General features: G+C 38.6%; 4 protein-coding genes and 1 non-coding gene across 5 annotated transcripts; 3 read left to right on the top strand and 2 right to left on the bottom strand.

Moving 5' to 3' along the window:
- The first annotated feature begins 25789 nt into the window (after window positions 1–25789).
- On the top strand, window positions 25790–27671 carry LOC107612051 (hydroxyisourate hydrolase). The gene is made up of 4 exons (XM_088497087.1): window positions 25790–26293; window positions 26704–26921; window positions 27190–27218; window positions 27446–27671. Exons 2-4 carry the CDS (start codon window positions 26708–26710, stop codon window positions 27458–27460), a joined length of 258 nt encoding a protein of 85 aa, XP_088353213.1. The 5' UTR covers window positions 25790–26293; window positions 26704–26707; the 3' UTR covers window positions 27461–27671.
- Window positions 27672–40789: 13118 nt separating this feature from the next.
- On the top strand, window positions 40790–42295 carry LOC148549401 (uncharacterized). The gene has a single exon (XM_088495738.1). The coding sequence runs from the start codon at window positions 40790–40792 to the stop codon at window positions 42293–42295; it is 1506 nt and encodes a 501-aa protein (XP_088351864.1).
- Window positions 42296–42755: 460 nt separating this feature from the next.
- Window positions 42756–43613, bottom strand: LOC148549400 (uncharacterized). Its single transcript, XM_088495737.1, has 2 exons — window positions 43369–43613; window positions 42756–43137 (listed from the first exon to the last, which is right to left on the bottom strand). Exons 1-2 carry the CDS (start codon window positions 43611–43613, stop codon window positions 42756–42758), a joined length of 627 nt encoding a protein of 208 aa, XP_088351863.1.
- Window positions 43614–45574: 1961 nt separating this feature from the next.
- Window positions 45575–46441, bottom strand: LOC148549399 (uncharacterized). The gene has a single exon (XM_088495736.1). The coding sequence runs from the start codon at window positions 46439–46441 to the stop codon at window positions 45575–45577; it is 867 nt and encodes a 288-aa protein (XP_088351862.1).
- Window positions 46442–52487: 6046 nt separating this feature from the next.
- LOC148549398 (small nucleolar RNA R71) lies at window positions 52488–52596 on the top strand. The gene has a single exon (XR_015898859.1). It is a non-coding gene; the product is annotated as a small nucleolar RNA R71 (small nucleolar RNA).
- The last annotated feature ends 19493 nt before the right edge of the window (window positions 52597–72089 follow it).

Below are 72089 nucleotides of genomic sequence, written 5' to 3'. Positions count from 1 at the left end.
CATTACATACCAACTATGCATATTAGCACCAACCATTTACACAATCCAAACTTAATCCTAGGGGCATCTAGCCTAGGAATTCTCATCACAACACACGGTACTTAAATGAAACTTAAACCGTACCTCTTGTAGCCAAACCAATTGATCCTCTTCTTTGGAAGTCTTCACCAACCTTAGCTCCAAGCCTCACAGAGACAAAATGTAGGACTGGTGCCAACAGTTCATCACGAAAGAAAGAACTCACTGAGCCGACCAATCTCCCAATTGTGCACCAACATCACCAAATACACTAACATAACCAATATCACATACATACATCAACCTAGGGCTCATAAAAATGACAAGTCACAAGGGTTTGAGCACTTCTTACCTCAGCCCATATGATGTAGGGATAGAATCCACTTAGAATCCATGTTGGAGTATCCCTAAATACCCAAAATCACAAGATTTCAACACTAATTACCCAAAAACGTGTAACAGTGGGGAATTTCGAAAACTGGGCAGAGATGAATGTAATACTCACCACAAAACTTATATAGAATTGTAGAGGATGAGAAGAGCGACGCGTTGCCGCAAACGGCTCGTCAATCGGAGCTCCGTAGCTCAAGTTATGGTGGTTTGAAGATCAAAGAGAGTTAGGTTTTCTCTCTTCTCTTCTATCTTCCCAATTTCAGCGCCCAACACCCCTTCTTTAGGGCAAAATGAGCTGAAATGCTCATAACTAATGTTTATATATGTTGGGTCTTGGGCCCACTTAGGCCCGGTTCACTTATTTTTGCCCATTGACCCAATTTTGGGCCAAAACCTTTAAGATTAGCGCTCTAAATTGCACTTTAAATATTTCTACCTTCCCTAATTATAGTTCCTCATTTATTAATCTTATTTACCCATAATCAATTTCCTCAGCTGTAGTACCAGACAGATCTCAGCCGGTACTGCCAGTCAAAATTCCACTGCGCGCTTTTACGCAGAAAACTATGTTTTCCGACTCGAAAAAATTCACTGAATCCAAATATCATATTTGAATTATCAAATTCCAATTGCCAAATCTTCCAACCATATTCGCTCTTATTTAACTTATTATTTAATTAATTTCGGTTAGACCGGGTATTACACTTCAGGTTGACAATGAAATAATGCATCGTTTGCTTATCCCAATCACTCTTTTCAACCATTATAACGAGTGAAATTAAAGGGTCCGAGCGAAACTTAGCATTATAACATTGAGTCCCTTTTCCACTATGAGAAATTCCCGTGGATCTCATCCATGCCATTTTTTTATGAGCAGGATCCTCTGTAGAGGCAAGCTTAGAGCATACTTTATGGCACTGGATTGAGGAAGAAGGAAATAATACTAGCTAAGCTTTCAGAGAGAGAAAGAAAATTTAGAACATCTTTTGAGATAGAAAAAGTGGATATATTACAATGTTCCTTGAGATCTGATTACAACTGGGGTGAGCACCTCCTTTTATAGAGGTCGCTAGATAGAAGTGATATCTTACGAAGTCTAAACAAACCTATCATACAATGCCAACTGGAGGATAAGGATAAGCCTTATCTTTTACGAAATCTAGACAAACCTATCATACAATGCTAACTGGAGGATAAGGATTGGCCTTATCTTTTTTGGCGTTTTCTAGGCATGTGACTGAGGTCACTTTATTTCAGCACACTCATAATTATACATAGTGGGAACAACAGTGTCCTAATAAAGGGATGGTTTGAAATAGTCTTCTGGGAGGGTCCCATCACCATCTGAGAAGGATTATGTGTCTTTAGAAGCCAAGTTGACCGCTATAAGATCCATATCCGAGTCATGTAGATAGGCAAACGGGTCTTCAGTATTCTCTTCATTTGGATCTTGGGCATCTTGTAGATATGGGTCATATGGGTCTGAGTTTGAGCCTTCAGCATCATTGGGTATTCCTGCATCAACTCTAGTTGGGCTTGGTGGTAAGGCATACACTCTTCCACCTGGATCTTTAGAATTCAGATCTTCTTCAGTATTTCTGTTTGGAATATGTGCAGACGTACTGGGCTGGTCTCTTAGAGCATAAAAAGAGTATTGTCCAAATTGATTGATTATTCCAGAAGTTATGAATCTGGACTGGAACTCTTGGAGGGTTATTGGGGGAACCTCTGTTTGAAACGGGAGCCCTTCAACTACATCTCCTTCTCCATATAAACCAGGTTGCCAAAGTTGACAAAGGTATTTGGCCAAGGCATTCAGGACTGTCTTCTCATCCGTGGGCCACATGGTAGAGTATCCAACAATATCGACTCTGTTCATGGTGTGAGGATCTCTTCCAGTGAAATAACTCCTCTGTAAGGTGATAAAACAACAGAATTTCTATTTTTCCTTAGAGGATTTATTCCATAGTTGGTGCCGCTCGAGCATATTATACAACATTCATCTCCATGCATCAAGTGGTGCATACATAGAGAATAACCTGACTAGATGAGACTGAGATTAAGAGCGGTTACACAGGATGTGATATACAGGAAAAAGGGGCAATATGATAGCACATGTATACATGGAAGAAAGAGCCCAGATATACCACATCATTTTCTCTGGGATAGGTCCTTGGATTATTGGTACAGTGCAAAAGGGGGTATCCATGTTGAAATACCTTGGATTTGGATGGATTTGGGTTATGATAAGGAGCTGGTGTAGCCAGTAAAATAAGATTTGTCTGGCTAGACTGTCTATTTGAAACTCTGTCTAGGGTGTTGCTTGGAGTGGAAAAGGGCCAATCTTTCTTCTGTATGGGCTTCTGTGAAGTGGGCAGTCAGGGAATGGAATGGTGTATGAGGGCTTGTAGGAACTCATGGTGCAGATGTAATGGATTGATTTTGGGATTGGTTCTTTGGTAGGTCTAGAGAGGAAATCAGCAAGTGTATTTTGATGTCCTTTGATATGTTTCACCTCGAATTTATAGCGGGAGAACCAATCTTTCTACCTTAGCAATTGAGAGTTTGGCAGGATTTTTTTCTTGATTTTCAGCATTGACGGGAAAGAGGTGTTATCCATTTCCACAGTGAAATGATAAGCACTGAGATGAAAATTGAATTTTTCTATTCCTCTCTTGACAGCAAGAATCTCCTTGTAAGTGGCATGGTAATGTTTTTCAGATTCTTTGAACTGTTCACTAGCATGCGCACAATAGTGTCTTGTCCCATCAATTTCTTCAAGTAGCACAGCTCCCCAGAATTCATCACTAGCATCTATCTGCAATATTCTTTTTCCTGTGCTGGGAATCTTTAAAGGTGGGGGTCTTGTGCTATCTTCTTCAGGATTTTGACAGCTGTGGTTTGCTCAGGTGGTGGGGGCTTCTTTTTTAGGAGTTTGGACAGCTGGCTGGTGTGTCTGGTCACATCTGGGATAAAGTCCCTGATGTAGTTTACAATTCCCAGGAATTGTTGGACTTGTTTGACCGTCATGTTTTCATCAGAAAAGTGGATTAACTCTTTGGCAAGATGTTCTCCTGGTTGAAAAAATCCATCTTCGAAGATCATCCCAAGGAATTCAATTTTTTTCTGAGCTCTTTTTTGAAGATAGCATGATTCCTTGATCTTTGATGATTTAAGTGAATTGGGCCAGGAGTGCCTTGTGGGCTTACTGTCTTTTGAGAATAGTAAGATATCATCAATGTAGATGAGTGTGGAGTGTAATATGGGCTCAAAGATTTTGGTCATTGCCTTTTGGAAAAGAGATGGGGCTACTTTGAGTCCAAATGGCATTATTGTCCACTGGTATTGGGCTTTAGGAATACAGAATGCTATTTTGTACCTATCTTCAGGATGGAGCCCGATTTGCCAAAACCCAGATTTTAAGTCATATTTGCTGAATATCTTTGCTCCACTTAATCTCTGTGTGATAACTGAGATTCTTGGTAGAGAAAACTTGTCATCTTGTAAGAAGACATTAAGTGGTTTATAATCAATGACAAGCCTCTTCTTTCCTCTATTTTGCTCGGCTCTTTTTTCAACATAGAATGCTTGACATGCCCAGTTAGAATTGGTTGGTTCAATAAGTCCTTGAACAAGTAGGGCTGCACATTCAGCTCTTGCCAACTTAAGATCTTCAGGGTTCATCCCTGAATGTGTGGTCTTTGTAGGGTTGATGTCTTCATTCTTCTTGAAGGGAAGTCGGACATAAAATTCTGGATTCTTCCACAAAGGAGCATAGTGGTTGAATTGATCATGACTGTCACAACAGGCACTAAGGAGTAGCTGTTGGATCTCCTTATATTCTTCTGGAGCTTCTTGGATTTCAAGGATGCTTTGTATCCCTGTAAAAGGCAAAAACTGCCATTTGTAACTTAGACCAGTGGGTTTGATATGTAACCCATGGGTTCGGAAGAAGGCATCAAATTCGAACAAAACATCTTTGTTTGGGAGATAACTTCTCAGTACTCTAAGCCAAGTGGTCTGGCCTGCAAATATCTCCAATCCAACTGGTTTTTTGGAGATAAGATTGATGGTGAAGACTTCACTGTTAGCTGCTGCAAACCTCTTGGAAAAAGGTGCCCACATTTCTTTTGGTAAGACATGTGGTTTTAGGACAGTAGCACAAGATCCGGTGTCCATCAGTGCAACAGCCTTTATTGGGTTATCATAGATGGATGTCTTGACCTTTAAATCGAAATGAGGTCGAGGAGTACCATCAATTTGTTTTACTCCTAAAGATCCAAGATATCCAAGTTCTTCTTCTGGAATACTCGATCCCTTAGGAATTCTTGTGGTGATGGAAGCAATGGATGAGATGGTAAAGATAGACCTTTTTGGTGGGAGGTCTTCCTCTGAACTATTCCCTTCTGAGTCAGAGTCTTGGAAAACATATTCAGTTTCATCATTTTTGCTTCTTTGTTCCTCAAGTACTGATTCTAGATCTTCTTCATCACCAATGGAAGCAGAATCCATTAAAGACTGGAGCATTTTTATCTCCTTCTTTGTCTTGTGAGGACATGACTTAGCAAAGTGGCCTTGTTTTCCACAAATGAAGCATTTGTTTAACTTAGTATGAGGTTTTCTCCTTTTGAAGTAACGATACTTTTGCTTGGTTTTTCTCCTCCTGAATGCTTTCTGATGAAATGTTTTGGCTGGTGGTTGCTAATGCATCTTTTTCTTTGGCTCGCATTCACACATACTTGGCTCTTTGCATTTGATCTTCAAATAAGATTTGCTGCATGCTCCTTTGAGTTTGCCTGAGTTTTTGTTAAGCTGTTTGAACATTTGTTGTTGTTCACACAATTTGTCCAAGGCAGCTAGAGCTAGCTGATATATTTCTCCAATGGTTGTGGTAGCTACTTTCTTGCGAAGAGTCATCATCATTCACTGTATCTCTGGCTGAAGTTCATCTGGCAAGGATGCTATGAAGACTTGTTTAAGTGACGGATTATTATTTCCTCCAAGAGGATAATATTTGGCAGTCATCTTCTTGTAATGTCTCTCCAAGTCCTTCCTGTTGAGTGAACAACACTTCACTTTCAAAATATTCTTGAGAATTTCTTTTCTGGATAATTGTAATGTCTCCCAGAAATTCTTGATGTATTATCCCCAGAAACTGTGAAGAGGTGCCATTGATGAGCCGGAGTCTTTCATACTCAGAAAGGTTATTCACCCATTCTCCGAGATTGCCAATCATCCGATTTATGAAATCTGCAAGGACTTGTCTGCTTGTGAGGTTTGGGTTAGCCATGGTGGTCTCAATCCAAGCACTGAATTCATTTAACCTTTCCCCGTATCTTGCTGGTGGAATATCATCAAAGGTGAACCATTTGTTAGAAGTTTTGACTTCAGCCGACCCTGTATGAGTGTGACAAGCTGAAGCTTCTGGTTCATCTCTTTTAGAGGTTATCTCTTCCTCTTCTTCTTCTACAGGGTTGACCATGGCTATTGCTGAAAGGTCTGCTTCATAATTCTCTTCAGACCCCTCATCTACTTCTTCATTGGTCTCAGTAGTCTCATCTTCTGATTCTTCAGTGATTTCTTCACTGTGTGATTGATTATCCAGAGTAAGGGTATAAATTGATCGTCCTGGAGCAGGCGACCCTTCTTTGATGCCCTTATCTTTCGTAGAGACATTAGAAGATGTTTCTTCTCTAAAAAAATTTCCTGGTTTCCAAGGAGGATGAGGTCTGGGTTGGAGAGATGGCTGAGATTGTTGTGGCTGGGGCTGGGATGAGTAACGCCGACCTTGGGGAGAGATAGATCTTTTAGTGTTTGCCTACCTGGCTAAATGGTAGGTGGATTTGAAGATGGAGTCATAATCTGGAGTTTCTGGTGGTGAATATGTGGAAGAAAATAAGAAAGGTGAATATGAGGGAAATGGTTTGGGATACATGGATAATGAATCTATAGCCAGTGTCTGGGGTACAGCTGTTTTATTTTTGTCCATCTCGATTTGTCGAAGTTGGGCCTTGACTTGATCCAGTTCTCTATTCTTCTTTTGGAATTCTGGGCCAAAGTAGCGATTATCAATGTAGGCTTTGAGTTCCTGGTCAAGTTGAAAAGCTTGTACAGAGAGTCGATCTCTGAGTTCCGCCACTTGTTGTGCCACAGAACCTAATTGTGCTGAGAGACCTTCAGTTTTTTCTACAAGAGTGTCAAGAGTGTGATCTATCCAGAGTAGTACTTTATTTTGGCTGACTGCGTTATCTGTATGCCAATTAAGCACTTCCTCTTGAGGAGTTGTTGCTTGATGTCCATGTGGAGTGATTCCTTGAGGTATCACATAAGGTCTCCTAGTGATTTTTTTTTCATCAGTTTGGGTTACTAAAGGTGGGAATTCTTCCTCATAAGGTCTGAGAGTGGCGATACATGGGATTGTATCGACTGGCTGATAATCCATGGAGCCTTTTCGAGACAGTTTCGTCTTCTTGAGCATTGGCTTCTTTCTGAGCATTGGAGCTGATTCAGCATCATCAGGAGGCTCAAGTCTTTTAAGGAGCATGGGGCCTGTAGTAACTTCTTCTTCTTTTTCTTGTTCCTTTGTCTCCTAGTGTAATCTTCATCATCAGTGTCACTCCATTGGTCAGCACAGTCGTAGTCAGAATCACACATGGAGGGATCAACATCCCAGATGAAGTGGCCATTTATGTGAGAGACATAAACAGGTTTTTCATTCTTATAAAAGTACACCGGTGGATCATTCTGATCGTGAGTTGTCTGTACTTGAACATGAGAGATCATATTGATTCTTCTGAAGGATGGTCCTCGCAGTGAAGTTTGTTTGGTCATTCCAGGTCTCTGGAAAACAGTTGTCACCGTTCCATCACTATTATGAGTAATAGTTGGAGGTGTTGTAGTATGAACATCAAACTGTTCCTTTGGGAAGGCTTTCTCATAATCAGTAATCCATTCCAATGGAATGATAGAAGAAAGTTCTTCAGTAGTGATCATCCTTGGAATATTTACGATTGCAGGCCCTCCAGCACTATCTGTAAACATAAATAATGCTTCTCCAGTAGTGTTTGGGAGATTGAGATCAAGAGCATGGTCTTGAACTCTGTAGAGAACTTAGTGATATAAGCTGGCCTGTTCAGCATTAGAGTCTTGAATTACTCCAACCAATTGTATTTGGATTTTCAGCCTCTGACTTATCGTTGGATCTGATAATCTCATGGTGAAGTTGGGAGCTATAGTAAGAATAACACTTCCATTTGATAGTGTAGTTACTAATGCTCCGATCAAGGCATGTTGGTATTCTTTGAAAGTAGTATCTAAAAGAGCAACTTTGGCCGTTACTGGAAGAGATCTTCTTCCATGAAGGGTAAGGATAAGCCTAACTGCTCCTAGATGCAAATGAGTATAGCCTTGGCTTTGATAATTTTGAATGACCTCTTGTGGAATTTCTAAAGTTATGTATTGTTCAGCAGTAGTGGCCTTTAGACCACACTGTTGTAGACGGGAGGACTGGATGACCTCTTTGAGAGGAGGAGAAGGGTTTCTGTGGATAAGATGGTGGATAGAAGTGAAGGTTGATTTCTTTTGTCTTTGGTAGAAAGAGTAAGGACTCATAAGAGGGTATTCAGTGGCTAGAGTTCGAGAGTCTTCTGGAACATGAGTGAATTCTACTAACTGATCAATTTTATTGCCAAGGGTTTTCTTTAAACTGGAGGGTAATCGGTCTATACTTAGAAGAGTAGAGTGATGTATAGGTTGTGAAGAGTTTGAAGAATTTGAGAAGTTCATATTTTGTGGTTCTCTCTTACTTGCTTTTACTAGTAAAAAATTTGAAGGGTGATAATTTTTTCACCGTCATTTTTTTTCCAAAAACGATTATAGCTACATTAAACGAATTTAGTTCTTGAAAAAAAAAAGCTATTGATATATTAACAAAAAAAAAGCTATTGATATATTAACAATTCTAATACGTGATGCATAAAATGCTTTTCAAACAAAAAATATGTTTTACTCAGAATACCTGTTTTATGTATGTTTAAAAATATATAACATATTTTACGAAAATGAAAATACTCTAGCATAATTTATGTTTACATAGTAGTGTTTAAGTGAAGAAAAATAACAAATATTAAATGCATGGCTTACGTAGTGTTCAGACGATAAAAAAAAGCAAACATTGCATGCATGACAATAGTCAAAAGCTAATAGTTATCTTTATTAGGAAAGTTGGTAAGAAAAATGCTACTTGTCCTTAAAAATTCAGTCTTTAGTCAACCAGTATCCAAAATTAATTTTAGATCAGATAATATCATTAACATATTTTCAGAGATTTTATTCTTTTTAAGAGAATAAATAAAAAAATTAAAAAAATAAAATAAAGTGAAGATGAAGAAGAAAAAGATGAAAAAGAAAAAGTAGTAGAAGATGAGAAAAAAAAGAGGAGAAAGAGTTTTGAATTATGCAGAACGAGTCCAAATGCACCTTAATTCACTCAGAAATTAACTAAAATTACATAACGAATTGCGACACAATTAACTTAGAAATAAACCAAAATTACATAATTAATTACGATACAGTTAACTCAGAAATAAACCGATACAATTAACTCAGTTCGAAAACAATCATACAAACAATACTGAATCATGATGATGATAACGATAACGATGATGATCATGATGATGACAATGATGGAGGAGGAGAAGAAAAAGAAAGGAGAAGAAGAAATTCAAATGAGAAAATGAGGGTGAGGTGGTGGTAGTGTTGGTGATGACAATAACGAAGGAGAAAGATAACGAAGAAGAAGAACTTGCGTGCGCAAATTTAAAAGAAAAAGTAGTTTGCCGTTTATGTTAAAAGTGGGAAGTTGTTTATGTTTAAAAGTCAATAGCGCATGGATGTAAAGGAGGTTATAAAAACTTTGTTGGACTTGGTTAGTGAAATTACTTGAATACAGAGCATTATTGAAGAACTAAAATAACAATTTGAGCTTAACTAAGAAAATCATATATTTTGTAAAACTAGCTAACTAAGGGCCGTTTGGAAAGTTTCAAAAGTTACTTTTTTGAGCTTGACTTATAAAAAGTAATAGTATTAATGTCGGGTGCAATTTTCAAAATTAAATTGTTTGGGTGAGCTTTTTAAAAAAGATCTTTTTTCGAGTTATCTTTTTTTAAAAGATCTTATAGAGAAGTAAAAGTAATTTTATGTTTGGATATCTCATGTAAAAAGGTCTTTTTATCAATCAATTACGTTTGGGTATAACAATATAAAAGTACTTTTTTGTTTATTTATTACATGAAAAACATCTTTTTCTTTAAGGAAAAAGATCTTTTAAAAAAAGATGTAAATTACAGCTTCTCAAAAAAGATCTTTTTTTTTATTTTACTAGTGCTTTTACTTTTACTACTAGAAATTTGCCAAACACGTTAAAAAATAAAAAAAAGATCTTTTTTCATTGAAAAAAGATCTTTTTTTAACAAAATAATGGCGCCCAAACATGTACTAAAGAAGTTAAAAAAATGACTTCTCTCATAATAAAAAAACTTTTTATTACATTTCTTTTAAAATAAACACTTTTAGAAAAGCTCATTTGAGCGTCTTGAACGTCCCATTTTCATGTTTGGCAACTTTTTGGAACCCCTAACCTAGAAGTGCTTTCACTTCTGAACGTACGTTCACGTGAAGCTAAATTCAAGCTTCTGCGTTCACGTTGGGAAAATTAATTACCGTTGGAGGAATTAGATAAAAAATTTATTTCATATCTACCAACTGTACCCTTCATTTCTTTTATAAAAAGGATGCAGATAACCACATAATTTCACACTCTCTGTATGTTCTTCTCTGTATGTTCTTGGTTACAAAATTTTTTTTTCAGATTTGTTTTCATCACTTCCAAGGTAAAAATTTTATTTTATTTTATTTTATTTTTAGTTCTTTCTTTCGTATTTTGATTTTTATGTTTTTTATTGTATTTTTTATTTATATGATAAATATTTTTCATATCATTTTTCTGATATTATTTTTTTAATTTTCTATTGTTATATTTTTATTGTATTTTTTTATTTATATGACAACTATTGTTGATATAAATTTTTAATGATGTTTTTATTATTTTTTGTTTATATAAATTATTTTTTTCTATCCTTTATTATACTATATTTATGTTGTGTATAAAATTTATTTTTTTATTTGATTTTATTTATATGAATTTTATTTACTCTTTATTATAATTTTTTTGTTCATATAATATATGTTGTTGGTTGTGATTATTATATACTATATTTGTATGAATTTTTGTTTGTTTTTGTTTTTTATTTTTATTGTACTTCTTACTGTACTTTATTTTTGTTTTTATTATATACTAATTATAAGTAATAAAAGAGTTATAAATAATAAAAATTTATAGTTCAAAATGACACTAGATTAAAGAGTTATAAAATATTTTTTTTGTTTAATATTATAAAATGTATAGTATTCCTTTTTATATTTTTATTTCTTATTATTTTTTAGTTCATATGAATTTTTTTTATTATTTACTGTTCTTTATGTTTAATATGTAAAGTGTCTTTTTTATTTTTATTTGACTTTGTTCTTTTTTATTTTTTACTTATTTTTATCATTGACTTTTTTTATATTATTTTTTTAAGTGTTCTAATTTCTCAGGTATGTTATTATTTTTTTATGGTATTCTTATTATTTCTTGTTCATATGAATTCTATTTTTTTCTCTTTATGCATTGTATTTATATCTTATACGAAGTTTATTTTATTTTTTTTATTTGATATAGTTCATATAAATTTTTTTTATCTTTTATTATATTTCTGTTATTTATATGATATATATTGTTGGTTTTATAAAATTTTTATCGTTTTTTATTTACGTGAGTTCTCGTTTCATATTTTATTATACTTTATTTTTGTTTCAGCTGAAATTTTTTATTTTTTATTCCACGATGTAAAATTTATAATTATAATTCTCATATATTATATTTTATTGTAACTTTTTTATAATATAGATTAATTGATCCCATTAAAAAAGACAAATTAAATAAAAAATTATTCATAAGTATTAATAAAATTATGAATGTTGGATGCCAAAAAAGTCCTATATTGTCAATTTTTATATGTTACTTTAATTTAGTAAGTAAATATTAACATTATTATAAAATGAATTAAAAAGATTTATTCAAATATCTAAAGTAAAATAATAGAATAATATTCAAAATTATTTTAATTGATGTCTCTTTTAATAATTTTTTATATAAAAGTGATTTTGAATAGTATAATCCAAACAACATTTATTTTACTATAATCCATTTTGACATAAAAATTGCCAAACATAAATCACGTTAACACAAACTTACTTTTTATCAAAATCAAATTTGCAAAATCAATTCTATACAAACGGAGACAAACTATAATCCAAACACATACTAAATGATTCCTAATAAAATCAAATAAAAGAAATAGTTCCACACTCTTCTCTACCTCTTTTTCTCCTTTTTTTTTCCCACCAATATCTCTCTGACAATAATATAAAAAAGATAATTACTTGCATCATCTTGGCTGGAAAGTAGCAAAGTAGCACCACAAGAATAGTAGAATAAGAGAGATGCGTGGCGGCAACAGCGAATGGAGAACTACCAAAATTATGAAATAAAAACTTATAGAAAAATTATAGCGTACAGAGCTTATTTTGGTACAGAGATAAAGAGATTCTCGTTTCTTTAATAGATAAGTGACACATGGCACTATTTTTCTTGTGAGGGAGCAACTGAGCTAAGGCTGTTTTAGGGATGAAGGGTGGCTGGCTTGTAATGTGATGGAGCTGCAACTGTACAAAAGATTGGGTGAGACTTAATGGGCTTGACAAATGGCTCTTTGATATAAACAAAATATAAACAATGTTCTCATTAATATTAAAAAATACGGCATTAAAACTAATTGGAAGAAAATGTGAAAAATAAGTAACAACCAAACTAAGTAGAAAACAAAATAAACAATGGAAATGCACGAGTATATTTGAAATGAAATACATAGATTTGGTGAACAATAATCAACATTACTATTAATAACAACAACAAATTACATCTTAAAGTGATCCTTAAAATTTATAAATTGTATTGATTTAATTCTCAATTTACAAAAATTGTATTATTTATATCTTTGACATTATAAAAAATTAGAATAAAATCCGTACATTATGCAAACTCAAATAAATGATAGTAACAATTAATAATTATTTTAAAATAATTTTAAATACATAATTATGAATACAAGTAAAAAAATATTTTATGAAATAATAAAAATTTAATCACATAAAAATATACATTATAAATTTATAAAAATTTTAAGGCTCATAGTTATTTATATAATATCAAAGATTATTTTTACTAAAAATATTATATATACATTAAAAGAGTAATCATTATATATTTATGTAAATACTTGTGCTGTTTTATTTTTAATATGTATTTTATAGGGATAAATACTGTTTTGGTTCCTAAGATTTAGGGTCAAAATTAAATTCGTCTCCAACGTTATTTTGGATTTAAAATCGTCCTAACATTATTTTTTATATTAAAATAGTCCTTTTGACTTTTTACAGACAAAAATAACCTCCACCACCACCACCTTTTTATCACAACCACCATCTTCCTTACTCCCACCAAATACCAATAATCAGATTCAAGAACACAATATTCAACGCCAACAATAACACATTATTCAAATTCAAAAACAACAACATCAAATTCAACATACAATAAAAAGAAAATCAGAAAAATAACAGAAGCAGAAGTAGAAGCAGAATCAGAAGCAGAAGCCAAAGCCAAAACAAAAGCAGAAGTCGAATCGAAAGCAAAAGCAGAAACAGAAGTAGAATTGGCGAGGTACAGCGGCAAGGACGTGAAGTGGCGACAAGGTCAGTAGCAGCAACACCACCACCACCACCATCACCTCCCCGAGGATGACGAGGAATACGAGGAAGGTGAGGGTCAGGTGCATTGCTGTGAGGGGGAGTCACGGTGATGGCGAGGGGGAGTCACAATACTGCAAGGGCGACGGTGAATCGCGGCGCTACAAGAGCGACGGTGAATCGCGGTGCTACAAGGGCAACAGTGAGTTGCGATCGCGACGGCCAAGCACGGCGAGGCTTCCTTCTCTTTAAGTCTCTGCTTCTCTTTCTCTCTCTTCTGAAGATGTCAATGAGAAAAAGAGGTGATGAACACCCCCTCATCTTCCCTTCCCCTCTTCCTCCCCCGGCGTTCTTTCCTTTTTTTTTAATTTATATTTTTATTAAAATTGACGATTTTAATACCAAAAATAATGTTAAGGATGATTTTAAATCTAAAATAATATTGGGGACGAATTTGATTTTTATCTCGTCATGTTGTCTTCTTGGAGCATCACATATTTTCTCGTTTTTTCTCCTTTGAGTATATTCCTCCCACTCAGTCACCTTTCTTTACTAACCCCAATGTTGACCTTTTTCCTAGTGATGATTCTGCAGGTTCTATCTTGGGTCATCCTCTACAGCCTCCTGCTCTTCCGCCTTCTCCATCTCCCGATGATTCCAGACCGGATGGCAATCCCGCTCCTACCGTCATGCCTCCTCCTCCCACTCGTTCTTCTAGGGTAAGGAATCCACCTCCTTATATTCTTGTTCATTATTGCTTTTCTACTATTCTTCATCAACATGAACCTAAGTCGTTTAGAGAAGCCTCCACAAATCCAAATTGGCAACAAGCAATGCAGGAAGAAATACAGGCACTTGAAAAAACACACACTTTGAATTTGGTTGATCCTCCTTCTAATCAGGAAGTTGTGGGCAGTAGATGGGTATACAAGATCAAGACTCGCTCTGATGGATCTATTGACCGTTATAAGGCACGCTTGGTTGCTCAAGGTTGTACGCAAGAGTATGGTATTGACTATGAAGAGACTTTTGCTCCTGTTGCTCGTCTCACATCTGTTAGAGCTCTTCTTGCCATTGCTGCGGTAAAAAAATGGGTATAAAACGAATATATTTGGGTGTAATACAAAGATATTTGGGTGTAAAACGAAGATATTTGGGTGTATTTTTATTCTGATGAGTTCTGCATAATTCAGACCTCTTCCTCTTCCTCCTCCTCATCTTCTGTTGCTTCTTCTTCTTCTTCTTCTTATTTCATATTCTCATAATTCTTTTGGGAGGAAAAAATCAAACAAAGAAGAAAAAAATACATAATGTTGCAAAATCAAAAGAAGAAGGAGGAGAAACACGACGATGAAGATGAAACACGCGAAGAAAAAGGAGGAGAAACACAAAGAAGGAGGAGAAGAAGAAGGAAGAAGAGGAGGAGGAGGAGAAACGCGAAGAAAAATGACAGTTGTGGTTTTCATCGAGGAAGAAGAAGAAGATTCGTTCATAATGGTGAGTAGCGCGCTTTGAAAACAGGAAGTGATTAAGTAACGTGCGTGTATTTATTCTTAAATGTGAGAATTTAATGCGCGTGTGTTTTGTTGGATTTGTGCCAACTTGTAAGATTTATAAGCAAAAAAAGCTTGTATGTGCAGTATACCTGTAAAACAAATTACTTTTATTAAAGACAAATAGAAATGGATTTTATTGAAGAGCATCACGCTGTATATAGAAGCCAATTTAACCCTAAGAGAATAAATAATTTTTTCTTTTAACTGTTATATATATATATATATATATATATATAAACTCTTCTAATATTGTATATCTAAATTATATATATACTCAAGGTAAGCAACTCTAAAAGTGACAATTTAGCCTAAAAATAATAACAATCCTTTATTATTACTTATTAATAGTAATTGAGTATATGAATAACCTTATAAATAGAATTAATTAAATTTTAACTGAAAACAACTTACACTCATAAAAAGTGTTAAATATATAATATTATATATTAATATAAAATCACATAAAAATTATTTATTATTATTATTATTATTATTATTATTATTATTATTATTATTATTATAGATAATATATGATATGACCATGACTATTTAAGATTTTATAATTTATTTAATGTTTGGATCCTGAATCCAATCGCTCAGAGAAAGTAATAAGACACTCACAGATAGAATGTTACATAATTTAAAATATAAAATCCTTATATAATTGATCAGCCAAGCCAAACCAACCTTTTAACAAGTTATGGGTTAGCAGCTTTGATTGTTATAATAGCAGAAACACGTGTCTCAAAATTAGTATACCAAAAAAAAAATCTGTATATTAGCTCTGTACCGTAGTGTTACCCAAACTTATATTATGAATGTGACATAATGCTCGACTTTTCATAATAATTTTGCAACAATTTAAATTGGATTAGGACCTATTAGGATCTCATCTTTAAATTCAAGTCATAATCAAATTTGTAGTCTTCTTCAAAATCAATTACACTATTTAACTACCCTCACTGATTTTAAACTTCAACATACAAATATAAACTATATTTGTATTTTGTCTAAATAACCAAATATGAAATGCATCTATATATAACAAGAGAAGCAGAACTTACTTTATAGTTCTCAAAGTTGTCCAAACAAAACAGAAAACTTAAAATATTAAGAAATAAAAATGCATTCACCTAGAAATAAAAGTTCTATCATTAGAAGTGTGTGAATTGTGCTCCAGAAAAAATAATCTAGATACTGGCATACACTGCACATTGCCAACGTCTGAAACTAGAAAACTCAAAACTCCACTGCAGGTAAACTAAAAACTATTGGAATTTAAAAAAGGCTTGTGATCAAAGAAATAAAAGTAAATAATTTTCTCATTACCTCAGCTGAGAAAATTGTTTCAGTCATGCAATTCCAGAAAGATTTACCAAATCTAGGTCAATAAAATAGGAATACCAGAAAGTGCCACTACCAAGTTCATTCAGAGTGAGTTAGTGAAGCTTTGTCAATATTTAAAACAAAAAGGTACAACGCTTTAGAGCTCCATTTATATATGCCACTTTGAACTTTACTTTTTATCCAACGAGGATAAATGGTGGACCTAGTAATACAGATACGAATATACTATAATTTATTCTTGGTATCATGTTGGGGTAAATTATTGCAAGAAATTGCAGCTCAACTTCATGCTATAATAGTAGATTGCTATACCTTAATAGGGATGCTCCTTGCCAACAGCCAATTATTCAATTATTTTCACAATATTTATTTCTCCAACAAATAAAAAAAATGCTAAGAATAATGAACCCTTAATTCCTTTACAAAATATATACATATATACCTACTAAGATAAAATACGCCATAAGGCACACTGCATCTGAGAAATTCTTTCTCAAGCATATTGTGTGTCCCAGGCTAATGTATTTCGCAAAATCAATCACTTATTATGAACTCTAATAAATAAAAAGAAAGTACTTTTTGGACATAGGGCTGGAGGTATTTGCCTGTTTTCTTTCATTTTTTTAACTATAATTGCATACCAAGACCATCAGAATTGAATATGGATGTCAAATGGCCGACCGATAAATTAACACTACTTTCATTCATATCCAAATTATCATTAATCAAATTGTTAAATCGCCAATCCACCACAGCATATCGCAAAAAACAAAGGAAAAAGAACACAAATTATCAGAGCACAAGCATAAATCAACCCAAAACAAGTCAGAAACAAATGATCACCCACTCAAAAGAACAAAGCCCAAGCAATTAGATGACAATTCATGCATTTTATTGTTTTTCTGTTGGTTGTAATTCATACCATCTTCTAGAATAAATCAGTTTGATGAGTCGCCAACTCTGTTGCATATGAATCATTTTTTGTAGATTTGGAAGATTTCATGATTAGCTGAGCTGTGCATATTTATAGTGTAAGAACACATGTATATACATTGGACAAACTTATTCAGATAACAAGAAAGAAATATACAATCAATTTTACTTCAGCTTCTTTCCTATTTCTATTCTTCATCCTCTGATTTAATATGGTACCAGAGCTCAACAAAGAGCTCTGTTGACACCCACCATTTCTTATGGCCAAAACTTCAAATCCAAAATAAGCAATCTTCTTGTGAGAACCCCACCTCTATTCTTGTGACTCCAGTTCTAACAGAGAACAACTACCATTCTTAGAGCCATTATTTTTCCATGGCTGTCATATCTAGAACAAAATTAGTTTTTTTACCAGTTCTATTACTCTCCGATCTCCAGATGAAATCCTGTTTTCAATTTGGGAAAGATGCAACAACCTTGTTCTTTCATGACTTTTGCACTCCTTTCTCCCTCGATCACCTAGAGTTTTATCTTCTGCCCTCCGACGTCTGATCGGACTTCCGAGAACGCTTCTCAGAGTCCAATCTCCTCATAATTGCAGAACTTCAAGAAGAAGTCTACGCTCTGAAACAGAAAACTCTTTCCATCACTGAGTTTTACCATCTTTGAAGTCTCTTTGGGAAGAATTGGGAAGAATTGGAGAACTCAAAACCTCTACCTGCTTGCATTTGTCCAGCCAAAACAACAGATCCCAAGATTTATCATCAGATTTCTTAAGGGCCTTGATGAGCTTTTTTGGTGGTTTGCTCTCAAATCCTTTTACTCGATCCTCTTCCTCCAGTCAACAGAGTCTTTGCCCTTGTCATATTCAGCATGAACGACAACTGCAGTTGGCCTCGGGGCTACTCAACGAGCAGCTCACACTCACCGCCGCCGTCGATACTCGCCATGCCTCCATGGGACGCGGTTGAGGCTCTCCTTCCTCTGGTTCGAGTCGTGGCAGCACCTCTTCCCCCAAAGTGTGCACTCATTGTGGCCGAACCGGACACATGGTGGAGGTACGTTATGGAAAGCATGCTACCCACATGGACATCCGCGCTTTCCTGGTCGTCCTCGTCAACTTGGTCGCGGCAGTGGCTTTGTCAACAACGCAATCTCTGCACCACTCTCTCGTGCCCTAGTGAATGAAGAAAGGGCACCACTGAAGGCTTCAACAGAATCGCAATTGGGCCTCACTCCAGCCCAGCATAGCTCCCTCTTAGCTCTCCTTAAACAGGCTAAGACTCAAGACTTAGCTTGCAATGATAACTCTAAAGTTTCCACTTCTTATCAAACTGGGCTTCTTCTTAGCCTAAGTTTGGGGTACACACTTACTTTCTTCTTCATATTCCTTTTCTGTTTTGAATAATGCTTCATCTAATTTCAATTTTAATGGTGCTCGAGTCATTGATTCAGGAGCCACTGATCACATTACTTCTAATTTATCATGGTTTTCATCATATTATCCTATTAAACTTATCATTGTTTACATGCCTAATGATTCACATGTTATTGCTCATTACAAAGGGGTGGTCAAATTTTCTTCTTCATTAATTATTCATGATGTTCTTTAACTACCACATTTTAATTTTAATTTAATTTTTATTTCTAAATTACAAACAAACTTCATTGTGATTATAAATCAACCTAAAACAAGTCAGAAACAAATGATCAGCCCACTCAAAAGAACAAAGCCCAAGCAACCAAATGATAATCCATACATTTTATTGCTTTTCTGATTGTTGTATTTCATACCAGCTTCTAGAATAGATCAGTTTAATGAGTCGCCAATTCTATTAGCATATGATTTTTTTTTGTTGGTAGAATTGGAAGATTTCATGATGATTCGCTGAGCTATCAGCTATGCATATGATAGTGTAGGCGCATATGTATATATATTGTACAAACTTATTCAAATAACAAGCACGAAATATACAATCAATTTTACTTCAGCTTCTTCTTCCTATCTCTATTCTTCATCCTCTGTTTTACAAATCAAAGGAACAACAATAATTGCAATTTGCAACCATTGCATACTGAACTCTAAATTTAAAATTAAAATAAAAAACTGGTTTCACTTAACTAAATTGAAACTGAACTAAAACTGTTTTAAATAAACCAACTTTTTTAAATAAAAAACTGAACTGAAACCATAATTTTTATGAAAACTAGTTTATTAAAAATCAGTTTTTATGGTTCAGTTTAGTTTTAAACCAAATTAAAACTGGTTTTATTTAAATTCTAAAATTAGTTTTTACATATTCTTTCTCTCTCTCCCTTCACTTTCTCTCTCCCCTTCCTCTCTCTCTCCTCTTTCTCCCCTCTCTCCCTTCTCTCTTCTCTTTCTCCCACCTCTCCCTCTTCTCTCTCTCTTTCTCCTTTATTCTCTCTCTCTCTCTCTCCCCTCTTTGTCTCCCTCCTTTCTCTCTCTCTCTCTCCATCTCTCTTCCTCTCTCTCCCTTCTCTCTCTCCGTCTCTCTTCCTCTCTCTCCGTCTCTCTCCCCCTTCTCTCTCTCTTTTCCCCCTCTCTCTCCGTCTCTCTTTTTCTCTCCTCTTTTTTCCTCTCCTCTCTCTCTCCTCTCCCTCCTCTCTCTCCCCTTCCCATCTCTCTTCGTCTTTCTCTCTCTCTCTCTCTCTCCCTTCTCTCTCTCCTTTTCCTCTCTCTATCTCTCCCTCTCCTTTCCCGTCTCTCTTCCTCTCTTTCTCTCTCTCCTCCTCTTTCTCCCTCCCCCCTCTCTCTCTCTTCCCCTTTCTCTCTCTCTCTCTCTCTCTCTCTCTCTCCTCCCTTCTCTCTTCTTCTTCTCTCTCTCTCTCTCCCCCTCCTTTTCCTCGCTCTCCCATTTTCTTTCTCTCTCTCTCTCCCCCCTCTTTCTTCCTCTCTCTCTCTCTCTCTCTCTCCTTCTTCTCTTTATTCCCCTCCTCTCTCTCTCTCTCTCTCTCCCCCTTTTTCCTCTCGCTTTCTCTCCCTCTCTTTCCTTTTTCTCCCCTCTCCCTCACTCCCCCTCCCTTCCTCTCTCTCTCTCTCTCTCTCTCCCTCCTTTCCCTCTCTCTCCCCTTTTGTTTCTCTCTCTCTCCCTCCCTTCTCTCTTTCTCTTTCTCTCTCTCACCTTCTTCCCTTTTCTCTCTTTCTCTCTCCTATTTTTCTCTCTCCCACTTTCCTTCTTTCTCTCTCCTCTTCTCTCTCTTTCTTCGCCCTCCTCTCTCTCTTTCTCCTCTTTCTTCCCTTCCTTTTTCTATTTTCTCTTTCTCTCTCAACCTTCTCTCACTCTATATCTCTCTTCTCTCTCTCCCCCTCTTTTTTCCAAAATAAGAGAGAGAAGAAGGAAGAGAGAAAAGAAAAAAATAGGGGAGAAGGAGAGATAGGAAAAAGAGAGAGAGGAGGAGGAGGAGGAGAGAGAGAAAGAGAGAGAAGGGAGGGGGAGAAAGAGCGCAAGAGAGAGGGAGGAAGAGAGAGAGGGAGAGAAAGTGAGACAAATAGAGAGAAAGAGAGAGGGAGAGAGAGAGAGAGAGGGGAGGGGAAGAGGGAAGGAGAGAAAGTGAGAGAGAAAGAGAGAGGGAGAGGGAGAGGGAGAGGGGGAGGGGAAAAGGGAGGGAGAGAGAGGGAGAGAGAGATAGAGAGGAAGAGGCATAGGGATATGGGAGAAAAAATGAGAGAAAGGGATAGAGGGAGAAAAGGGAGAGAGAAAGAAAGGGGATGGGGAGAAAGAGGGGCAGGGGAGAGAGAGATAGGAGGAGAAGAGAGAGGAAGATAAGAAGAGAGAGGGGAGAGAGAGGAAGACAAAGAGAGGGAGAGAGAGAGAAAGGGAGAGAAGGAGAGAGAGAAAGGAGGGAGAGCGAGGAAGAGAAGAGGAGAAAGAGAGGAAGAGGGAGAGAGGGGGAGAGAAGGAGAGAGAAAAAGAGAGAGAGAGAGATGGAGAGGAGGGAGAGAGAGAGGGGAAGAAAGAGAATGTAAAATCTATTTTTATATATGTTAAGAGAGAGAGGGAGCGAGAGAGAGATAGAGAGAGAGAGAGAGAGAGAGAGAGAGAGAGAGGGAGAGAAAGAGAGAGAGGAGGGGGAGAGGAAAGGAGAGAGAGAGAGAGAGAGAGAAAGAGAGAAAGAAAGAGGGAGAGAAGAGGGGGAGAGAGAGAGAAAGACAAAGAGAGGGGAGTGGAGAAATAGGGGAAGGGGGAGAGAGAGAAAAGGAAGAGAGAGAAAGGAGGGGGAGAGAGGGAGAGAGGGAGAGAAGAAGAGAGAGAGTCAGAGGGGAAGGAGAGAGAGAGAGTGGGAGAGAGAGAAAGAAGGGAGAGAGAGAGAGAGAGAGAGAGAGAGAGAGAGAAAGGGAGAACGGAAAGAGAGAGAGGGGGAGAGAGAGAGAGGGAGAGGAAGAGAGAGAGAGGGGAGAGAGAGAGATAGAGAGAGGGGAGAGAGAGGGAGAGAAGAAGAGAGAGAGTGGGAGAGAGAGGGGGAAAGAGAAAATGTAAAAACTAATTTTATATATGTTAAAAGTTAAAACTAGTTTTAGCCTATAAACAGTTTAAACTGGTTTTTTCAATTAAAACTGGTTTTATTTTTATGAATTGGTTTAAACTGGTACACTGTATTGTAAATTAGTTTAAAACCAGTTTCTTATTTGACAAAGTAGTTTGGTTCAGTTTCTAAACTATTTAAAATGGTTTAGTGCAGTTTCAGTTCAGTTTATGAAAAAACTGAACCATGAACACCCCGAGGGACGGATATAGGGAGGCAGCGACGGGTTCTGAGCCATGGAAGGAAAAGCGACGATTGACGGTTTGTGTGAGAGAGCGAGTGTCGGCGAAGGATTTGCAAGAGGGAGTGAGAATCGATGGAGGCCTTGCGAGGAGAGAGTGAGCGCCGACGAAGGGTTACGTGTTTACAGCACCAACGGATGGAGTGCCGACAGAGGTAGTGCCGGCGGAGGTATTGTGAGAGAGGGTTGGAGCGAAGTTGACTAACCAGGGTGAGAGGGAGCGTCGGCTTGATGACGAGCGGTTCGAGTGATAGAGGGTTTGTCTATGTTTCTCTGTGAGAGGGTTCGAGTCTGTTAGGCGACATAACTAGGGTTGGAGTTGTTTGGATAATATTTGGTTGGAAGGAAAGAAATAAAAAAAATAAATAAATAAACAAAAAAATTTAATGGATTTTTGTTTTTTTAAGATGTATTTAGATAAAAGAAAAATAAAAAAAGTATAAAAATACAATTTTATTTTTGTATTATAAATATATTAAAAAAATAAAAGAATAATATTAGAAGTATAGAAAAAAATTTATTTTTTTTGAATTAAACAATAAAAAATAATCATTTTTTTTATTTTTTTCTTACATTTTTCCTTCAAACAAATATAGCTTTAGAGACCAAAAGTGAACCGAAAAAAATTGTGAAAAATCTAAACTTTTGGTGGAAACTTTGTTGTTATGTTTTTTAGGTGTCCAAATATTTATAGGAAATAGGCACGCTTTAAAAACGTGTCCATAACAAATATCACTGGCCAAACTTTAAAAGCGTGTCTATTTTTTTCTATTACCATGCTTTGGTAAACATGATATTTAAAATTGGCCAAATCAATAATCAATCGCCACCCTTATAAAAGTATGGCCATTGATCCTTTTCACTACGCTTTTATAGTGTAGCAAAAAAAAACATGGCAAAAACATAATTTTTTTCTTGTAGTATATTGAGCTTTTAAACTAGTGACTCGACCAATTTGTCAAAATGTTGGTTATAAATTATGATATTTAATTCGTTATTTTAAGTTGTAGTTTAAAATTGTGACGGTAAATTAGGGATGACAACAGATTTCCATAGAAGCGGGGATGTGCCCCCCGCCCCTCGCCTCCAAAACATGTCCCCGTCCCCGCGACAGGTAACGGGGACCCCGTATCTGCCAGGGACTGGAGTCTCCATGGATATCCGTGGATTTTTATAAAAAATAATAAACATAAAAAAAAATGAAAAAAACAGAAAAAAAAGATCATTCCCAATTATTATTACAAACATATTTTTTATTATCTCCAAATACTTAAAAGAGCAATATACAACAAACATCTCTACTAAATATATTTATAAAATATTAAAACAACCAAACATATTCAAAAACTAGAAAACATAATTCTCAAGCCTTCTTTCATTCTGTGATGGTAGTGGTTATAAATTCTGATTTATTTTAATCCTACATCAAACAAAAAATCATAAATCATAGGACTCATAAAATTTTAAAGAAATCACAAAAATCAAATCACAATGAGGAATAATCAGAATCAGAAATAATACTATAATAATTAACAAGTTTTTCAAAGTAAACTAAAATTAACAAATTGTTCAAAGCATATTAAAATAAATCAGAACAAGTTCTTCAAAGCAAATTAAGATAAATCAGAATAAATTCTTCAAAGCAAAATCAAATTAACAAGTTCTTCAAAACAAATTAAAATTAACAAGTTCTTCAAAGTAAAATAAAAATAACACATTCTTCAAAGCAAGTTAAAATAAATCAGTACTAATTCTGCAAAGTAAATTAAAATTATAGAGATAATATGATAGATAAATCCTAAAATCACAACTGAATAAATTTAAATGGTAGTTCACAAAACTTACCAGGAGGAAGAGCAGCTGAGCTGACGGTGAAGATTGGTGACAAGGGGAAGAGGCGAAGACGTGAAGACGAGAAGATGCGGAGAGGCGAAGATGCGAAGGTTGGCAAAAGGGCTCTGTAGCAACGTTGGTGCTGCTGCCTCGGCTGGGTTAGCCGGCGACGAAGATGCTCTCCTCGACTAAGTCAGGCGGAGATGGCGATGTTCTCCTCGGCTGGCCAGATGCGACGACGATGTTGCGATTGCAAACGGGATGACTAGTGAGACTCAAACACGCGAGAAGAGGGTAGGAGCTTCGTGTTGGCGGCAGTGAGGGGGTAGGAGATGGCGGATGACAGTGATGACTGGTAGTGGTGAGAGGAGAAGAGAGGAGTGGAAAGGAGAGGGAGAACGAGCTTCAGAGTTCAGAGTGAGCGAGTGTGAGTGACGGCTAGGGTTGAAAATTTGGGATTTTCAACTCTTCACTTTGATATATATATGGCAGGGGTATTATTGTCTTTTTATATATACGGGGATTATACGAGTCCCACGAGGCAGGGACCTCTATCCCCGCCTCCGCCCCGTATATTAAACAGGTCCCCGTCTCCCATCCCCGCAGGTACAAAATTTTCTCCACATCCGCCCCCCGCGCGGATAAATCCCTATAGGTACCCGCCCCACTGGGAATTTTTGCCATCCCTACTATAGATCTTTTTAGGGTCATCGTTTTATGAAACGATGATCACAAACTCTTATGTTATCCTTTAAAATCATGATTATAGACCATTTTCGGTCACAATTTTATCATAGATTATTTTAGGTCACATTTTAAAATGGTGACCACAGACCCTTTGAGGTCACGATTTTATAAAAACGTGACTATAAACTCTTTTAGGTCACTCTTTAAAACTGTGACCATAGATCTTTTTAGGTCACATTTTAAAATTATGACCACAAACTCTTTAAGGTCACGGTTTTATAAAAGTATGACTATAAACCCCTTTTAGGTCACTCTTAAAAATCATGACCATAATTAACACTTTAAAATTGTGACCACGGACTCTTTTAGGTCACAATTTTAAATCGTTACCATAGACTTTTTAAGGTCACAATTCAAAACTGCGACAATAAACCCTTTAGACCATAATTTCTATAAAACCGTGACCATATACTCTAGACACTTTTAAGTTATAATTTTTATGTGACAAAAAAATAAATAATTTTATTAAGAGAAGATCATCCTTTAAAATTATAACTATAATTATAACTATAGACATCTATAGTCATAATTTTTAAATAAATAGTAACCAAAAATATTTTTTAGATCACAACAAAAAATTGTAATCACAGAAAATTTTAGATTTTTAAACGTGACAAAAAAATCATAATTTAAAATTATTATATATTAAATAATAAATTTTTTAATTATTTTTTTCATAAATGTACAAAACGCATATTTGTATTTCTATTTTAGTTACACACTTTTTTATTTATATTCATTAAATAACCGAACATCTCATATTAAAAAAAAAAAAAGTTATTTTGCATGTGCATATGGAATTCCTTTATCATTTAGAATTTACAGTTCATAAAAAATATTTATCAAAAAATCACGTGTTATCTATCTTCAAATAAATAGCCTAAATGTCAAGTTTTACAAAATGCAAATTAAAAGATTACATTATATAATGCATTAGAAAATAAAAGAATTATACTCATAAAAGAATCTTTTAAGAAAAAGTGGATCATTAAATGTTTTTCTCTAAAGCTTTCAAATTCTGACGTGACATATACATGTAGGGGTGTTTAAAATCGATCCGGACCGAACTAAACTGACGAACCGAATTGAAATAACCGAAAATTGAATTAACCGAAAACCGAAAAAACCGAAAAAAATTATGTTGCTGTTTTTTAAGCGGTTCGGTTCGATTTTCGATTTTGACTTTGAAAACCCTAACTGAACCGAACCGAACCGGTTAGGAAAAAACCCTAAAAACGACTAACCCCAACCCCAGACCCCCACCCCCCAAACGAATGAAGCTGCTGGGCTAGTGTGAGAGCAGAGAACGTCCCAGCCGTCCCTGACCCTAACCCCCAAATCCCCAATCCCTAACCTGCGCTCTCTAGTCTCTACTACTCAGTCGCTCTCGCTCTCTCTTCTCCAAATCTCCACACCTGCGCAACCAAATCTCCCCAATCTCTCACTACTCAGTCGCTCTCGCTCCTCCGAATCCCGACGCCGACGCCGAAGCCTTCCTCTTCGCGGAGACGCCACCCACTGACCCAGAAGGCAGCACAGCACTGACCCAGAAGAGAGAGCACAGCACGACGCTGTCGCCAACTGACTCAACAGGGCAGCACAGCACCACGACGTCGCCGTTGAGACGCCACCACCCAGCGCCAGCAGTGTTTCTGGGTTCTCCCACTCAGCGCCACGATCATCAGTTCAACCCACTCCCAGCACCTCCCAGTCTCCCACTCAGCCTTCCTCCCAAGTCAATATAGACCCCGAGCCACCGATTCAGGTAATTTGAACCATTTGCTGTTTACTGGTGCATTGTTGATTTGTTGCTACTTGCTGTTTACTGGTGGGTGCATTGTTGATTTGATGAATTATTTGTTTGTTGGTTTTGTTGCTGGCTTGCTGCCTTGCTGGTTGCTGTTTAAGTGTTTATTGATTTATTGCTGCCTTTCTGTTTAAGTGTTTTAGTGTTTATTGCTGTTTAAGTCTTTTAAGTGTTTATTGATTTATTGCAGCCTTGCTGGTTGCTGTTTAAGTGTTTAAGTATTTCTTGCTGGTTGCTGTTTAAGTGTTTGTTGCTGTTTAAGTGTTTACTGATTGCTCCCTTGCTGGTTATAGATTTATTTTTCAGTTTATTGCTGGATGCTGGTTATTGAATGTGAAGCATATTGCAAAATTTATGTGCTATTTCAGGGTGATGGAGCCCTTATTGCATGGAGACTATCCCACTTCCATGAAGAAAATTGCAGGCGAAAGAATTCCAACCTTCACAGATCGTGAATCAAAACTAGTTAAGGGTTCATATGACTTCATAGGTTTAATTCACTACACAAATATTAATATCACAGACAATTCCTTGGTTCTGGAGAGCAATCTGAGAGATTTCAGTGCAGATATGGCCGTGCTCATGAGTAAGTAATTCATTGTGTAGCTATGTTTAATTCTAGTGAATCTAGTAAGAGACTGGGGTTGAGAGACTGGAGTTGTTCTATAAGCTTGAAATACTGAATGCATCGCTTATGTTTTTCTCATCCTTATGTGTAAATTACAACTGGCTCTTTGGTATTATTTAGCATTTTTCTCTAACAATTATCATTGTTTCACACAGCCATTCATCTGATTCTTTTTTGAATGATTAGTGGATGAAGGTAAATAACTAGGATTTTACTGGTTTTGCAGATGGATCTGATTTGTTTGCAAATGCTGAGGTAATGATCTAAAAGAAAACAAGGTTTCACATAATTATTTGATTCAGTTCTTTTGGTTACTTCACTGTATGACTAACTTTCTTTGCTTGACTCAGTACCCTATTGAACCATGGGGTCTGATTGAAGAACTGAATCATTTCAAGCTCAATTATGGCAAACCCCCAATGCTTCACTGTATAATTATTATTGTTGTTGTTCTTATTATGTAACTATTTTTTTTATTTCAGGTTGGTTTGCATTAAGAAGTTTAGCTATTTTGTTGGAGAAGACATCATAACTTTGCTATCAGTTTAATGATGATTTATTTTTATTTTCAGTTGTGTTGACTGTTGAACTATTGAACTTCTTTAATTGTCGTATTTGAATTCTATTGTCGTTAAATTTCATTAGATCAAGACTTTGTTAGCTATGTGTATTTCGGTTTGTCGATTTCAATGTTATGACTTTGTATAATAGTATGGTAGAATTTTTTTGATTTGATTGAAAAAACTGAACAAACCGAACCAAACCAAACCGATTTTAATTGGTTTGGTTTGGTTCGGATGACCTTGACAAAAAAACCGAACCAAACCGAACCGCACTTTAATTAGACGATCGGATCGGATGACTTTTTCCTAAAAAACCGAACCAAACCGCACCGCGAACACCCCTATGTATATGTAATATGCAAAGTTAAAAAAATCCACTCGGTCATCGAACTATTTTAACTAAAATAATTAAATTATAATAAATAGCATAAAAAATAAAAATAAATATATAAAAATATATACGCTAATATAAATTTTAAAATTATATAAATTAAAAAAATTTAATTAAAGTTTTATATATAATTCATGATATATTTTATTTCATAGAATAATAAAATATTACAATATATACACACAAAATTATTAGTTCTTTCTTTTATTTGAGAAATAAATTTAGATTATTGTTCATACCTTAGTCTAAAACATAAGTCAAGTCCAATAAGATTAAAAGGCCCAACTACAAGGATGGCCTCTAATACTCACCTGACCTCCTATAGAGGTCGGATTCGACGAAAGCAGGCCACTCATGCCTCCCCACGAAAGTAACTATTTTCTCAAATCTCTCACCCACTTCTAGAAGAGAGATCTCAACAATCCTAAGATAAAGGGGCGGTTATCCACCATAAGAAGTGGAACTACTTCAGCAGTGGTTATTGGCTTCTCCTATAAATACTCTGACACACTCAAGTATATTTAAGTTCCAATACACAAAAACCTGCTAAAATCCTTGCTGACTTAGGCATCGGAGTGTTTTGCAGGTACCACCCCCATCTCTCACGAACAACTCGGATGACGGGCATAGGACGTGAGAAGGAACTCACTCCATTGAGGATGTGGGCCTCACTTACAAGCCCAAAGGCGACCCAGTTTCAGGTAACCCTCGGAACATTGGTGCCGTTGTCGGGAACCTGGGATCTAGCACTATATGGCGGACGATCAGTATGAAGACGGACGTATAGCGTCTGAGTCAGATCAAGAATACCAAGACATGGTCAACAACGACCAAGCACTAGCAATACCTCCCCCAAGAATGTAGGAACCACATGGTGAAGGTACTTCTGGCGACCAACACCAAAGGAGAATCCCCTCTGAGGTTCGTTTCCCTAAAGGAGAAGAACAACCTCATAGTGCCGACCTCATAGGATTGCTGCATGGACATCAGGGCCGACTTGAGCAACTGGAGCAAGAATTAGAGCAACAGTGTGAGGTAGAGAGAAGCCTAAGGAAGCAGATCAAACGGCGAAGAGAGCTGGAGGAGAAGCTCTCAAAGTTAGAATCTAACCTTCAAAGCAAGGATTCCCGCACAGCTCAGGAAGATACCCCACTAGGGGGAGAAGATCCTTTTACTGAGGACATCTTGCGGGCTAAAGTTCCCAGAAACTTCAAGAGCCCTGGCATGAATCTATACAATGGGACAATCGACCCAAAGCATCACCTCGGCAATTTCAAAAGTTGGATGTACTTGGCCGACGCCTCAGATGCTACTCGCTGCAAGGCCTTCCCGACGACCTTGACAAAAGTGGCCATGAAATGGTTTGATAGCCTGCCCCCTAGATCGGTTACCAACTTCGACGACCTTGCGCACAAATTCCTTACACGATTTTCAATTCAAAAAGATAAGGTTAAGCATGCACCTAGCCTACCCAGAGTTAAACAAGAGGTCAAAGAGCCCCTGAGGGACTACATAGAGAGATTCAACAAAGTATGCTTGAAAATTCAGGACCTACCTACTGAGGCGGTAATAATAGAACTGGTCAACGGTCTCCGAGAAGGATCCTTCTCCCAGTCCATCTCAAAAAGACACCCAACTTCTTTGAACGATGTACAAGAGCGAGCTGAAAGGTATATCAACATGGAAGAAAACGCCAGATTACGAGAGCCGAGTTGGCGACTGGGGCACCCTCACCAGCCAAAGGAAAAAGAGAGGGAGCCCAAGAAAAAAAGAAGAAGTCTGCCCCGAGAAGCCCAGAAGGTACCACAATTATACTCCGTTACGAGTTTCCCTCGTGGATGTTTACAGGAAAATTTGTCACATCGAGAAGCTTCCTCCCCCGTGTCCGATAAAAACCAAAAAGGGCGGAAGCCATAATGAGTATTGTGAGTACCACAAGTTATACGGACATTCAACAAATGATTGTTACGACCTAAAAAATGTGATAGAAAAGCTGGCCACGGAAGGTCGGTTAGACAGATATCTCATGGAAAGGTCAGACAGTCACAGAAAAAGGAAAAAAGACGACGAAGACCTCGACCAAAGAGGTCCGCCCCCGCAGACTCCAGAACGACATGTTCACATGATATTGGGAGGATTTGCTGGCGGGGGGCTGATCAAGCGTCTCGGATGAGACATTTAAAAGAAGTTTACCATGTCGGAAATGATGGACCCGACCTCTCGACAATCTCCTTCACCAGAGAAGATGGGCAGGGCATTGTATCCGGGCATGACGACCCGGTAATAGTCCCCATAATCCTTGCCAATGCTCACTTGCACAGAATTCGACATACTTTTCAAGCCGGAATTCGACAAGTTAGGGCTAGAAGAAAGAAAGCTGAAATCCTACCCGGATACTTTTTTCGGGCTAGGAGATACTCCAATCAAACCCTTAAGGTTCATTTCCTTACATACCACCTTTGGGAAAGGGCTGGGATCAAGAACCCTAAGCGTGGACTACATTGTTATGGAAGTAACTTCAGCCTACAATACTCTAATTGGTAGAACAACTCTAAATCGGTTGGGAGCCGTGGTCTCTACTCCTCACCTCTGCATGAAATTTCCAACAGAGGACGGAATTGCAACCGTTAAGGGAGACCAAAAACTGGCAAGGAAATACTACAATGAAAGCTTGAATTTACGAGGAAAGGGCAAAGAAAGAACTACGACCACAGCTTGAAGGAAGGACGAAGGTAGTCCAGATTGCAGAAGAGGTCGGAAAGGACATCAACATAGGATCCAATATAAGAACGGAGTTAAAAATGACCTCATAAAACTCCTAAAGGATAATTCCAATCTCTTTGCTTGGAAGACTGCTGACATGTCCAGAGTAGACTCCGAACTCATGACATACAAGCTGGCAGTCTATCCCGAGTTTTCACCTGTTCAACAAAGAAGACGAAAGTTCGGACCAGAATGAGCTCAGGTGGTAGAAGAGCAAGTTCAAGCTTTGTTAGAGGCTGAATTAATTAGGGAAGTCAAATATCCGACATGGTTGGCAAATGTAGTATTGGTCAAAAAGCAAAACGGGAAGTGAAAAATGTGTGTTGACTACACTGACTTCAACAAAGCATGTCCAAAGGACCCCTACCACTTCCCAATATAGATGCTTTGGTGGACTCCAGCTCGGGATACCAGTACCTATCATTCATGGATGCCTACTAGGAATACAATCAAATCCCGATGTATAAGTCAGATCAGGAAAAGACAACCTTCATCACACCCAGAGGGAATTACTATTATGTAGTCACACCATTTGGATTAAAAAATGCAGACACCACATATCAAAGGCTGATGAACAAGATGTTTGCACCCCACCTTGGAAGCCTAATGGAAGTGTACGTGGACGATATGTTGGTAAAAACCAAGGAGGAGGCAAACCTCCTGACCGACCTCTCCCAAGTCTTCAGTACTATAAGAAGGCATGGGATGAGACTAAATCCTGTAAAATGCACATTTGTAGTAGAAGCAGGAAAGTTTTTAGTATTTATGCTCACACCGAGAGGAATTGAGGCTAACCCCGACAAATGTAGAGCAATCCTAAAAATGTGGAGTCCAACCTGCATAAAAGAAGTTCAACAGTTGAATGGACGACTTGCAGCTTTCTGGCAGGATTAGCCTTGAGATCCTTGCCACTTTTTTCTCTACTAAGAAAAGGGTGCCAATTTGAGTGGACCCTTAAGTGTGAAGAAGCTTTCCAAGAATTCAAGAAGTTCTTGAGTCAGCCACTAGTCCTTACCCGACCTAGAGCAGGAGAGGACCTTGTATTGTATCTAGTTGTGACTGAGAAAGCAGTAGCATCGGCACTAGTTCGAGAAGATGAGGTCGGACAGTATCCAGTTTATTTCACCAGCAAAGTCCTACAAGGATCCGAGTTGAGGTATCAAAAAATAGAAAAATTTGCATATGCCTTAATTCTGGCATCCAGGAGACTCCGACCTTATTTTCAAGCTCACACCATACGAGTCCAAACGAACTAGCCTATGAAGCAAATCCTTCAGAAAATAGACATTGCAGGACGAATGGTTAAATGGGCTATAGAACTATCCGAGTTCGACTTGAGATATGAAACTCAGACAGCAATTAAAGCCCAATGCCTTACCGACTTCTTGGCAGAATACACAGGCGATAAGAGCGAAGCCTCTACGACCTGCAGCCTTTATATAGATGGATTCTCTAATAAAGTTAGAAGTGGCATTGACATCATCTTAGTGAGTGAAGAGGGGACTCAAATAGAGGTCTCCCTGAAGTTTAAATTCCCTGCTTCCAACAACCAGGCTGAATATGAAGCCTTAATCACAGGCTTAAAACTTGCCAAAGAAGTCGGTGCGATCAAGGTAATAGTCTTGAATGACTTCCAAGTAGTAACTTCTCAAATCAATGAAGAGTACCAGGTAAAGGATCCTAATACGAAAAGGCACTTGGAAAAAACACGTGAGCATCTTAGGCAATTTCTTGAAACCGAGGTCAGGCACATAACTCAAAAACTTAACAGCAGAGCCGATGCCCTCTCCAAGTTAGCAAGTACCAAGCCTGGAGGAAATAGCAGAAGTCTGATACAAGAGACTCTCCAGGAGCCCTTAGTTATGAAGACGGATAACAAATTGGATGTTTTACCTGTTTCGGGCTTAAACCTCGGATGGATGACCCTGTTAGTCGAATACTTGAAATTCGACATTCTTCCAGAGGAACAGAGGAAGCCAAGAAACTTCAGAGGGAAGCATAGAACTACATTTTGGTACAAAATGTTCTTTATAAAAGAGGGATATCTACACCATTGTTAAAGTGCGTCCTGACCTCTAAGATAGAGGAAGTCCTGGAAGAAGTGCACAATAGCATTTGTGGGAATCACCTCGGAGCAAAGTCTTTAGCCAGGAAGGTGATCCGAGCTGGGTTCTTTTAGCTGACCATAAAAAAGGACTCCACCGACTTCGTTAAAAAGTGCCAACCATGTCAGATGCATGCTAACTTCCACGTCGCTCCCCCTGAGGAGCTCATTAGTGTAACCTCTCCCTGGCCTTTCGCGAAATAGGGATTGGACCTACTCGAGCCCTTTTCCCAAGCTCCTGGATAGGTCAAATACCTGATTGTAGGAGTGGATTACTTCACCAAGTGGATAGAAGCAGAACCACTGGCCACTATCACAGCTTAAAGAAGTCGGAGGTTCCTGTACAAGAATATCTTTATCTAATTTGGAGTCCCTCATTCCATTACCACAAATAATGGTACACAGTTCACCGACACAACATTCAGAAATCTGGTAGCTAGTATGAATATCAAGCATCAATTCACATCAGTAGAGCATCCTCTAGCCAATGGGCAGGCAGAAGCTGCCAATAAAGTTATATTGGCATAATTAAAAAAGAGGTTGCAGGACGCAAAGGGAGCTTGGGTTGAAGAGCTCCCTTAAGTGTTATGGGCTTATAGAACAACACCTCACTCCGCGACTGGGGAGACACCCTTTCGAGTTGCATATAGAATAGAAGCCATGATCCCAGTAGAGATAAATGAGCAAAGTCCAAGGGTAAGGTTTTACGACGAAGTCGGAAACATTCAAGCCCAAAAAGAAGAACTCGAGCTACTCCCAGAAGTCCAAAAACAAGCACAGAAAAGACAAGCAGCGTTAAAGCAAAGGGTGGCAATTAGATATAATTAAAAAGTCATTCGAAGAAGTTTCACCACAAATGACTTAGTCCTAATACGAAATGACATCGGAGTAAACAAGTCGGGAGAACAGAAGCTTGCTGTAACTTGGAAAGGACTTTTCAAGATAACTGAAGTCTTGGGAAAAGGCTATTACAAGATATCCGACTTGAATGGAGCCGAGCTTCCCAGGTCATGGCATGCTTGCAACTTAAAAAGATATTATAGCTAGAAGCGTACTTCGTTCCCTGATGTACTCTTTTTTCCAATTTCATGGTTTTTTCCGAGAAGGGTTTTCCTGAAGGGAGTTTTAATGAGGCATCAAAGCGGGGGTCTAGGGGCAAGAACTCAATTCTTTTAGTAGCAAAAGCATTTCGTGTAACATAGGTTTCTTAATAAAATATTATTTCCTTTTTAAATTCCATTATTTCTACGACACGCATTGACTTAAGCTCAATAAAACGCGAAAATCCGTTGCCCGACCTACATGGTTGGCAAGATGAAGCGACGAGGTACAAGTCGGTGTAAAGAGGGTATAAAAGATGATCACAAAAAACTCAGATGTAAACGACTTATAAGTTGGTAAGCGCCCGAGCAAAACAAAATGCATTGCAAAAATAGCCTAACTTATGAAAACGACTCAATAATAAAATTAAGATTGAGGACTTGCACTAAGTAATGGAAAAGGGAAGTCCTTTAAAAATCCAAAGTAAGGGCTATCCAAAAGCTTTCACGAAAGCCTCTCGAAGAGCCCAACAGAAGAGAAAAATCTTGATAAATACAAGATACTTAATGAAGGGTTACGTTAAAGCCTCATAAGCAATAACAAATGAGCCATGTTACGAAGACGAGCCCAATGAAATCTTAAAAAAGAAAGGATAAAATGATAAGGAGCTTCGAAAGAGCCTCATCAACTCCATAACCGTCGTAAGATCAAGACCAACATAATAAATCTTTGAAGGAAAATTCAAAAACCTTTCAAAATTACCCACAACCACTTAAGAGCAAAAGATAAATCCTATTAAAAAGGATAAATAAATGAAATAAGAGTTGTTAAAAAATCCTTTCCAAAAGGATCAATGTCAGCAGCAAGCATACCAGAGAAATATCAAAATATAAATAAAAGTATTCATAAAAAAGCTCCCACAAGTCAGGCTGACAATGGCCAAAAGTATAGGTTAGGAAATTGATTATCAAAATGGAATTGGCATTGTAAGTATAGTCCTAACCCAACAAATTAACCATCAATCAAATAATAAATTCAATACAAAATAACCGAGAGTATTTAACTCCCAGGTCGTCTTTCCTAGGAGTTGTAATGAAATGTACAATTATTGGCTATTAGAGGAGAGCATGGGGATTTGGGAATGAAAGCAAGAGAGCAAGAAAATGTAAATAACAAGAATTGAAACAAGTATGCAAGGAATTAAATGGAAAGCAATTAAAGCAATGAAAATGAAAATTAAATGCTAAAAAAAGACTCTTGGCAAGAATTGGGGAATTTAGGTTTCTTATCCTAGTTATGGACCACAAACATGACAATTGTGTGGAATCAATCCAAACTAGTCAATCCTCCTTGAGAATTAGTCAAAAGGTGTAATTGATCTCAATCATAAGTCCAAGTCAACTCACTAATTACTTAGTGAAAGACTAGCGTCAATGGAAACCAAACCAATTAACTATTCTCACACAATGCGGAATGGACATCCACAACTCAATTCCACCCAACACCCAATTTCTCAACCAAGAGTGTGAAAACTACACATGCAAGGAATTAAACATTAAAGTAATAAAAGTCAAAAGCAATTAAAGACGAGGAAAGGAAACTTTAAATGCAAGAAAATATCTTGGCAAGTAATTGAGAGCTAAGGCTACCTATCCTAGTCATTGACCACAAACACATGATGATTATGAAGAGTTAATCCTACTTAGTCAACCTTACATCGAAGATAAGTCAAATAGGCATAGTTAATTTCAATCCCTAAGTCCTATGTCAACACTAAGGGGTCACATAGAGTCAAGGGAGACCAAATCATCTAACTACTCTAATATATCAAACAAGAATGGACATCAATGACTCAAGGATCACTAAAGTCAACAATTTCAAGCCAAGAGTGAAGAAAAACTAAGTGAAAAATAAGCCAAGCATTTTAGCAAACACTTGGTGTGCATGAAAATAAAATAATAGTAAATTGCATAGAAAATAAAAGCTAACTACCAAAAGTAAGAAAATCATAACAACAACTAAAGAAAGCATTAAATGAACATAAAACATAAATTGCATTAATTTAAAGTAAAATTAACAAAGAGTGTTCATAACATAAAAATGGCAAGATAAAGAAAATAACAAAAGAAATGAAGAAGAACAAAGATGCAATAACAATAAATGACAAGGAAAAGTAAAGGAAAGCAAGAATTAAAAGTAGAAATTACAAGAAATTAAACTGAGAAACCCTAATTCTAGAGAGATGGAGGAGCTTCTCTCTCTATAAACTAAGAGAAAACATCATAAAAACTAAACCTAATTGCCCCTCCTTCATTCCTTTTCACTTTGGCCTTAAATAGCTTCAGAAAATGAGTTGGAATGGGTTTTGGAGGCCCAAAAATCGCCCCAAGCAATTTGCAATTAATGACCTACGTGCATGCATGCGTGCATACGCACGACCCACTGTGCGTACACACGGTTGCGCAGAATTCCCATCGTGCGTACGCATGACATTTGGTGCGTATGCATCCTTGCACGAAGTCACCGTTGTGCGTACGCACAGATCACTGTGCATACGCACCCTTGCTGCAACTTCCAAACTCCATTTTCTTCATGCTTTCTCCCCTTTTGGATGCTCTTTGTTCACTTTCTTCAATCCAAACTTGCCTTAAAAATCTGAAATCATTTAACAAACACATCATGGCACCAAATGGGATTAAGGTGAATTAAAATTGACCAAATTAAGCACAAAAGAGTATGTTTTCACTTTCAAGCACAATTTAGGGAGAAATCTCAAAAGCATGCTATTTGGATGAATAAATGTGGGTTTATGTGATGAAGTCCACTCAAATCAAACCGAAATATATCGTAAAATATGGACTCATCAATTCCCCCACACTTAAATAATAGCATGTCCTCATGCTATACACAACCAAAGGAGATGAATGAAAGGGTAAACGTCTTATTGAATGCAACTATCTATATGCATGCAGGTATGTATATACTATATATACCTATATATACTATAGTATCCTATTGAATTGGTGAAAATAAACAATCAAATTCCCAAGCAAGTATATAGACATGTAGGGCTAAGCAATTCAATGAAATCAAAATCTAAAGAATTGATTCATCCATTAAAAAGAAGCAACTTTCAAGAACACATGATAAGAAATGTGGAGACATAGAATTGAGTAATTGAACCCTCACTAGGTGTGTATACACTCTCAACGCTCGGTGTTTAGGGTCAATTCACTCAAGTCTCCTCTAATCATGCTTTCAAGGATTTACTTTTGGTGCGGAATTTTAAACCACAAACTAATCGGCAAGTGCACCGGGTCGTACCAAGTATTATCTCAGGTGAGTGAGGGTCGATCCCATAATGATTGATGGACTAAGCAACAATGCTTAAGTGATTTACTTAGTTAGACAAACAGAAATGGTGTTTGAGAGTTCAAAAGCATTAAAAAGTAAATTCAGAATATCAGAAGGCAGGCAGTAAATAAGTTGTGAAATATATATGGAGAAACAGTTAATGCTTCAGAGTTATCTATTTTCCAGATTGACTTTTCTTACTAATTATTTTAATCAAGCAAGATCTAATTCATGGCAAACTATATGTGACTAAACCCTAATTCCTTAGATCTTTTTAGTCTCCTCTAACTCTCATCAACCACCAATTCCTTGGTCAATTAATTTCAATTAGAGGGTGAAGTTCAATTCTAGTTATATGCCACAGAAATCCTAATTACCCAAATATAAGAGGATTATATGTCACGTATCCTGTTAAGTCCAGAAAATTAGAAATTTAGGAGAATATGTTTTCAAGCTGTTGTTCAAGTAAAGAGCTTTTCCAAGTTATACAAGAACTCAATTAGAAAGAGGGTCATACTTTCGTTCTACCCAATTTCATAAAATAAAGAACGAAAACGCTTCTTGAATTATATGAATCAATACATGAATTAAAATAGAAAAACAATAGAATCAATCCATACAATAGACAGAGCTCCTAACCTTCACAGTGGAGGTTTAGTTGCTCATGGTTCAGAGTGGAAACTAGGATTCTCTTAAACTGTAAATTGTGAATAATATGGAATAGAAGAGAAGTTTCTTTTCCCTTTTATATCTAATCCTAATTAATTTAAAAATATATTTTATAAAACTAAAATAATATCTTTTCCTATTTTAAAATAAAATACAAATTTAACCAAAATTAATTAAACCATGCGTGCAGCCTTTGGAAGAAGATTGGGAACCACTGGTATTATCAGGATTCATACTGAACTTGGAAATTTCCAAGTTCAATGTGGAGGAGGCAGTGGCGTCTTTAGCGTGTTCCTTTGAATCCACGCTGAACTTGCCTTTTCCCAAGTTTAGCGTGGAGAAGGCAGCGTGTGCTTCCCTGGGAGTTCTTAAATCCACGCTGAACTTGGCAAGAACCAAGTTCTACGTGGAGGATGCAGAGGTTGCTGGAGGTGGAATGTGCACTATTATATATCGTTGGAAAGCCTTGGAAGTTAGCTTTCCAATGTTTTTAGAATCACGTCAATTGGACCTTTGTAGCTCAAGTTATTTCCGTTTGAGTGCAAGGATGTCAGGATTGATAGCATCATTCGCTTTCTTCCTTTCCTGCTACAAAACTCCGTCAAATCCCTCCGAATGCTACCTGAAATAAATAGAATTGTGCAAAACTCAAAGTAAATGAGACTAATCTTAAATATGCTCTAAATCCCTATTCCTCATACATCAACATCCCTTGATTCAAATTCAAATATGCTCTATTTATGTCATTCATTCAGAATCACAAATAATACCACCACATTTAAGTAAATGAGACTAATCTTAAATTTAAACTCAATCTCTCATGCGATATATCACCTTTTCCTTTTCTTTTTGATTTCAAGCTCAATGAGTAATACATGAGACACTCTTTTTCAGCATAAAAAAAAGTAAATTAAACTAGAACCTAGGAATTGAAATAACAACTGATCATGCAGTAACAAAATAAGCGAAAAACAGGAACCTAATCATAATAAAAAGGGAGAAAATATAGAATGAAAGGAACTTAACCACCTCACTTATCCTAGTGACCATCTCATTCTTCTAGTTGTGCTCCTCCGTGGAGATGATTCGCCTCCCTTTGGTGTCATTAAAATAAATAGAAAATCCACAAGTGAAGCGACAACACCAAACTTAAAAGTTTGCTTGTCCTCAAGCAAAGAAGAACTGAAAATAGAGAGAGACATAAAAAGACAGACGGAGGAGTAAAAACAAATATTAGTGTAAAAAAATAGAATAATAAAAGGACAAGAGAAGTGAAAATAATTAAAAGATATATATAATTTTTTTTGAATGATATGTATTTATTTTTTTTATTATTTTTTATAAGGTATTTATATATATATATATATATATATATATATATATATATATATATATATATGTTCGTTACCTGGGGTTCTCGGGTAATCGGGTTGTCGATGAATGGTGATGGAGAGAGAGAGATCCTGGGCGAGTGCGGAGCGGATACCGGCAACGTTGGGGAGCGAACGGAGTGAGGGGGTGGCCACCTACAAAGACACTCCGACGATCAAGTCAGAGTCCGTACTGAGGGTGGCAGAGTTAGGTAAGGATGTGACGTACCTTGGGGGGAGAGCTGTCCTCTCCCCTTATATAGCGTGTTGGGTGGGCCTAGTGGTGGCTTGGCCCATTGGTGGAGAGTTTGAGCTGTCACTTTCCACGCATGCGGGTCATCCGTACTAGGGGGTCGGTACCTCAGGCACCGACCCTGGGGGTTCCGACCCGGCTAATAGCGCGGTTGAGGTGGTTGGTCTCTGGGTCGGTTATGGCTAACCGACTCGAAGGGATCCGTTAGGGCTCCTTTGGGCTTGGGTGGGGCGGTGCCCCGACCCGGCGGCTTCTTGGGCTGGACTGTCAGTCCGTAACAGTGCCCCCAACGCGTTAGCCTCGAGGTCCGAGACTCGTGGCTGGGCGCGTTCGTCGTGAGCTCTTCTTTTTCCCGGCAGTTCGCGGGTGACGCTTTGTTTTTCTTTCGCGTTTGGTCGCTTCGATTTTCGTGCCACTTTTTGGTTTTGGCGCTGAGCATTTAATGCCCGTCGCTTCGTTGTTTTGAAATTTTTGGTGAAATGGCAGTTATGCCCCTATCCTTTAGGTGCTCCTCCTCGGCGGTTACGCTTTTCTTGTCTTGCTTTTATTTCGTAACCCCCACTCCTTTCTTTTACTATTCTTCCTCTCTTCTCCGCAAGTTCTTCAGTGTTGTTGCCTCTTTTGTTCGTACTGCTGCTGTTGCTTGAAGCATCTTGCTCTTTGCTTTCTTTGCAATCTCCTGTTTTTTCTGGTGAGTTTTCTGTTCGTTCTTCCCTTGTTTCAATTGTTGCTTTATTTCTGGCGCTTTTGCTTTGTTGCATGCTTGGATCTTTTGCGTTTCTTGTTTGTTTTTCCTTTTTAGAGGGGGTGCCACTGGGTTTTTCTTTGGTTTTGCTCGCATTTCTGGGTTTTCCCTGGGTTTTGCTTGTATTTCTGGGTTTTTCCTGGGTTTTTTTGCTTGCATTTCTGGGTTTAGGGGGAGATTCGTAGCTTCCTTTTTCTCTTTCTTGTTTTGAGGGTTTCCGACTTCCCGTGTTGACTTTAGTGGTGCCCCCAATGTAGGTATGGACGATCGTCTTGCTTCTTCGAGCCAGGTCCAGCGCCCCCTGGCCGACTTTATCGACCACTATGCTTGGGTTTCCTCTGACGTGAAGGATACCCCTTCCAAGGTGACTAGGGAAAGTCTCCAGAAGTTACGACAAGCTGGACTCTTATTTGGGGGGGTCCCGAGGAGGCGCTTTACCAGATCTTTGTCCCTGCTGCTCGTGAGCGCGTGTGCCATAAGAATTTGGCTTCCCCAACAGTTGTTGATTGGCTGTGGGTTTACGAGCCTATGTTCACGACTTTAGGGCTTCGTCTGCCTTTTTCCTCTTTTATTATGGGCTTGCTGAATCGCTGTGATGTTGCACCGTCGCAACTTCATCCGAATAGCTGGGCCTCCATTCGGTGTTTTGAAATGGTCTGCGAGTTCCTCGAGCTTCCGATCTCAGTGAACATCTTTCTTTACCTCTTCCTGCTCACGAACCCTTCTAGCCAGGGGAAGGCTAAGAAGGGTTATATGTCTTTTAGGGCCCAACAGGGGCGTAGGATTTTTGGTCTCTTTGAGGACTCCTTTCACGGGTTTAAGTCTACCTTTTTTAAGGTTAGACCGGTAGAAAAGCATCATCCTTTTTGGCTCTCGGCTGAGGGAGCTCGTCTGATCCCGACCTATTGGAGATTTGGTGCGGGATCTGATTATCTTATCAAAGTATCTTATGACTGGTTGAATAAGGAGGATCGTAGCATTGCTGACATTCTGTTATCTATTTTTGGTGAAAAGAATCTTAATCCTCGCTTGCTAATGGGAGACCGGGAAGCCGGTCGGTCGTATGTTGGTGGGTTATCTCTTCCTTGCACTTGTGTTTCCCCCCCCCCCTTTTTTTTATTGACGTCTTTCCCTTCTCCTTTGTTCACAGTTTCCATGGCTGGCGGGAAGAAAACTTTAGCTGACTTGATGAGTCTCATTAAGGGAAATGAGGAGGGTGAAGGTGACTCTCCATCGAACCCTCCAGCGGGCCAAGGGCAGGAGGAGGTTGGTGAGACCGGGGAGACCGGAGATCGGGCGGCCGAGACCGGCCCGGTTCACCAGGGAGATGCTGTCCCTCCCGAGAAGGTTGAGGAGGTTTCTGATGTGGGGGTAGAGATTTTTGAGGATGACTTTGGTGATGAAGAACTGAGACTTGTGGGAAATGTTAAGAAGAGAAAACGGGACACCGGCAAGGCCCTTTCTGTTATGGAGAAGAACTTCGATACCGGGGGCTTCATCGAGTCTCAATTGCTCTCCGGCACCGAGGAGTATTTCTATGAAGCCGACCTCTCCGGGCAGGCTAGGTGGATCCATCGAAGTCTCCTCCATGCTGCTGCTATCGCCAAGAAGGTTGAACCTGTCTTGGGTAGCTATCACGCCATGGAGGTGAAGCTTAGGAATTCCCAAAAGGATTTGACGGATTCACGGTCCCGGAAGGAGTCTCTAAAAACCAAGCTGTCTGACTGTGAAAAGAAACTTGAGAAGGATGCTAAGGAGATTAATAGGTTGGTGGATCGGGACATGGCTTTAATGAAGGACCTGAATGCCTCCCGTGGTGAGACTGCAGCCGTGAAGAAAAGGGTTGAGGAGCTGGAAGAGAAGTTGAAGTTGTCTGAGAGTTCGGCAGAGGCGGCTGCTCAGGAGGTAGCGGCCCTAAAGAAGAGAAACAAAGATCTTGTCAGGGGAGCTCGTGATGCTGTTAAGCTGACCGAGGAAGGGATAAAGCTACAGGTGGCGGTGCTGGCTCCCGACCTTGATCTCTCTCAGGTTGGCGCGATGAAGACTGTGGAAGGTGGGAAGATTGTTGACATCCTTTGATTTGTTAGGATCTAACTTTGTTTATTTTGTAATGTTCATCATTTTGGGCCCGTTGGTGGGCGCCTTTTAGTTGTATTTGAACACTTCTAGTGCTTTTTGTTGGACTTTATTCGGGCCATCGTGGTCATTGCTTTTTATTCCGTATATTCGGGCTGTCGTGGCTTTTTTGCTTTTGTTCGTTTATTATCGTTTTTGCTTTTCTTTGGGTCGTTTTTTGGTCCCTTATGGTTCCCGAGGTGATCAGTCCCGGGTCACCGTTAGGTCGACCGTTTCACGCTGCATTTTATTTGAGGCTTGGATAGCATGAACTTGAAAAAGATAAACTTATCATACTGTTAGACAAAGGGATTTGTAATGCATAAACAAATTTAAACAAAGGTAGGTATTCACATAAAGCATAAAAGAAATCGTAAAAGCGGAACATGGGAACGGGGGTTGGGGTCACGTTGGCCGCCCCTTCTTACGAGTAAAACCTTCTGAGGTTCGCCATGTTCCATGTTCTCGGTACTTCATTTCCATTCAACCTTTCTAGCTTGTAGCTCCCTTTGCCGAGGACTTCTTTTACTCTGTAAGGTCCTTCCCAGTTTGTGGCTAGCTTGCCTTCTTCTGGTGTCGGTGGGCCTATGTCGTTTCGTCGTAGGACCAGGTCGCCTTCTCCCAGGTTTCTTTTCAGTACTTTGCCATTGTATCTGAGGGCTACTCTCTGCTTGATAGCTGCTTCCGCCAGGTGCGCCATTTGCCTCGTCTCGTCGGCTAGGTCTTTTTCGACGACCTCGCTACTCCCACCGAGGAGCAGCCTTGGACTCGGTTCCCCGATCTCGACTGGGATGACGGCGTCGACCCTGTACGTAAGTCGGAAAGGGGTTTCTTCGGTGGATGACTGGGGGGTGGTCCTGTACGACTATAGTACTGGGGCTAGTTCTTCTGCCCATGAGCCCTTTTTCCCATTGAGTCGTTTTTTCAACCCCTTTAGGATAACTTTGTTGGCCGCTTCAACTTGGCCGTTGGTTTGAGGGTGTTCGACTGAGGAGAACTTTTGCTTGATCCCTAGTCCTTCCAAGAATCCTTTGAACTTCTTGTCGGTGAACTGGGTCCCGTTGTCCGATATGACGGCTTCCGGTATCCCGAATCTTGTGACCACTTGTTTCCACATGAACTTTTGGCAGTTCGCTGCGGATATGCTGGCTAGTGGTTCTGCTTCTACCCACTTGGTGAAATAATCTATTGCTACTATTAAGTACTTCACCTGCCCGGGTCCTGGGGGAAATGGGCCTAGGAGGTCGACTCCCCACTGGGCGAAAGGTCGGGGGGCCAACATTAGATTGAGTTCCTCAGGAGGCGCTTTGTGGAAGTTGGCATTCTCCTAGAATTTTTACACTTCTTTACGAATTCCTGAGCATCTGACATCATGGTGGGCCAGTAGTATCCTGCCATGATGATTTTCCTTGCTAGAGATCTTCCCCCGATATGGTGACCACAACACCCCTCGTGTACCTCCTTCAGGACGTAGTCTGTCTGGTCAGGACGCAGGCATTTTAATAGTGGTTAGTGGAGCCCTCGCTTGTACAGCTGTCCCTATATGATCGTGTACTTGGGGGCCTCCCTTTTGATAAATTCTGCCTCCTTTTGGTTGGGAGGTGTTTCTGCGTGCTCTAGATATCGGGAGATCGGGTCTAACCACGAGGGCGGGTTTGGAGCTTGGGTTGCGCACATGACGATCGCAGGTTCTGTTGCCAGCCCTTGTATTAGAGATCTGTTTCCCGTGCCGGGTTTAGTGCTTGCGAGCTTGGAGAGGAGGTCGGCTCGGGCGTTCCTTTCTCTAGGAACATGCTGGATTGTTACTTCCTTGAAGCCTTTGCATAGTTCTTTTACTTTTTCCAAGTATTTCTGTAGCAGCGCGTCCCTAGCCTGATAGCTGCCGTTTACTTGGGAAGTGACGACTTGGGAGTCGCTGTTGACTTCCAATCTTGATGCTCCGACTTCTTTGGCTAGCATCAGTCCCCCTATCAAGGCTTCATACTCGGCTTGGTTGTTGGAGACTGGAAATTCAAACTTGATGGATTGCTCGAAGGCTATGCCAGCCGAGTTCTCGAGGATGATTCTAGCTCCTCCGAACGTTTGATTGGATGTTCCGTCAACATGGAGCTTCCACCGTGTGTTCGATACGTCGGGTGCTTCCCCTGTGACCTCTACGAGGAAGTCGGCCATGGCTTGGGCTTTGATTGCTTGCCTTGGTTCATACTGTAAATCGTATTGGGATAGCTCTACTGCCCATGCCATCATCCTTCCCGCCAGGTCGGGTTTCTGGAGGACTTGTCGGATGGCTTGGTCGGTCCTTAGGATGATTGTGTGTCCTTGGAAATATTGTTTCAGTCTTTTTGATGAGATTAGTAGGGCATAGGCTAGCTTCTCCAGCTTTGTGTATCTCGTCTCTGCCCCTTGAAGTGTTTTGCTGATGAAGTATACTGGCCGTTGGGTCTTATCTTCCTCTCTGACTAGTACTGCGGCCATTGCTTGCGTGGTCACGGCCAAGTAGAGGTATAGGGGCTCATCTTTCCCGGGTTTGCTGAGTACGGGAGGTTCCGAGAGTATCCTTTTAAAGTGCTCGAATGCCTCTTCGCACTCCTGGGTCCATTCAAAGGTGATTCCTCTCTTCATTAGGTTAAAGAACGGGGCGGCTCTTTCCGCAGATGCTCCGAGGAACTGAGATAGGGCTGTGAGCCTCCTGGTCAGCCGTTGTATGTCTTTGATGCACCCAGGACTTGTCATTTTGAGAACGGCTTTGCACTTATCCGGGTTGGCTTCCACACCTCTCTGGGTTATCATGTATCCTAGGAATTTTCCTGCTTCCATGGCGAATGCGCATTTGAGCGGATTGAGTCGTATTTTGTATTTTCTTAGTGCCTCAAAGACGGCCTGGAGGTCTTTTATCAGTTGGCCTGGTTCTACCGTTTTTACGAGTATATCATCGACATATACCTCCACCGTCTTGCCGATGAGGTCGTGGAAGACTCTGCTCATCAATCTCTAGTAGGTGGCCCCTGCGTTCTTTAGTCCAAAGGGCATTACTTTGTAGCAGTAGGTGCCCCCTGGGGTTATAAACGCAGTTTTGTCCTCGTCAGGTCGGTGCATTGGGATTTGGATGTATCTGGAATAGGCGTCCATGAAGCTGAGAAATCGATATCCCGCTGCCGAGTCTACCAAAGTGTTGATGTTGGGGAGGGAAAAAGAGTCCTTGGGACATGCTTTGTTCAGGTCGGAGTAGTCTACGCACATCCTTCATTTCCCACTGGCTTTCCTGACCAAGACAACGTTGGACAGCCATGTCGAGTACTCGAGTTCCTTGATGAACCCTGCTTCTAGCAGCCCTGTTGTTTGCTTAGCGACTTCCTCAGCTCTTTCCTGCGACATCTTCCTTCTTCGCTGGGCTACCGGTTTGGCTCCGGGTTTTATGGCCAGTCGGTGGGACATGACTTCGGGGTCCAACCTCGGCATGTCGGATGGGGTCCACACGAAGAGGTCGCTGTTTGCCCTTACGACTTCCATGAGGGGGCCTTTTAGTTCATGGGGAAGATTCCTGTTAATGAAGGTGAATTGCTCTACCGACTTCCCTATCTGAAATTTTTCCATGTCTCCCTCTGGTTCAGGTCTTGGTTTGTCCTCTATTCGGGCATCCAGGTCTGCTAGGAACACGCCAGCTGCTTTTTTGGACTCTCTCCTTAAGGAAAGACTGGCGTTGTCGTAAGCGACTGCCATTTCTAGGTCTCCCCTTATGGAACCAACCGTTCCCTTGTCCGTTATGAACTTCATTGTTAGGAACTTGGTGCATATTACGGCTGAGAACTCGTTGATGGTCTTCCTCCCTAGGATGATGTTATAGGCAGTGGAGTCTCTTAGGACTACGAAATCTGCCATAACCGATCTCCTGGCATTGCCAGTTCTTAGGCTGATTGGGAGGGAGATCGTCCCGTCGGGTTTGATAAAATTGTCGCCGAGTCCCATGACTCCATGTTGGTGCTTTTGGAGGTTGGATTCCTTGAGTCCCATGGCGTCGAAGACGTTTCTGAATAGGATATTTGAGTCGGCTCCCGTGTCGACGAGGATGCGCTTGACCAGTCCCGTTCCAATCATTGCTGTGACTACCATGGGGGGGGGGGTTCTCGGGAAGGTCATTGAACCATTTGTCTTCTGGGCCAAATGATATAGTGGGGGGCTTCCTGCTGGCAGTGGGGCTCTTTGTTGAGATGGAGAGCACCCGGGAATCTTTCCTTGTTGCTGATTTGGACTTAGGGGGACTATCTCGTCCAATTACGATGTTAACCACAAAGGCTGGGTTGTTGGCGTCCCCTGGAGGTTCTTGCCTAGGCTTGACGGCCCGATTTCGGTCTTCCTCGGAGTGTTCTCTTTCCCGTCTCCTCGGCTCCCTAATGAGCTGGGAGAACTCGTTTAGTTTCCCTCCCTGATGGCTTGTTCCAAGGCATCTTTGAGGTCAAAGCAGTCATGGGTCTTGTGACCAAACCCTTTGTGGTAATCGCAGTAAAGGCTTTTGTTGCCTCCCGTTCTCTCCTTCAGGAGTCTTGGTCTGGATAGGATTCCTTTGTCTGCAATCTGCTGGTAGACCTCTACTATAGGCGCCGTGAGTAGCGTGTAGTTCGTGAACCTCTCTACTCGTGGTTGCTTGGGTAGTTTGTTTGGGGTGCTGTCTCTAGGAGTTTCCTTGTACCTTTCAGTCTGGTGCGCATGCCGAGGTGGCGGGTTGGGTGGCTGCCGTTTATTGGCCGCCACAACCTGGCTGACCTCTTTGTCATTGATGTACTCCTTGGCTATGCTCTGGATTTTTTGCATGGTCCATACGGGCCTGGTTGTTAGGTGTTTCCTAAAGTCCTCATTCAATAGGCCGTTCGTTAGGCATAGGCTAGCGACCGAGTCCGTGAGGCTGTCGATTTCCAGGCACTCGTCGTTAAACCGGTCCAGGAACTTCCTGGTTGGTTCACCGGGTTTCTGGGTGACCCCTAACAGGTTGATCGGGTGTTTCGCCTTTGCTATGCGCGTCGTGAACCGTGCTAGAAACTTCTGGGAGATGTCTGCGAAAGTCGTGATAGATCCTTGTGGGAGAGTGTTGAACCACCGGATTGCCGGGCCGACCAGTGTTACAGGAAATGCCCGACATCTGACTTCATCGCCTACTCCTTCCAGATTCATTCTTGCTTCGAAAGCCGTGACATGTTCCTGGGGATCCTTGGTCCCATCATACCTCATGTCCGTTGGCTTATCGAAGTTCCTCGGGAGCCGGACCTTGAGGATTGAGGGATGAAAAGGGGTTGCCCCTATGATGATGGGGTTTTCTCTCTTACGGTCCTCCTCTTTCTGGGACCCCCAACGGCCTTCCGACTTGCTTCGGGTGGGTCTGGAGGTCGCTTGTGTGTGTGTCTCTTCGTGCCTTGTTAGGCTTCTTGCTTGGCTGTTGTGTACATGTGAGGGGGAGTGGGTGCGGGCGTGGGACTGGCTAGCGCCGCTGTGTGGGTGGCCAGCGTTTCCCTGGGATTGGTCCCTTGCCGCCAGCTCCCGCTCCAAGTTCTGAACCCTGTGCCTGAGTTCTTGCATGATCCTGGCGCTGTCGGCTCCTGTCCCACCGAAAAGACGGCGCCTCTCGGGGGTCTGGGTATACATTTGGTTGGGCTGAACGGACGGCCTCGGGTGCTCGGCGTTCCGGGCCGTCGAGCTCGCTCTACTCAAGCGGGCTCTGCCACCTTCGCGGAGCTCCTCTGAGGTGATGTACCGCTCCATGTCTGCGTCGGGATCCCCACAGATGGCGCTAATGTTCGTTACCTGGGGTTCTCGGGTAATCGGGTTGTCGATGAATGGTGATGGAGAGAGAGAGATCCTGGGCGAGTGCGGAGCAGATACCGGCAACGTTGGGGAGCGAACGGAGTGAGGGGGTGGCCACCTGCAAAGACACTCCGACGATCAAGTCAGAGTCCGTACTGAGGGTGGCAGAGTTAGGTAAGGATGTGACGTACCTTGGGGGGAGAGCTGTCCTCTCCCCTTATATAGCGTGTTGGGTGGGCCTAGTGGTGGCTTGGCCCATTGGTGGAGAGTTTGAGCTGTCACTTTCCACGCATGCGGGTCGTCCGTACTAGGGGGTCGGTACCTCGGGCACCGACCCTGGGGGTTCCGACCCGGCTAGTGGTGCGGTTGAGGTGGTTGGTCTTTGGGTCAGTTATGGCTAACCGACCCGAAGGGATCCGTTAGGGCTCCTTTGGGCTTGGGTGGAGCGGTGCCCCGACCCGGCGGCTTCTTGGGCTGGACCGTCAGTCCGTAACAATATATATATATATATATATATATATATATATATATATATATATATATATATATATATATATATATATATATATATATATATATACGTATATATACGTATATACAGGCAGTGGCGGAACTTGAAATAAAATTTTGGGGGGGTCAGATAAAAAATAATTGTCAAAATTTTTTGATATGGACCCATTTAAGATAAGCTCGTCTAATCTCATCTTTCTGGTTTATGATATTGCCAAATTTAAAGCCGTTTTTTAAGATCTCGTTCCAAAAAGTTAAGGTTAAAGTCATCAGATGTAACTTTTTGAACTTTTGAAGGTTATATCTCACTTTTTTCGTGATTCATTAAAGTAGAAGAACTATCTACAGGTGTTGATATTGTAAAAGTTATATATTCTCCTTTTTAAATATTAGCCTTTCTCTTAAAAACTGTATCATTCTTTGATTTTTCATTATTATTTTATATAAAAATTTGAATATATATCCTGTAAAATATGTAAAGAAGAAGTTAGAAGAACAAATATTAAAATTTATAATATTTATTGAATTTTTTTTATCAATTTATACAAATACAATAATATTAATACTTATTGAATATTCTATTATTTTTTATCGTATAAAAATTTAAATTAAATAAATAGTAAAATATAAAATAATATTAAATTAAATAAATAAAAAAGATGTAATTTTTTATATTTGAACTTAAAGATAAAGAGAGTGTTGTTTATTGAACTTATTAGATACTTTAACTCATAGTAAAGTATTTAAGTCAATTAAACTATTTTTTATCTTTTAAAAAAATACTACTAAATTTTTTATAAAATGTTTAGGGGGGCCATGGCCCCCCTTTGTCTGAACTAAGCTCCGCCACTGTATACAGGGGGGTAGTAATAGATATATATGTTGTATATATATATATATATATGTTATACAATAGGGAGGGGGGATCACGGGTATGGTGGGGGAAAGAGAAAGGGGATCATGTGACTATAGTACCACGCTGAACTTGAATAAAATGAAGTTCGGCGCCACAGGCTCTCTGTGTGGTATTCCTTTTCTACGTTGAACTTGGTGCTGACCAAGTTTGGCGCAGCCCCTCACCTTATATATATATATATATATATATATATATATATATATATATATATATATATATATATATATATATATATATATATATATATGTTTTTTCTTTTTTTTTTAGAATTATTCACGCTGAACTTGGGAGGAGCCCAATTCAGCGTGGACCTTCCTGAAGCAACTCCCAATTGATACTCATATCCCACGCTGAACTTGAGATATTCCAAGTCCAGCGTGGATCTTGGCTCCTTGCACGCTAAGTACGTCGTTCTCCACGCTGAACTTGGCGTGGGTCTTCAACCAAAAACACGCCAGTTACGTCGTTCTCCACGCTGAACTTGGAATTTCCCAAATTCAGCATGGATCTTGTCTCTCAAACACGCTGTTTACGTCGTATGCCACGCTGAACTTGGAATTCTCCAAGTTCAGCGTGGACTTGGCAGAAGCACTCACCCAAGTTGCACGCACACTCCACGTTGAACTTGGAAAATTCCAAATTCAGCGTGGAGTTGGCAGAATTGACCTTTTCCAAAATGTTCAAAAATTCTTCTAAGTGTCCGGTTCCTATTCAAAAAAATTTCTACATGATCAAAACACACGTAAAATAAAGGAAAATAGTAAAAACTCAATAAAATTTGAAACAAATAATATAATCAATGCAATGAAAAAATAAAATAAAATAAAATAAAATAACAAAGGATACGAAATTATCGGGTTGCCTCCCGACAAGCTTTTCTTTACCGTCACTAGCTTGATGGTCAGCTCCTCTAAGGAGGAGGATCATAGGGGCTCAGCTCTTCACCCCTTACTGTGAACTTCTTTCCTGTGTCTCCATAAATTAGCTCAATATGCTCCAGAGAAAGGGTTCTGTTTACTGTATAAATCCACATTGGATTGCTAGTCAACACCATTTTCATTCCTGGGGAGAAACCTTCAGTGGGGAACTTTTTGTTTCTCTATCCCCTGGGTACTTTCTTCTTTTTGGGGGCCTCCTCCTTGGTGGATGATGCATTCTCGATACCAAACTTAGGTTTGATGTCAGGAGGAATTTTATTGATTGTCACTAAAGGGGGTTTGAGCTGCAATTTCTGCTGTGCATCATTAGGGGGTTCTTGAAGGTTTGGATCAATAAGCTCAGTCTGCATGCACCTCTCTTCTTCACCTGCTGAATGTATATATTTGAAGACGTTAAAGACTAGTTGCTCATCATGCACTCTAAGCACTAATTCACCCACTTCTACATCAATTAGAGCTCTCTCAGTGGCTAGGAAGGGTCTTCCTAGAATTATAGAGGCATTCTCATCCTCCCCTGTGTCAAGAATCACAAAATCTGCTGGGAGGAAGAACTTACCCACTTTGACTAAGATATTCTCCACTAATCCGTATGTAGGCTTTATAGATTTGTCTGCCATCTATAATGCTATCCTTGTGGGTTGTGCCTCTTGGATTTGCAACTTCTTCATCACAGACAGGGGCATTAAATTGATGCTTGCTCCCAGATTACATAATGCTTTCTCAAAGGTTGTGCTCCCAATGGTGCATGGAATTTGAAAGCTCCCTGGATCCGACATCTTCCTTGGCAAGTTATTCTGAATGATGGCACTACATTCCTGAGTTAGGACCACTGTCTCATCTCCCTTTAAAGGCTTCTTCTTTGACAACAACTCCTTCATGAATTTGACATAGAGAGGCATTTGCTCCAAAACCTCAGCAAAAGGAATATTAATTTGCAACTTTCTGAAGACTTCCAAGAACTTTAAAAACTGCTTGTCCTTGGTCTCCTTTTGAACTCTCTAAGGATATGGCATTTTAGGCTTGTACTCAGGAGCCTTTGACAATGTAGGATAAGTGTCAAGAGATTCTGGGAATGGGTTGTCCGCACGCTTTGGAGGGACGTGCTCTACTTCTTCCTTCTTCTCCTCTGGAACTTCTTTTTCAACTGGCTCCTCATTAACTTGTGCTTCCGTACTTCACACTTGTCCACTTATCAAGGTGATAGCCTTGCATTCCTCTCTTGGATTTGGAATTGTGTTACCAGAAAGGCTATTAGTGGTCCTCTGATCAATTTCATTAATTTTTGTGGCTAATTGAACCATCTGAATCTCCAAGTTCTTGATGGATGCTCTGGTTTTCTGTCTAAAACTTGCCAATATTGCTTCCAAATTATTGTTCTGCTGGGGCTGAAAAGTTTCTTGTTGAGATGACTGAAACTGGTGGTTATTAAAATTATTCTGTTGAAAACCACCCTGAGAATTATTATTAAAATTCTGTGGCCTCTGAGATTGCTCTCTCCACCCAAAATTTGGGTGATTTCTCCACCCCTGATTGTAGGTCTTAGAATAGGGATCATTATTGGAATTTCTAGGAGCACTCCCCATGTAATTGACCTGTTCAGAAGAAAATTAAGCATAATCAAAATTTTCATTTTGTATAAAATTACCTGTCATGTCATAAGAGACTACTCGGGGTGCATTTTGAGTGTTGACAGTTGAAACTTGCATTCCACTCAACCGTTGAGTAATCAGATTTAACTGCTGAGACAAAAGCTTGTTCTGAGCAAGAATGGCATCAACAGCTTCCACTTCCAAAACACCTCTCTTCTAAGAGGTCTCAGAGTGCAAAGGATTCCTGTTGGAGGAATATAAGTATTGGTTGTTAGCAACCAACTCAATAAGCTCAATAGTCTCCTCTGGTGTCTTCTTCATGTGCAAAGAACCACCTGTAGAATTATCCAAACACATCTTGGACATTTCACATAAGCCCTCATAAAAGATATCCAGCTGAGTCCATCTAGAGAACATGTTCGGAGGGCATTGCCTAGTCAGTAGCTTGAATCTCTCCCAAGTTTCATAAAGGGTCTCACCATCTTTCTGTTTAAAAGTCTGAACCTCCACTCTTAACTTAGTCAGCTTTTGAGGTGGGAAAAATTTAGTCAGAAATCCAGTGACAACCTTATCCCAAGTATCCAGACTCTCCTTCGGTTGAGAATCTAACCACAGTTTTTCTCTATCCCTCACAGCAAATAGGAATAGCATGAGTTTGTACACCTCAGGGTTCACTCCATTGGTCTTCACAGTGTCACAAATATGCAAAAAATCATAAATAAACTGATTTGGGTCTTCCTGAGGAAGTCCATGATACTGACAATTTTGTTGTACAAGAGTAACTAGCTGTGGCTTCAGTTCAAAGTTGTTTGCAGTTATAGGCGACACCACAATACTTTTTCCATAAAGATCTGCAGTAGGAGCGGTGTAAGAGCCAAGCACTCTTCTGGGTTGCTCATTCCCAACTGGATTTGCCATCTTGGCATTAACAGCATTATTATGATCCATAGTGGACTCTGCAGCCTTGTACAGTCTTGCTTGTTGTAAACGCCGCCTAAAAGTTCTTTCAGGTCCAAGCTCAAAGTCTAAAAGAGGTTCTTTGTCCCTGTTCCTGCTCATAAACAGACAGAAAATAAGAAAAGATGGGAATCTCTACGTCAGAGTGCAGAGAATTCCCATTGAGGTAACCTGTGTAAAAGAAATAAAATAAAACAACTAAATAATTAAAGCCGAAAAATTTCAAAAATTATAAAAAAATAAACATAAAATTTAAAATAAAAATAACTAGGGGACACCAAACTTAATTTCAGAAATTAAAGAAAAATATATGATAAAATTTCTCTCTTTTTTTTTTTAAATTGAAGACAAAAATAAAACAAAACTAATAGAATATAGAAAAAAATAATGGAAGGAAACAAAAATGAAAAAAAAAGAAAATGAAAATAAAAAGGAAAATAAAAAAAAAGGAACGCCGTAAGTTTTAAAAAAAATCAAAAGAAAAAAATATAAAACCAAAGAGGGGACAGGGGAATGGAAACGAAAAATAAGGAAAAATAAAGGAAAAGAAAAAAATGAAAATTAAAAATTAATAATACTAAAATAAAATTAATTAAAAGAAAAATTATCTAATCTAAGCAATCAAACAATTGATAGGTGTTAATCACAGTCAATCTCCGGCAACGGCGTCAAAAACTTGGTTCGAAATTTTAAACCACAAACAAACCAGCAAGTGCACCGGGTCGTACTAAGTAATATCTCAGGTGAGTGAGGGTCGATCTCACGATGATTGATGGACTAAGAAACAATGGTTAAGAGATTTACTTAGTTAGACAAACAGAAATGGTGTTTGAGAGTTCAAAAGCATTAAAAAGTAAATTCAGAATATCAGAAGGTAGGCAGAAAATAAGTTGTGAAATATATATGGAGAAACAGTTAAAGCTTCAGAGTTATCTATTTTCCGGATTGACTTTTCTTACTAACTATTTTAATCATGCAAGATCTAATTCACGGCAAACTATATGTGATTAAACCTAATTCCTTAGACCTTTTTAGTCTCCTCTAACTCTCATCAACTGCCAATTCCTTGGTCAATTAATTCCAATTAGAGGGTGAAGTTCAATTCTAGTTATATGCCATAGAAATCCTAATTACCCAAATATAAGAGGATTATATGTCACGTATCCCGTTAAGTCCAGATAATTAGAAATTTAGGAGAATATGTTTTCAAGCTATTGTTCAAGTAAAGAGCCTTTCCAAGTTATACAAAAACTCAATTAGAAAGAGGGTCATACTTCCGTTCTACCCAATTTCATAAAATAAAAACAAAAACAGTTCTTGAATTATATGAATCAATACATGAATTAAAATAGAAAAATAATAGAATCAATTTATACAATAGACAGAGCTCCTAACCTTCACAGTGGAGGTTTAGTTGCTCATGGTTCAGAGTGGAAACTAGGATTCTCTTAAACTGTAAATTATGAATAATATGGAATAGAAGAGAAGTTTCTTTTTTCTTTTATATCTAATCTTAATTAATTTAAAAATATTTTTTCTAAAACTAAAATAATATCTTTTCCTATTTTAAAATAAAATACAAATTTAATCAAAATTAATTAAACCATGCGTGCAACCTTTGGAAGAAGATTGGGGACCATTGGTATTATCAGGATTCACGCTAAACTTGGACATTTCTAAGTTCAGCGTGGAGGAGGCAGTGGCGTCTTTAGCGTGTTCCTTTGAATCCACGCTGAACTTGGCTTTTCCCAAGTTCAGCGTGGAGAAGGCAGCATGTGCTTCCCTGGGAGTTCTCAAATCCACGCTGAACTTGGCAGGAACGTGGAGGATGCAGAGGTTGCTGGAGATGGAATGTGCACTAATATATATCGTTGGAAAGTCCTGGAAGTTAGCTTTCAAATGCCGCTGGAATCACGTCAATTGGACCTTTGTATCTCAAGTTATTCCCATTTGAGTGCAAGGAGGTCAGGATTGACAGCATCATTCGCTATCTTCCTTTTCTGCTACAAAACTCCGTCAAATCCCTCCGAATGCTACCTGAAATAAATAGAATTGTGCACAACTTAAAGTAGCATCCATAGTGGCCAAAAGATATTTAAATTTTGATAAACTTAGCAATTCAAGTACAAATTCACAAGGAAAAGATAGATAAGATGCTCCCGCATCACTTTTCATCTAACAATCAACAAATATGTGATGTATGAATGCAAGTATCATGAGGTCTTTATAAGGTTGTAATGGGGTTGGGGCAAGGGTAGGATGAGTATATGGCTAAGTGGACTAAAGGATTGAATCTTTGATTAGCTGAAGTATCCAACTCAACCTATATCAATCAAATCACAATAATGCATCCTTGCTACCCATTACTTCTTTTCACGCACATATTCATGCCTTAGTTTTTATTCCAAACACATATGCATTTCTTATTCCAATTTTTTTTTCATTTCATTTTTTTCATCATCATTTTTTTTCTTTTTGTTTTTTATTCTTTTCTATTTCTTTTTCTTTTTTTTCTATGACAAATGCATATGGTTAAAGCAAATTGAAACATGAATGTGCACTCATTTTTTAAATTTTTCAATAATTACCCAAAACAAAATTTTTCTCTACCAATACTTTCCAAAATTTCTCCCACACTTAAATGACACATACTCCTCAACTTAAGCTAATCAAAGAAGCAATTCAAGGTAATTCATAGTTTTTCACTTAAGGTTGCAATGTGGTGATATTACAAACAATGGGGTTAAATAAGGCTCAAAGGGGTTAACAAAGGTAGATGCAAGGGTAGGTCCATATGGGTGAGTGAGTTTAATTCAAAAAATGGCCTCAATCAAGCTAAATGCACTTCAAAACATCAATCATTGAAAATAAAGAATCAAGCAAAACCAAGATTATAATCATAGAAGAGATATAACACACAATAAACAAAATTAATGGTTAAAATGTGTAACCACTCAATATAGCTCAAAAGCTCACAAGGTATTTGTTCTTTACTCTTCTATGTTCCATAAAGAGATCATTCAAGCAAGTTTGAAAATAATTTTCTCAATCAATTCAATAGAATTCCCCTGAAACAAAATTCTTGAAAAATCCTTGTTGTTTTTCACCAAAATTATTTCCTATATGTATGTATGTATGTTGTGATAGATGCAATTTTCAAAATTTTCCTAGTTCTTTTCCTAATTTTCAACAAGCAAAAATTAACATGAATAATTAGGACAAAATTGAACTAGGCACTATACTATTCACATCATCCAATCACACTTCTATCTATTTAAAATATATACTACGAAAAAAGATGCAAAAAATACAACATGCGATAACTATGGATGAACTAAGATGTATATATATACTAGAAGAAAATGCGATGCAACAATCAAAAACACTCCAAATATATACAAAAAACCTAATAAAAGAAACAAAAATAAAGTGCAAAGTGTTTGGGAAAAGAAAGTTTACACCCCCAAAATGACGAGTCCTTCCCCACACTTAAGCGTTGCACGGTCCTCCGTGCACAAACACAATCCGGGGGTTGTCTCTCAAGAGCTCCACTTTCGGTCGGTGGATGCGGGGGCTTGGGTTGTGTAGAAATCGCCAAGTCCAATTCATGCTCGGCATATCCCTCCTTGATGTCCTACTCCTCTACCGGCTCCTCGCCTTTATGTCTCATCCTCAAAAAGAATGGATAAAGTATAGTTAAGAATCATAGGGCAAGTAGCACAAAAAGGTAAAGGAGAGAGTAAATAAGCATCTAAGTGAGAAATTTTGCATAGTGGTGTGGTATGATGAAAATGATGAGCCATATGTGTATTCCAATTATGCACGCGGTTAGAATACACACAACGGTCAGTTAAAATGTCATTCATACCATCAAAAAGTAAGAATGAGTTCCTCAATTAAATTTCCTAAGATGCAATCAATGAGTAAGCATCAATTAAGCACATGAAAACTTAGGTAACAACAATCAATAGTGAATTGAATGTAGGAATTATTGGATATTGAAGTTGTGCAAATGAAAGAGAAAAATTGATATAATAGCACAACAAACAATAACCAATGTAATGATGAAACGAAAATTACTTATTCATCCTTAGGAAAAATCAAATAATCACATGGTTAAGGTGTTTGTTACAAAAAGTGACAAGTCTTGATGGGAATCAAGTCAAGTCAACTCAAACAAATGCAAAGCATTAACAAGAAACAAGGACCTCGTGATGTGATTATATTGACTTAAAAAAACAATGATGAACAAGCAATTCGATTCAATTCACTAAATTCATTATGCACTTATAAAAATTTCACCTAATACGCAACATGTAAATGTGCAAATCCAATTAGGTGTTAGTAACTTAAGGCAAAGTATAAGTGTATGGATAAAATTCAATCAAGCAATCCAATCAATATTAAGCAAACACTTGCAACTTATTTAATTAATAAACAACTAAAGCAACACTAGTATAATTGCTAAAAATGAAATACAAACAAAACAAAGTAAAGCAAGTAGAGAAGAGGGTAAAAGTAAGAGAAGAGAGAGGTGGAAGAAAGAAGAAGAGAGAAGAGAAGAAAAAGAAAAGAAGCATAAAAGTGAGAAAGCAGGGGCGTGCGTATGCACACTAGGAGAAAAAGGGAAGGTGTGCGAGCACACACTCTATGCGAGCGCTCCTGGTAGAAGAGGAATCAAGACGTGTTCATGCGCACGGGGCTGTGCGCACGCACAGAAGGCCTTTTTTTTAAGGACATGGAAAGGATCATGTGTGCGCGCGCACACAGGTCTGTGCACGCGCACAGAGCAGAAAGGGGAGGGGTTCCCACGCACAGGCTGTGCCAACGCTCCCACCAGAGTGGTTGCAAGTTGGCGTGTGGACGCATAAGACTGTGGGGCCACACAGAGAGTGCGAAAAAGGGCATGTGTGCGTACGCACGAGTAGGTACGCACGCACAGGTCACAGAAAACAGAGGAATGTGCGCACACAAAGCGTGCTGGCGCTGCGAACAGTAGGCATAAAGGCTTGTGTGTGTACGCACAGGTGGGTGCGTACGCACAGGAAGTGAAAAATTGTTGTTGTGTGCGTGCGCACAAGGGTGTGCGCACGCACATGCCCTGTTTTTCCCAAAATATTTTCTTTAAAATCAAAGGTACTGGTGGACGAAATTGTGATCACATTAATGTAGTACTCTTTGTTATTGTATGGAATCATTATTATGGCTCTTTACTATGTGTGGACACAACTCCGTTCAACTAACCAGCAAGTGTACTGGGTCGTCCAAGTAATAAACCTTACGTGAGTAAGGGTCGATCCCACAGAGATTGTTGGCTTGAAGCAAGCTATGGTCACCTTGTAAATCTCAGTCAGGCGGATTTAAACATGATATTTTATTAGATTAAAATAAACAATAAAAGGGATAGAGGTACTTATGTAAATCATTAGTAAGAATTTCAGATGAGGGAATGGAGATGCTTTTCGTTCCTCTAAACCTCTGCTTTCCTGCTATCTTCATCCAATCAGTCTTACTCCTTTCCATGGCTGGCTGTATGTGATACATCACCACTGTCAATGGCTACTTTCGGTCATCTCACGGGAAAATGATCCAATGCCCTGTCACGGCACGGCTAATCGTCTGGAGGCATCACCCTTGTCAATGGCTTCATCTTATCCTCTCAGTGAATAATATGCTCACGCACCCTGTCACGGCACGGCTATTCATCTGTCGGTTCTCGATCATGCTGGAATAGGATTTACTATCCTTTTGCGTCTGTCACTAACGCCCAGCACTCGCGAGTTAGGAGCTCGTCACAGTCATTCAATCATTGAATCCTACTCGGAATACCACAGACAAGGTTTAGACCTTCCGGATTCTCTTGAATGCCGCCATCATTCTAGCTTACGCCACGAAGATTCTGGTTAGGAGATCTAAGAGATACTCATTCTAGCTGAATTCATGTAGAACGGAAGTGTTTGTCAGGCACGCGTTCATAGGGGAGATGGTGATGAGCGTCACACATAATCATCACCTTCATCACGTTCTTGGGTTCGAATGGATATCTTAGAAGCGAAATAAGAAGAATTGAATAGAAAATAGAAGTACTTTGCATTAATCTTTGAGGAATAGCAGAGCTCCACACCTTAATCTATGGAGTGTAGAAACTCTACCGTATGAAAATACATAAGTGAAGGTCCAGGCATGGCCGTGTGGCCAGCCCCTCTGATCTAAGAACCAGGCGTCCAAAGATGCCTAATACAATAGTAAGAGGTCCTATTTATAATAAACTAGTCACTAGGGTTTACATGAGTAAGTAATTGATGCATAAATCCACTTCCGGGGCCCACTTGGTGTGTGTTTGGGCTGAGCTTAAGTGTAGCACGTGCAGAGGCCATTTGTGGAGTTGAACGCTAGTTTCTGTGCCAGTTTGGGCGTTCAACTCTGGTTTTGGATCCTTTTCTGGCGCTGGACGCCAGATTTGGGCAGAAGGCTGGCGTCGAACGCCAGTTTACGTCGTCAATTCTTGCCCAAAGTATGGACTATTATATATTTCTGGAAAGCCCTAGATGTCTACTTTCCAACGCAAGTGGAAGCGCACCATTTCGAGTTCTGTAGCTCCAGAAATTCCACTTTGAGTGAAGGGAGGTCAGAATCCAACAGCATCAGCAGTCCTTTTTCAACCTCTGAATCTGATTTCTGCTCAAGTCCCTTAATTTCAACCAGAAAATACCTGAAATCACAGAAAAACATACAAAATCATAGTAAAGTCCAGAAATGTGAATTTAACATAAAAACTAATGAAAACATCCCTAAAAGTAACTAGATCCTACTAAAAACATACTAAAAACAATGCCAAAAAGCGTATAAATTATCCGCTCATCACAACACCAAACTTAAATTGTTGCTTGTCCCCAAGCAACTAAAAATCAAATAGGATAAAAAGAAGAGAATATACTATAAATTCCAAACTATCAGTGAAATAGAGCTTCAATCATATGAGCGGGACTTATAGCTTTTTGCCTCTTGAGTAGTTTTGGCATCTCACTTTATCCATTGAAGTTTAGAATGATTGGCATCTATAGGAACTTCAGATTTCGAATAGTGTTATTGACTCTCCTAGTTCAGTATGATGATTCTTGAACACAGCTTCTTTATGAGTCTTGGCCGTGGCCCTAAGCACTTTGTTTTCCAGTATTACCACCGGATACATAAATGCCACAGACACATAATTGGGTGAACCTTTTCAGATTGTGACTCAGCTTTGCTAAAGTCCCCAATTAGAGGTGTCCAGGGTTCTTAAGCACACTCTTTTTTTTTTGCTTTGGACCTTGACTTTAACCACTCAGTCTCAAGTTTTCACTTGACACCTACACGCCACAAGCACATGGTTAGGGACAGCTTGGTTTAGCCGCTTAGACTAGGATTTTATTCCTTTAGGCCCTCCTATCCACTGATGCTCAAAGCCTTGGGATCCTTTTTATTTGCCCTTGCCTTTTGGTTTTAAGGGTTATTGGCTTTTTCTGCTTGCTTTTTCTTTTTCTTTCTATTTTTTTTTTGCCTAATTTTTTTTTCTGCAGGCTTTGTTCTTTGCTGCTTTTTCTTGCTTCAAGAATCATTTTTATGATTTTTCAGATTATCAAATAACATGTCTCCTAGTCATCATTCTTTCAAGAGCCAACATATTTAACATTCTTAAACAACAACTTCAAAAGACATATGCACTGTTCAAGCATACATTCAGAAAACAAGAAGCATTGTCACCACATCATTATAATTAAACTAAGTTCAAGGATAAATTCGAAACTCATGTACTTCTTGTTCTTTTGATTTAAAACAGTTTTTATTTAAGAGAGGTGATGGATTCATAGGACATTTATAACTTTAAGACATAATTACTACTACTAATGATCATGTAATGAAGACACAAACATAGATAGGCACATAACATAGAAAATGAAAAACAGAGAAAGTAAGAACAAGGAATGAGTCCACCTTAGTGATGTCCTTGAGCTCTTCTATGTCTCTTCCTTTGTCTTTGCTGCTCATCCTTCATTGCTTTTAGATCTTCTCTGATTTCATGAAGGATGATGGAGTGCTCTTGATGTTCCACCCTTAGTTGCTTCCAATAATTGTGTGGAAGAAAATGTATCCCCTGAGGTATCTCAGGGATCTCTTGATTTGTAGTCAAATATTCTACCACTGAGCTATAGACCCTTGATGGAAGCTTTTGTCTTCCCTTTCCTCTTTCTAGAGGCTTCTCTAGCCTTAGGTGCCATCAATGGTTATGGAAAAAACAAAAAAGCTATGCTTTTTACCACACCAAACTTAGAATGTTGCTCGTCCTCGAGCAAAAGAAGAAAGAATAGAAGAATAAGAAGAAGATATGGAGGAGATGGAGAGAGATGTGTATTCGGCCATATGGGTGGGATTGGGTGGGAGAGAGATGTTGAATGTTTGAAGGTAGTGGGTGTATGGATGTGAGTGGTACATGGAAAAAAAGAAGGGATGATCATGAATGGAAAGAGAGATGATGAGGTAGGTGGGGATCCTATGGGGTCCACAGATCCTGAGGTGTCAAGGCATTTACATCCCTGCACCAATTTAGGCATGTAAAATGCCCTTGCACACAACTCTGGGCGTTCAGCGCCAGGTCGGTGCCCATTTTGGGCGTTCAACGCCCCTTTGCTGCCATTTCTGGCGTTGAACGCCAGAACCATGCTTGTTCTGGGCGTTCAGCGCCAGGATGCTCCCATTCTGGGCGTTCAGCGCCAGAACTATGCTCTGTTCTGGCGTTTGAACGCCAGACAGATGCTCCTCCAGGGTGTGATTTTTCTTCTGCTGTTTTTGATTCCGTTTTTGAATTTTTTGTTTATTTTGTGACTCCACATGATCATGAACCTAAGAAAACATGAAAAACAATAAAAATAAGAATTAGATAAACATTGGGTTGCCTCCCAACAAGCGCTTCTTTAATGTCAATAGCTTGACAGTGGGCTCTCATGGAGCCTCACAGATGTGCAGAGCTTTGTTGAAACTCTCCAACACCAAACTTAGAGTTTGGATATGGGAGTTCAACACCAAACTTAGAGTTTGGTTGTGGCCTCCCAACACCAAACTTAGAGTTTGACTGTGGGGGCTCTGGTTGACTCTGCTTTGAGAGAAGCTTTTTCTGCTTCCTCTCCATGGTTGCAGAGGGAGATCCTTGAGTTTTGAATACAAGGGAGTTCTCATTCCATTGAAGGACTATTTCACCTCTGTCAACATCAATCACAGCTCTTGCTGTGGCCAGGAAAGGTCTTCCTAGGATGATGGATTCATCCTCTTCCTTTCCAGTATCCAGGACTATGAAATCAGTAGGTATGTAAAGGCCTTCAACCTTTACTAATACATCTTCTACTTGTCCATAAGCCTGTCTTCTTGAGCTGTCTGCCATCTCTAGTGAGATTTTAGCAGCTTGCACCCCATAGATTTCCAGTTTCTCTATTACAGAGAGGGGCATGAGGTTTATTCCTGAACCAAGGTCACACAGAGCCTTAAAGATCATGGTGCCTATGGTACAGGATATTATGAACTTTCCAGGATCCTGTCTCTTCTGAGGCAATGTCAGTTGATCCAGATCACTTAGTTCATTGATGAACAAGGGAGGTTCAACTTCCCAAGCATCAATGCCAAATAATTTGGCATTCAGCTTCATGATTGTACCAAGAAACTTGGCAGTTTGCTCTTCAGTAACATCCTCATTCTCTTCAGAAGAGGAATACTCATCAGAGCTCATGAAGGGCATAAGGAGGTTCAATGGAATCTCTATGGTCTCTAGATGAGCCTCAGAGTCCTTTGGTTCCTCAGAGGGAAGCTCCTTATTGATCACTGGACGTCCCAGGAGGTCTTCCTCCTTGGGATTCACGTCCTCTCCTCTCCTCACAGGTTCGGCCATGGCTCTTATGTCAATGGCCTTGCACTCTCCTTTTGGGTTCTCTTCTGTATTGCTTGGGAGAGTACTAGGAGGGATTTCAGTGATCCTTTTACTCAGCTGGCCCACTTGTGCTTCCAGATTTCTAATGGAAGACCTTGTTTCATTCATGAAACTTAAAGTGGCCTTAGATAGATCAGAGACTAGATTTGCTAAATTAGAAGCATTTTGTTCAAAGTTCTCTGTCTGTTGCTGAGTTGATGATGGAAAAGGCTTGCTATTGCTAAACCTGTTTCTTCCACCATTATTAAAGCCTTGTTGGGGCTTTTGATCCTTCCATGAGAAATTTGGATGATTTCTCCATGTTGAGTTATAGGTGTTTCCATAAGGTTCACCTAAGTAATTTACCTCTGCTATTGCAGGGTTCTCAGGATCATAGGCTTCTTCTTCAAAAGATGCCTCTTGAGTACTGTTGGATGCAGCTTGCATTCCATGCAGACTCTGAGAGATCATATTGACTTGCTGAGTCAATATTTTATTCTGAGCCAATATGGCATTCAGAGTATCAACCTCAAGAACTCCCTTCTTCATAGGCGTCCCATTGCTTACAGGATTCCTTTCAGAAGTGTACATGAACTGGTTATTAGCAACCATGTCAATGAGTTCTTGAGCTTCTGCAGGCGTTTTCTTTAGGTGAATGGATCCACCTGCAGAAGTGTCCAGTGACATCTTTGATAGCTCAGATAAACCATCATAGAATATATCCAGGATGGTCCATTCTGAAAGCATGTCAGAAGGACACTTTTTGGTCAACTGTTTGTATCTTTCCCAAGCTTCATAGAGAGATTCACCTTCTTTCTGTCTGAAGGTTTGAACATCAGCTCTTAGCTTGCTCAGCTTTTGAGGAGGAAAGTACTTGGCTAAGAAAGCCGTGACCAGCTTATCCCAAGAGTTCAGGCTGTCTTTGGGTTGAGAATCCAACCATAATCTAGCTCTGTCTCTTACAGCAAAAGGGAAAAGCATGAGCCTGTAGACTTCAGGATCTATTCCATTAGTCTTAACAGTATCACATATCTGCAAGAATTCAGTTAAGAACTGAAAAGGATCTTCAGATGGAAGTCCATGAAACTTGCAGTTCTGCTGCATCAGAGAAACTAATTGAGGTTTCAGCTCAAAGTTGTTTGCTCCAATGGCAGGAATGGAGATGCTTCTTCCATGTAAATTGGAATTAGGTGCAGTAAAGTCACCAAGCATCTTCCTTACATTATTATTATTTTCGGCTGCCATCTCCTCTGCCTGTTCGAAAATTTCTGAAAGGTTATCTCTGGATTGTTGTATTTTAGCTTCTCTTAATTTTCTTTTCAGAGTCCTTTCAGGTTCTGGATCTGCTTCCACAAGAATGTTCTTATCCTTGCTCCTGCTCATATACAAGGAAGAATGGACAGAAAAATAATAATAATAATAGAGATCCTTTATACCACAGTATAGAAATCCCTTTGTGAGTAGACGAAGAGGGGGAGATAAAGGATGTGATGTAAAAGAAGAAACACAACTGTGAGGATTGGAATGTGAGATGAGATGTTAGGATATGAATGAATAAATAGAATAAGATGGGAGAGGGAGAATTTTCGAAAATATTTTTGAAAAGGAGTTAGTGATTTTTGAAATTGGTTTTTGAAAAATTGTTAGTAATTTTTGAAAATTAAGTTTTAAAAATTAAAATAATTAATAAAAAGAAATTTTTGAAAAAGAGGGAGATATTTTCGAAAATTAGAGAGAGAGAGTTAGTTAGGTAGTTTTGAAAAAGTTAAGAAACAAACAAAAAGTTAGTTAGTTAGTTGAAACAAATTTGAAAAGATAAGAAGTTGGGAAGTTAGAGAAGATATTTTGAAATCAAATTTTGAAAAAGATAAGATAAGAAGATATTTTTGAAAAGATATGATCGAAATTAGTTTTGAAAAAGATTTGATTTTTAAAATCACAATTAATGACTTGATTTACAAGAAATCATAAGATATGATTCTAGAACTTAAAGTTTGAATCTTTCTTAACAAGCAAGTAACAAACTTGAAATTTTTGAATAAAAACATTAATTGTTATTGTTATTTTCGAAAATTATGATATAAAATAAGAAAAAGGTTTTTGAAAATTATTTTTTTGGAATTTTCGAAAATAATCATGAATTTTGAAAAAGATTTTGAATTTTGAAAAAGATTTTGAAAAAGATAAGATTTTCAAATTGAAAATTTGATTTGACTCATAAGAAACAACTTGATTTTAAAAATTTTTGAAAAAGTCAACTCAAATTTTCGAATTTGATGAGAGAAAAAGGGGAAGATATTTTTTTGATTTTTTTTTTGAATTTTTATGAAAACGTGAAAATTATGCAATGCATGAAAATTTTTAGATCAAAACATGTGATGCATGCAAGAATGCTATGAATGTCAAGATGAACACCAAGAACACTTTGAATGTCAAGATGAACATCATAGACACAATTTTGAAAAATTTTTAATGCAAAGAAAACATGCAAGACACCAAACTTAGAATTCTTTAATGCTTACGCACTAAGAATTCAAGAATGTATATGATAAACATGAAAAGACACAAAACAAAAAATCATCAAGATCAAACAAGAAGACTTACCAAGAACAACTTGAAGATCATGAAGAACACTATGAATGCATGATATTTTCGAAAAAATGCAAGATGCATATGCAATTGACACCAAACTTATAACATGACTCAAGACTCAAACAAGAAATAGGAAATATTTTTTATTTTTATGATTTTCTAATTTTTTTGTATTTTCTTTTAATTTAATTTTTTTTTGAAAATTATTTAGAAAAAAGAAAAATAAGGATTCAAAATTTTTAATATGAATTCCAGGAATCTTATGCTCTAAAGCTCCAATCAAAGGGTCAGGCATGGCTTAATAGCCAGCCAAGCTTTAGTATGTAACTCAGACATGACACGCCTGACATTCCTTACATTCAACAGCCAATTGGCTAAGAAAGATAAAGAAGCTCTTCTCTTGGGTATAAGGATTGAGACATGGCTTTACAGCCAGCCAGGCTTCAATCATGCTTCATGAAACACTAGAATTCATTCTTAAAAATTCTGAAGCCGTAGAATAATTTATTTTTGAAAACAAATTTTTTTTTTTCGAAAACAAGTGAGAAAATTTTGAAATATTTTTGAAAAATTTTTGAAAAGAAAACAAAAAGAAAATTACCTAATCTGAGCAACAAGATGAACCGTCAGTTGTCCAAACTCAAACAATCCCCGGCAACGGCGCCAAAAACTTGGTGGACGAAATTGTGATCACATTAATGTAGTACTCTTTGTTATTGTATGGAATCATTATTATGGCTCTTTACTATGTGTGGACACAACTCCGTTCAACTAACCAGCAAGTGTACTGGGTCGTCCAAGTAATAAACCTTACGTGAGTAAGGGTCGATCCCACAGAGATTGTTGGCTTGAAGCAAGCTATGGTCACCTTGTAAATCTCAGTCAGGCGGATTTAAACATGATATTTTATTAGATTAAAATAAACAATAAAAGGGATAGAGGTACTTATGTAAATCATTAGTAAGAATTTCAGATGAGGGAATGGAGATGCTTTTCGTTCCTCTGAACCTCTGCTTTCCTGCTATCTTCATCCAATCAGTCTTACTCCTTTCCATGGCTGGCTGTATGTGATACATCACCACTGTCAATGGCTACTTTCGGTCATATCACGGGAAAATGATCCAATGCCCTGTCACGGCACGGCTAATCGTCTGGAGGCATCACCCTTGTCAATGGCTTCATCTTATCCTCTCAGTGAATAATATGCTCACGCACCCTGTCACGGCACGGCTATTCATCTGTCGGTTCTCGATCATGCTGGAATAGGATTTACTATCCTTTTGCGTCTGTCACTAACGCCCAGCACTCGCGAGTTAGGAGCTCGTCACAGTCATTCAATCATTGAATCCTACTCGGAATACCACAGACAAGGTTTAGACCTTCCGGATTCTCTTGAATGCCGCCATCATTCTAGCTTACGCCACGAAGATTCTGGTTAGGAGATCTAAGAGATACTCATTCTAGCTGAATTCATGTAGAACGGAAGTGTTTGTCAGGCACGCGTTCATAGGGGAGATGGTGATGAGCGTCACACATAATCATCACCTTCATCACGTTCTTGGGTTCGAATGGATATCTTAGAAGCGAAATAAGAAGAATTGAATAGAAAATAGAAGTACTTTGCATTAATCTTTGAGGAACAGCAGAGCTCCACACCTTAATCTATGGAGTGTAGAAACTCTACCGTATGAAAATACATAAGTGAAGGTCCAGGCATGGCCGTGTGGCCAGCCCCTCTGATCTAAGAACCAGGCGTCCAAAGATGCCTAATACAATAGTAAGAGGTCCTATTTATAATAAACTAGTCACTAGGGTTTACATGAGTAAGTAATTGATGCATAAATCCACTTCCGGGGCCCACTTGGTGTGTGTTTGGGCTGAGCTTAAGTGTAGCACGTGCAGAGGCCATTTGTGGAGTTGAACGCCAGTTTCTGTGCCAGTTTGGGCGTTCAACTCTGGTTTTGGATCCTTTTCTGGCGCTGGACGCCAGATTTGGGCAGAAGGCTGGCGTTGAACGCCAGTTTACGTCGTCAATTCTTGGCCAAAGTATGGACTATTATATATTTCTGGAAAGCCCTGGATGTATACTTTCCAACGCAATTGGAAGCGCGCCATTTCGAGTTCTGTAGCTCCAGAAAATCCACTTTGAGTGCAGGGAGGTCAGAATCCAACAGCATCAGCAGTCCTTTTTCAACCTCTGAATCTGATTTCTGCTCAAGTCCCTTAATTTCAGCCAGAAAATACCTGAAATCACAGAAAAACACACAAACTCATAGTAAAGTCCAGAAATGTGAATTTAACATAAAAACTAATGAAAACATCCCTAAAAGTAACTAGATCCTACTAAAAACATACTAAAAACAATGCCAAAAAGCGTATAAATTATCCACTCATCAGGTACCAAGCCTTAGCTCAATCTAAACTCAACACCAAAACATGCAAGAACCCATAAATTCATGATCCTAAATCTCAAAATTAAACTAATTCTAAGCTAACCAAGCATAAAAAAAAAGCAAATAAGTCAAAATATATACAAAAAGAGAAGAGTTAGAACAATATTACCAAGCACTTTTATGTCTTTAAGTTAGACAATTGGGAGAGCCCTTGCTATAGTGGCTTGTGCTTGACTTTCCCACCAAATGCTTGAATCTCCAATGTCCTCCAGGATCCCAATCCTAACCATAAACGAAGACAACCAAAAAGCAAGCTATTTACATATTAACATATTTACAATAGCCACTAACTTTACACCATTGCAACTCCCCGGCAACGGCGCCAAATTTGACAATGGCCAAAATTATAGGTTAGGAAATTGATTATCAAAATGGAATTGGCGTTGTAAGTATAGTTCTAACCCAACAAATTGACCATCAATCAAATAATAAAGTCAATACAAAATAACCGAGAGTATTTAACTCCCGGGTCGTCTTTCCTAGGAGTTGCAATGAAATATACAATTATTGGCTATTAGAGGAGAGCATGGGGATTTGGGAATGAAATTAAGAGAGCAACGAAATGTAAATAGCAAGAATTGAAACAAGCATGCAAGGAATTAAATGGAAAGCAATTAAAGCAATGAAAATGGAAATTAAATGCTAAAAAAGGACTCTTGGCAAGAATTGGGAAATTTAGGTTTCTTATCCTAGTTATGGACCACAAACATGGCAATTGTGTGGAATCAATCCAAACTAGTCAATCCTCCTTGAGAATTAGTCAAAAGGTGTAATTGATCTCAATCCATAAGTCCTAGTCAACTCACTAATTACTTAGTGAAAGACTAGCGTCAATGGAAACCAAACCAATTAACTATGCTCACACAATACGGAATGGACATCCACAACTCAATTCCACCCAAACACCCAATTTTTCAACCAAGAGTGTGAAAACTAAACATGCAAGGAATTAAACATTAAAGCAATAAAAGTTAAAAGCAATTAAAGACTAGGAAAGGAAACTTTAAATGCAAGAAAATATCTTGGCAAGTAATTGAGAGCTAAGGCTACCTATCCTAGTCATTGACCACAAACACATGATGATTATGAAGAGTTAATCCTACTTAGTCAACCTTACATCGAAGATAAGTCAAATAGGCATAGTTAATTTCAATCCCTAAGTTCTATGTCAATGCTAAGGGGTCACATAGAGTCAAAGGAGACCAAATCATCTAACTACTCTAATATATCAAACAAGAATGGACATCAATGACTCAAGGATCACCAAAGTCAACAATTTCTAGCCAAGAGTGAAGAAAAACTAAGTGAAAACTAAGCCAAGCATTTTAGCAAACACTTGGTAAAATAAAATAATTGTAAACTGCATAGAAAATAAAAGCTAACTACCAAAAGCAAGAAAATCATAACAACAACTAAAGAAAGCATTAAATGAACATAAAACATAAATTGCATTAATTTAAAGTAAAATTAACAAAGAGTGTTCATAACATAAAAATGGCAAGATAAAGAAAATAACAAAATAAATGAAGAAGAACAAAGATGCAATAACAATAAATGACAAGGAAAAGTAAAGGAAAGCAAGAATTAAAAGTAGAAATTACAAGAAATTAAACTAAGAAACCCAAATTCTAGAGAGAGGGGGGAGCTTCTCTCTTTAGAAACTAAGAGAAAACATCATAAAAACTAAACCTAATTGCCCCTCCTTCATTCTTCTTCACTTTGGCCTTAAATAGCTTCAGAAAATGAGTTGGACTGGATTTTGGAGGCCTAAAAATCGCCCCCTGCAATTTGCAATTAATGATCTACGTGCATGCATGCGTGCGAACGGACGAACCACTGTGCGTACGCATGGTTACGCAGAATTCCCATCGTGCGTACGCATGACATTTGGTGCGTACGCATCCTTGCACGAAGTCACTGTTGTGTGTACGCACGCATCGCTGTGCGTACGCACTCTTGCTGCAACTTCCAAACTCCATTTTCTTCATGATTTCTCCCCTTTTGGATGTTCTTTCTTCACTTCTTCAACCCAAACTTGCCTTAAAAACCTTAAATCACTTAACAAATATATCAAGGCACCAAATGGGATTAAAGTGAATTAAAATTGACTAAATTAAGCACAAAAGAACACGTTTTCACTTTCAAGCACAATTTAAGGAGAAATCTCAAAAGCATGCTATTTGGATGAATAAATGTGGGTTTATGTGATGAAGTTCACTCAAATCAAACCGAAATATATCGTAAAATATGGACTCATCAATTCTCCCACACTTAAACAATAGCATGTCTTCATGCTATACACAACCAAAGGAGATGAATGAAAGGGTAAACATCTTATTGAATGCAACTATCTATATGCATGCAGGTATTCAAGCACAATTTAAGGAGAAATCTCAAAAGCATGCTATTTGGATGAATAAATGTAGGTTTATGTGATGAAGTTCACTCAAATCAAACCGAAACATATCGTAAAATATGGACTCATCAATTCTCCCACACTTAAACAATAGCATGTCTTCATGCTATACACAACCAAAGGAGATGAATGAAAGGGTAAACATCTTATTGAATGCAACTATCTATATGCATGCAGGTATGTATATACTATATATACCTATATATACTATAGTATCCTATTGAATTGGTGAAAACAAACAATCAAATTCCCAACCAAGTATATAGACATGTAGGGCTAAGCAATTCAATGCAATAAAAATCTAAAAAATTGATTCATCCATCAAAAAGAAGCAACTTGCAAGAACACATGATAAGAAAGGTAGAGACATAGAATTGAGTAATTGAACCCTCACTAGGTGTGTAGACACTCTCAGCGCTCAGTGTTTAGGGTCAATTCACTCAAGTCTCTTCTAATCATGCTTTCAAGGATTTTCTTTTCATCTAACAATCATCAAATATGTGATGTATTAATGCAAGTATCATGAGGTCTTTATAAGGTTGTAATGGGGTTGGGGCAAGGGTAGGATGAGTATATGGCTAAGTGGACTAAAGGATTGAATCTTTGATTAGCTCAAGTATCCAACTCAACCTATATTAATCAAATCACAATAATGCATCATTGCTACCCATTACTTCTTTTCACGCACATATTCATGCCTTAGTTTTTATTCCAAACACATATGCATTTCTTATTCCAATTTTTTTTTCATTTCATTTTTTTCATCATCATTTTTTTTCTTTTTGTTTTTTATTCTTTTCTATTTCTTTTTCTTTTTTTTCTATGACAAATGCATATAGTTAAAGCAAATTGAAACATGAATGTGCACTCATTTTTTAAATTTTTCAATAATTACCCAAAACAAAATTTTTCTCTACCAATACTTTCCAAAATTTCTCCCACACTTAAATGACACACACTCCTCAACTTAAGCTAATCAAAGAAGCAATTCAAGGTAATTCATAGTTTTTCACTTAAGGTTGCAATGTGTTGATATTACAAACAATGGGGTTAAATAAGGCTCAAAGGGGTTAACAAAGGTAGATGCAAGGGTAGGTCCATACGGGTGAGTGAGTTTAATTCAAAAAAATGGCCTCAATCATGCTAAATGCACTTCAAAACATCAATCATTGGAAATAAAGAATCAAGTAAAACCAAGATTACAATCATAGAAGAGATATAACACACAATGAACAAAATTAGTGGTTAAAATGTGTAACCACTCAATATAGCTCAAAAGCTCACAAGGTATTTGTTCTTTACTCTTCTATGTTCCATAAAGAGATCATTCAAGCAAGTTTGAAAACAATTTTCTCAATAAATTCAATAGAATGCCCCTGAAACAAAATTCTTGAAAAATCCTTGTTGTTTTTCACCAAAATTATTTCCTATATGTATGTATGTATGTTGTGATAGATGCAATTTTCAAAATTTTCCTAGTTCTTTTCCTAATTTTCAACAAGCAAAAATTAACATGAATAATTAGGACAAAATTGAACTAGGCACTATACTATTCACATCATCCAATCACACTTCTATCTATTTAAAATATATACTACGAAAAAAGATGCAAAAAATACAACATGCGATAACTATGGATGAACTAAGATGTATATATATA

Source organism: Arachis ipaensis, chromosome B8 (genome assembly GCF_059453495.1).
Source record: "Arachis ipaensis isolate K30076 ecotype BB chromosome B8, ASM5945349v1, whole genome shotgun sequence".
Lineage (NCBI taxonomy): Eukaryota > Viridiplantae > Streptophyta > Magnoliopsida > Fabales > Fabaceae > Arachis > Arachis ipaensis.
The sequence above is the reverse complement of the archived record's forward strand: the minus strand, read 5'-3'. Positions and strand labels throughout refer to the sequence as shown.

Bases quoted from the DNA above. Each gene is read 5' to 3' on its own strand.
- LOC148549399 (XM_088495736.1), bottom strand. From the start codon at position 46,441: ATGGTAGTCACAGCAATGATTGGAACGGGACTGGTCAAGCGCATCCTC.
- LOC107612051 (XM_088497087.1), top strand. From the start codon at position 26,708: ATGGAGCCCTTATTGCATGGAGACTATCCCACTTCCATGAAGAAAATT. The intron at 26,922-27,189 runs GTAAGTAATTCA...CTGGTTTTGCAG, and splicing joins AGATATGGCCGTGCTCATGA to ATGGATCTGATTTGTTTGCA.
- LOC148549400 (XM_088495737.1), bottom strand. From the start codon at position 43,613: ATGTTGGCCCCCCGACCTTTCGCCCAGTGGGGAGTCGACCTCCTAGGC. The intron at 43,138-43,368 runs GTTCAAAGGATT...ACTTACGTACAG, and splicing joins ACCCAGTTCACCGACAAGAA to GGTCGACGCCGTCATCCCAG.
- LOC148549401 (XM_088495738.1), top strand. From the start codon at position 40,790: ATGGGCTTGCTGAATCGCTGTGATGTTGCACCGTCGCAACTTCATCCG.